General features: G+C 50.6%; 1 protein-coding gene across 1 annotated transcript; it reads left to right on the top strand.

Annotated features, from left to right (window-relative positions):
- Nucleotides 1-23169: 23169 nt before the first annotated feature.
- STARD8 (StAR related lipid transfer domain containing 8) lies at nucleotides 23170-56455 on the top strand. The gene is made up of 14 exons (XM_044235245.1): nucleotides 23170-23235; nucleotides 43056-43127; nucleotides 45277-45358; nucleotides 46308-46371; nucleotides 47520-48931; nucleotides 49545-49718; nucleotides 50750-50909; nucleotides 51354-51552; nucleotides 52217-52427; nucleotides 52721-52835; nucleotides 53095-53319; nucleotides 54296-54513; nucleotides 54614-54790; nucleotides 54942-56455. Exons 4-14 carry the CDS (start codon nucleotides 46315-46317, stop codon nucleotides 55057-55059), a joined length of 3066 nt encoding a protein of 1021 aa, XP_044091180.1. The 5' UTR covers nucleotides 23170-23235; nucleotides 43056-43127; nucleotides 45277-45358; nucleotides 46308-46314; the 3' UTR covers nucleotides 55060-56455.
- Nucleotides 56456-70489: the final 14034 nt, after the last annotated feature.

Raw genomic sequence — 70489 nt, 5'->3', positions numbered from 1 at the left:
CCATTGACTCCCAACAGCTTGCAGAGGTGAGAAGCTGCTGAGCTGAGCTTCTACTACCTCTGTGCCAAATCCTCCCTCAGGCCCCTTGCTCCCAGTGCGCAAAGCCCCTTTTGTTGCCTGAAGCCATTCAGGGCTTCTCTCCAGGCTCCTGCAGAAGTGACTGAGGTGACCTGGTGGGTAATAGTTGGCCTGTAACAAGAGCCTGATTCCCCAACCCAACTGGCTCTGGCCTGGCTGCAGGCTTGGCCTTAGCCCTAGATTCTGTGTATCAGTTGCCCCAGACCCCTCCCTCGGGCTCTGAAGGAGCAGGGAAGCCAGTTTAAAGGGGAAAAAAATATAAACAGATACATTAATTTAAGTGCATTTATTTAAGCTGCTAGTGGGTATCACTTCCAAGTCTCGGGGTGGGGGGCAGGAGACTGAAATACTGAGCCAAAGAAAATCAATAATAATGTTTCAATTAACTTTCTTTCTTTTGAAAATGACCAAATCATTCTTGTAACAAACTCTTGACAGACTTGGCCATTTGACATTTGCTATTTCATGAAGAAAATTTGCAGGGTATAACTTATTTAGCATTTGACAAACAGCTTATCCAGCAACTTTGAATAGTATAAAGATCTACTTAGTTAGGGGATATCTGGAATTGATTATCATTTGAAACAGGAAACCTTACAACCATGACCTATAATGAATTCAGCCAATGCAAAAATACTGGACTGTGAGTTGAGAATTCCAAGATCTAGTCCCAGGTCTGACATTAGCTCTCTCTGTGACTTTGACTTAGTTGCTTCTTTTCTCTGGGCCTCAAATTTCTTGTCTGAAAAATAAAAAGGTTGAAATAGAAGGTCCCAAAGTCCTTTGTACTCTGTTTCTGTGTCATCCTTGACCGCTGCCAGAGTCAGAGTGAAAGGAGAGAGAGGTTGATATAGGGTCAGTAGAAAGGGCAATTTCAAGATGTTCTTTGGGATTGGGGGAAGGATTTACAGACCTGTGGAGGAGTGTAACAGCTTCCTTCTGGGTCAAAATGGGCTGAGAAGCCCAGGTTCCCAACACTTGTTTTCAGAAGTGCAAAACAGAAAGTCAGGCCAAGGCTTACAGACATAGGTCAGGCAAATGTCCTGAAGCACAGCCTAGTGGGACATTTTTATAGCCTGGACCAATCCAGAATATAAGAGCAAGGGCTGGATGGCATGGGATAAATACCCAGGGGCTAGGAAGGGAATGAGAATTGCAGGAGGAGTGACAGGTCTGGAAAAGACCTGGGAAGTGTTATTGGGCACTTCTACCAGAACATTCCATAAATCCTTCAGACTCAACAATCAGCATCATTATTCATCATCATTCTCCTGGAAACCTTCTCCTTCTACAGGACTCCCTTTCTTGATTAATGCACCATCATCATCCACCCAGTCAAGCAAGAATCATGGGAGTCATCTGGACTCCTCCATCTCTCTCATTTGTTGTCATCCACTTCTTTGTGATGTTTCCTACTTCTGCCTCTTTTTTTCCAAGCACACTAGGATAGCCCTCCATCTCAGTCCTTAGTAGCTCTGGCATGGAAGGTTGCTATGGCTTCTTAACTGGTCTCCCAGCCACCATGCTTTCCCTTCCAGTCCATTTCCCATACTGCTGCCAGAGTTCACCCTTTAAGAGAACAATTTGGTTACGCTCAAAGACTTTTCATTGTTCCTTACCTTTGGTCAAAGTCCAAATTCTTTGCAGTGGCATTCAAGATCTTTCACAACTTAAACAACCTATCTTTCTTTCATCTCCTGCCACATCCTCACATTTCTGATCTCCATGGAGCAACTCCTTATTTCCTATACATACCATGAGTTCTCATATTGGACTCTTCACTGGAAGTGTCTTTGATAGCGCCCCCACACACAAACACAGAAAAAACACTTGGCCTGTTAAGCCATCCACTAGACTCCCTTTCCGTCAGTTCTACATCTCTATTAGAACACCTTATGTTGTTCCTCATTTGACTCCTTTATTTCCTATACCTCCTACAGACCATGAGTGTATGAGAGGTATATCTGACTGACCCCTGTAGTCCCAGAACTGAGCATGGGGCTTAACACAAGCAATGAATCTGGCAAGGACTGTCTTTTATTTTTGATGGCATAGCAAAAGAACTGCTGGTAATCAGGCTAATGACTTCTTCTCAGCAGACTTTCTTCTCTGTCATTTCAGCTCTGCATTAGATATTATAAATTGACACACAGCCCCCGCTGTCTCCAGATGACGCATTGTCTGGAGACGAGGCCCTGAGGTTCCTGTAGTTCCAGCTAATGGTGCAGATTCATGTAAAACACATTTCTACCAAAACCTGGAAACTTTGAGGTTGCCTTACATATCAATGCAGGAAGGGCACTTAAGGACCTTATTAACCAGTTGTTTCAAACCAAATACAGAGGGACTCTAGAGTTCCCAGAGAGTCAATGGGGTATGTGAAAGGAGGAGAGAGTTGAGGGTACTTCATTTAACCAAATATATTTTATCTTTTGGGGATTTCATGAGGATTTCATTTGGAGACTGGAGTTGACCACATAAAAGTAGATGTTGGAGACCACTGCTCTAGCCCAGTGCTTAACTGCTAATAGCCTCCCTTTTATACCATTCCTGCTATGCATCCACTTGGGCTTGGACAAAACTCTCCAGCTATGGTCAAGTATCCCTTTTTGTTCTGTACTTAGTGGAAAGTTCTTTTATGTAGAAGCAGAATCTGCCTTACAACTTTCACCCAGCTGTCCCATTTTCACCCCTTGGAGTCTCACAGAAGTTTTCTTCTTCCCTATGACCAATCTACTGGCATAGAATTTCTCAAAGTCTTAGATGGAAGTGACTCTGTAGTTCATACAGTCCAGTTTCTTCACTGTGGTTGGGGAGCTAAAAGCCCAGAGAAGGCGGGGATTTGCATGACAAAAAACAACTCATCAGTGGTAAAACTGAGACTAGAAGCCAAGTTCCCATTCCCACTCATCTATAACATCTTCCCCTGAATCTGTCTTTCCCCATAGTAAATAGCTCCAACTCCTAAAATGATTTCTCACAATCCTGATGACTATGTCCTAAACTTGTTTCTGATTGACAGTAACCAGTGCTTGAAGATCAGCAGCTCAGCTGGTGAAAACTCTATGGTTCCCAGGCTTTTGTTGGCCTGGGGTAAGGGCAAAGGCAAAGGAAAGCAAACTGCCATCAAAAAGCGAGCTGTTCCCACTGGGCAGTCTGGATGCTATTCTCCTCCTCTTTCCATAGGACCAAATTCCATTCAAACAGTGCTCCTCCCATGTCAGGGCAGCCTAGGGACAATTTTCAGAGGCCCCTTCTGACCTGTTCGCTAGAGGGACCCTGCTGTGTGACCTTCCACATCCCAAACCCAGAAACAGGAAGAGCTGGTTTGGTTTACAATTTGAGAAGAAAAATGAAAACATAGGAAGTGGGGCTCCTGAGAACAGAAGCTTCCAACTCTGTGTCCATGTGCCCCTGAACAGGATATTTCAGAGAATACATTCCACAAGAGAAGGGAACGGCCTCCTTATTAAAAACAAAGCACAAAGCCCTTCAAGGTTTGGAAAGAGAAAAAGGCCAAAAGGAGACTCTTAAAGAGAGGAGGGGCAGCCGGTTCAGAATCTCTAACCCTTCTCCCCTATCCAGCACTTGAAGCTGTTGTACTTTGATCTTACTGCTGTTATCACCACATCTGGTCCACAGAGATCCCCCTGCTCTCTTTAACCTATGGCCCAGAAGAAGGTCCAAGCCTCTTTTCTTGTTTATCTAAGTATCATCAAAGTAGGCTCTCACTCAGAATCTTCCTTTATAAACCAAGAAACAGCAGACATAAATTAATTACACAACCCACAAGCAGCAGAATAATATTCAGGCTTTACAAAGTAAGTGCCTCTTGTCTTAAAGCCAGCAAAAGGAGGGAAGCAATTTACCAGTCCCCATATATCTCCCAGGATCACTGCTTCATCGCTCCACATGAACCGATGTTAAGTTTGCCTGGCTTTCTCCCCTCTCAGCTCTCTGTCTCTGGGAGGCGTGTTCTATCTTGTTTCCCAAGCGCAATTACCAAAAGAGCCAATGCAAAAAGTCTTTTAGAAAAAAACCTCCCACCCTTCCTCCATGCTCCTCTGTTTTGATTCTTAAATTCCACATATGAGTGAGATCATCTGAAAATTGTCTTTCTCAGACTGACTTATTTTGCTTAGCCTAATACCCACTAGTTCCATCCATGTTGTTGCAAATGGCAAGAGTTCATTTTTGACAGCTGAGTAATAGTCCATTGTATATATTAAAACAAGATGAAATCAGAAAGGGAGACAAACCAGAAGAGACTCTTAACCATAGGAAACAAACTGAAGGTTGCTGGAGTGAGGGGATGGGGTCATTGGGTGATGGACATTAAGGAGGGCATGTGATGTAATGAGCACTGGGTGTTATATGCAACTGATGAATCACTGACCTCTACCTCTTAAACTAATTATGCATTATATGTTAATTAATTGAATGTAAAAAAAATTAAAAAAAGAAAAAAGAAAAAGAAAAAGCCTTCCAGAATCCCTTAGGTCCTTTCCAGTTCTGGTGTTTGCATCTAGGAACATGATTAGTTCACAGGTAGTCAGCAGGGTAAAAGTGTGGCATCTGGATGCCAAAGGAACATGGTCCTACAAAGAAACAGTGCTGGTCACCTCTGGAGCTTCCACAAGCACACACAACCACGTGTTACACGCATCTATGTGCACACACACACAGCATCTTTACCAAAAATCTTAGTTTTGCAGAGTAACAGCTGCTTTAAAACACAAAACTGTACTCCTGTCTCTTGCTTCCCCCAAGAAGTACTATATGTCCCCTTGGGCCAGGGGTAAGCAGATCCTCTTCATGGAAGATGTGTCCAAGACCATCTGCTTGGAATGGCTCATTCTCCTTAAAAGATCCAGGTTGGAGGGAGCATTATTTTTATATTAAAACAAACATAGATATATGTTATGGAATAGCATGCAAAATTCACATGAATTTGTGAGCTGAAAGTGGAGCCTTCAAAGGAACTTTACAGCTGTGGCTGACTACATGGGCTTCTCCATCTCCTTGGGGCCAGGTGCAGAATGGGTCTTTTTCAGTTCAACCATTTGGTATTTGGGTGCAAAAGTTTGAGAAGCACTCACTGGAATGGTGGGCTTCCTGAAAGTGGAAACTTCATTTTGCCTCTCTCTGTATCTTCATGCCCAATACAAACCAAGCTACAGACAGGGTGTGTTCAAGAACTATTTGCTTCATCTTTCCATCTACCCATCGGCCCATTCGTCCTTGTCAAAGAACAAGCAAAAAAAGATAGCCTTAAAGTGGTGGAAAGAACTCAGTTTCTGGAGAATCCAGACAGCTCTGGGTTGGATTCTGACTCTGTCACTTATTAGCTGTGTAATGACTTCTCTGAACCTTGGTTTTAAAATGAGGATCGAAATACCCATCTCCTGGGTTGTTATAGGAACTAAGTGTGGTAGTGGGTGTAATAGTGCTCTATGAGGCTCCCAGGCAATATGCAAATCATAGTTATTAGGATTATAAAATGACCACCATGCTTATCCCAGGCAGGAGGGTAAGGGAAGGGAGAGATATTTTCTGCCGCCCAGAAGTCTGATTTGAGATTAAGAAGACAGGATTTGAAGCCTCGGGAATGAGCCCCTGGGCCTCTGGGATGGGGAGGGTGGATGTTGAAACATGGCTCTAGAGCCCCCCCGCCCCGACTTCAGGGAAGTAGTGTGCAGGCCAGAGGGCAACTTCTTCCACTGGAGTGACGGAAGTGTCAGATGTACCGGGTAGACCTCAGCTCTTCAAAGGCTAGATGCGCTTGTTTCTCATGTCTGCCGAAGAGCTCCTAGGTGGCCCAGCTCACAGCAATGGTCATTTGTCAGTAGAGGCTAAAGTATAACCAGGCATGATGATTTGACTACTAACAAATTCTGTGACCTTGGGTAAGTCTTCTTCGACATTAAAATGAGGAGATTGGAGAGGGTGGGGTTCGAAGGCCCTCGATGGCCTACACACTGTGGTTATGTGACCTCTAACTGAAAAGGTGTTTGACTTTCATTCTCAAAAAAAAAGTTATCAATCTGATCACCTGATAGTTTGATACTGGACCCCAGTTTAAAAAAAAAAAAAAGAAAGTGAAAAGTGGTGTGGGGAGGCCTTACTGGAACCCCCTTCTGTTTCTAAGGCTGCTGGTCCTTCTCCCTGTGTCAGGCTGAACTGGCACTCTAGGATAGCAGCCCAGGTGAGGGGTGAGTGGATAAAGCAGGTGTTTCCCAAGCCCTGGGCTCTGACCCAGGTACCCCACAATGTAAAATGAGGAAAGGGAAGAAAACAGGAAATCCTGTCCACTATACGCACCTAATTGTTCAGGAAGAATGCCTTCTAAGCCGGCATGTTGTCTCAGAAGTCAGCAACAGCTGCTGAGCTGTAAAGCTGACTGCTGTGGTCTCTGGGATTCTGGGACTCCCCACCCCCATCTTAGCCTGTTTAGAGCTTTGCCATTCTTCCAAGTTCATTTCAAATACTGTTCCCCGCCCCCCTTCAAATCCCTAGCATACTGTGTGTGTGTCTTCTAGCATGGATTGTATTCTACCTCACATTGGAGCTATTTCCTTTCACATGTGGATAAGAAATAAAATACATTCCCCAAGGAAAGATTTCAACCTGTAATCTAGATACAAAATGGAGAACCCATGTCCTATAAACCCTCACTCCCACTTTCCAGAACTAACCACTGTTTGGAGGTTTCCTCGCAGCTTCACAGAAATCTCCTATTGTTGAAGCGACTGAAAAGGCCAGAGCCTGATGCTTTGGACAGAGTGCTGGCTCTGAAGACTAAACACTTGGGTTTGTGCCTCAGCTCTCCATTTGCTGATCAGATAAGCTTGGGTAAATTCGGTCTCCTCTTGAGTCTCAGTCTTCCACTCTGTGAAATGGGATAACAATTCCTCTCCTGCTATATCCCAGGACTGTTGTAAAGACCAAATGAGACAAAAGAAATAAAAGCATTTTGGGTAACTATAAGGGGTGCTCTATTTCTCTCCATGCTTGTGTCTGCATCTTGAATGTAAGCACCTTGAGCACAGAAGTCTTTGTCGCTCTGGGGCTGGCTTTCCATTGCCCTTAGTCCAGATGACTTGTCTATAACATGCAGGTAGTGAATAATAGGAGATAGGGAACTGAATTCTGGATGGTGTGCTATACCTAGATGGGTTGGTGCTTTGTTCCTATCCTGCTTCTGGGCTCATAGTTCTTGACCTTCCTTTAGAGATCAACCCAGCCGAGAGGACCATTATTTTGTAAAGTTTACTTGGCTTTACTTTGAAAATCCTGCAACTGTTATTTCCAGCCTCTACCTTCCTCAGCTCCCAGTTCCTCAGATTCTGGCCCAGTTAAAGCTTTTGGAGTTCTGTGTGTGTGTGTGTGTGTGTGTGTGTGTGTGTGTGTAGATATAGATACAAATATAGGTGAGTGATAGAGAGAGAGCTGACTAAGAAGATTCAATTCTTTATTTTTTATGACTTTAAAAAATTTTTAAAGATTTTATTTATTTATTTGACAGAGAGAGAGACAGTGAGAGAGAGAGAGAGTAAAAGCAGAGGGAGTGGGGGAGGGAGAAGCAGACTTCCTTCTGAGCAGAGGAGCCCAACGCAGGCTCCATCCCAGGACCCAGGGATCATGACCTGAGCTCAAAGGCAAAAGCTTAACAGACTGAGCCACCTGGGCTCCCCAAGAAGATTCCATTTTTTAAATGGACCGCCTGTAAATGGTTAGAAACAAGAGCTGGAAAGCTCCTCAGGTGTCATTTAGTCCAATCACTAACCTGTAACCTCTATGAAAACGGAGACCCAGAAAAGGGAAGGGATTTTCCTAGGAGGCTAGTGGCTCTGACAGCCAAGTTATGGAGGAAAAAGGCAAGGCTCTGGGCTGAGGGCACTCAAGTTAAGGGAACTGGCCTGGAGAGAGTGTGTGGGGCCCAAAAAGAGATGAATGTGGGCAGGGGGCAGGGCATCAATCAGGGGAAGCAGATGGGACCATCTGCAAAATTCCCCTGGAAAGTGGAAATATAAGAAACACGAGGGGCGTGGTTTAGCAAGTTATTAGGAGTCTGGCTGAGCAAGGAGGAGGAGAAAGGGAGAGAAAAGTAGAGTCAGAAGGGGGTGGGGAAGGAGAAGAAGGAAGCCTAAACCAGGCAGACGGAAAATATTTAGAGTAGTAGGCTCAGTAAGAGCTGAACATAGCAAGTCAGTAGTGTTTTGTGGTGTATGGAACATCTAGCTATCTTCTAAGTTCCCACCAGCTCGGCTGCCTGACTTCTTTTAGACTCTCAACATGCAAGCTAGTCCTTATTTTCTTAGCAGATGCAGGAGTTTTCCATGGCACTGTTTGCAGAAATGGTCCCACACTGTAGGTGTGGCCTCAGATGTGGCAGGTGAGGGCACTGTATGTACAACCTGGACCAGTCGTCAGAGCGGGACTGCACCGGCTCTGGGGCTGCAATCCCATTTTAGGCACACAGTCACATTGTGAGGTGAACTCAGCCCAGTTTTCCAGATGAGGGGTAACACCATTTGCCAGTGAAAATTATAACCAAAAAAACAATACAGATAGCTACGTATGTATTGAGAACCCATAGTTCATCATAGCTGATGAACAATGAGGGCCCCAGAAGCCCCACCGCCTGTATTCTAATGCCCAATGCGCCTCTCATCCGTGGTGTGAGCTTGGAAAATTTGCTTAACCTCTCTGCCTCAGTGTCCTTATCTGTAAAGTGAGGATAATGATAATGCCTTCTTGAGAAGATTTGTAAGGATTAGGTGAGTTGACCCAGGTATAGCCTTGGCACAATTCCTGGCACCTAGTTTTCTGCAAATGAGGGTTACAGTTGACATCCTCATTATGGCTGGGCATGGTGCTAAGTGTTTTACTTATATCATGGTGTATAATGGTCACTTGGGAGGTAACTGAGGCCCAGGTGCAGGAGGAACATATCAAGTCACTGGCCTTTAAATTTTCCTTAGAGGCAGACTCTTTTCCCTGGCCCAGACTGAATTCTGTGTAGAACTCTGATACATAGAATAGATTTAAAAAGCAGCACGGCTCTGACTGATGCAGTCGGGTAGGGGTGGAAGTTAGAGCCTCCAGCCTCAACCTTCCCATGTTTTCCCCTCCCCCAACATCCCCAAGGCTGGCCTTGAGGGTCTTCTCTGGTCACTGTGAGGTACAATCTGCAAGCCCACTGATGTAGTCCGTCCCACCTTGTTATACTCAGATGAAGATATCATGAACCCTGAAAGGGTGGCACAGCTAGCCAAAGGCAGAGAGGGGCACAGGTGGCACCACTGGGAATGGAGGAAATAATTTAGTTGAGGAGAAAAGCCTCCTTGGTTAATCTAGAACACAGAGACTGCTAGGCCTGGGCAGAGAACAGCTAGGAAAGGAAGGTGAGCAGGTGGGAATGGGAGGCTGAGCCAGAGGCCTTACCCCTGAGTTCTAGATGTGAACAGACTCTGGGAACCCTCATATCCTATGGGAGCCACCCTAGATCTCAAGACAATAAGATAGCACCCTACCATCATGGGACCTCTCACAGGCTTTGGGGATCTGTTTGGCAAGGGACATAGTCCTTGAGGTCTCTAGTCTGTGGGATGCATCTGCCGTGGGGCTAACTTTTACCATTCCGGCTGGACTCTTGGCGTTAGCAAGGCATTTTTATAAGGCTCCTTTGCCTCCAGGAGTCTGGGAAGGCAGCCTGGCTTCCAATGCACTGATGTCAGGGAAGCTCGGAGAATGGCCCAATGCTCCGCCCCTCTTACAGCTGTGCTTGCGGGTTCCCGTCTTTATTCAAGGTGTGATGCTCCTGAATCTAAGAACCTGTGTGTTGCCAACTTTTATTTCCATATTTCAGCACGGGTTACCTGAGGACACCACATGGAGGAGAAATTACAGAAGTTCCTCCCAGAGAACCTTGGGACTTCTCTGGAAATCCCTTCTTCTGACTTAATCTCTTGAGCAACTCAGGCCCCATGAGAGCTCTGGAAGACTGAATCTTTCAGAGGCAAAAACTGGAGGGCAAAGCCTGAGGGAGAGGCCCTGAGTCGCTTGCTCTCCCTGGATAGGCCTCAAGATCTTCATCTGGACCACGAAGGAGTGGAGCAGATGTGCTCTGCAGGCCCACCAGCTCCAGGCTGGTCTTCTGTGGAAAACCCTCCCCAGACTTGGCTGCTCCCTCATGCGCTGGACTAGAATTTCTGGGGAACCCACCAGGCAGTAAATGCATAAATAAATCTTGCTCCCTGCCACGGTTTGCTGGCCTTTTGGACCAGTCATAAGAAGGCATGGATGCAGGAGGCAGATTAACGATCCCTGACTCACAGACTACTCCTCTGACATAAATGCAAGGCCAGCTGCTAAATGGACAGAGCCCTCAACCCCTGAGCCATAGTGCAAGATAAGCATTACCATGGGGCTGGTGGTGCACCCCACCAGAGGATGGGAAGAGGAGGAGAGGACTCTGTGAGTTTTGACCAGGATAAAGGTATAGGTACTAAGGCTGGGGATTGGGGGTGGGGGGGTGGCCAGGGGTGGACCCAGAAGGCAGAAAGAATTGAAGTTTCAAATCTGCAGCCTACATGATTCAAGGGCAGGAAGAAAGACACGAAGCAGGGTGAAGGGCTAAGGGGCAATCCTGTCACTCATAAAGGCATATCACTGACACTTGCACTTTTGATCCCCATAACATTTTAGGGAGGTAGGTGTTATTGTCTCCATATAACAAGTGAGGAAACTGAGGCCCAGAGAGGTGATATAACGTGTCATCAAGTGTTCAGGCTGGCGTTCAGGGGAGCCCAGGGGTCTCAGTTGGTTAAGCTACTGCCGTTGGCTCAGGTCATGATTCCGGGATCCTGGGCTTGAGCCCTGTGTGCATCAGCCTCTTTGCTCACCTAAGAGTCTGCTTCTTCCTCTCCTTCTGCCTCTCCCCCTGCTCATGTGCTTTCTCTCTCTTTCTCTCCCTCCCTCCCCCTCTCTCATGCTCTCAAATGAATAAAATCTTAAAAAAAAAGCTGTTTTCAAACCCAAGGGTGCTTTGAGAGTTGCAAAGCAGAGTTGCTTCCCATCCAGCAACCTGCTAAGACTTGGCCTCAGGGGCCTGGGAATTATCTTTCCCATTTTACAAAGGCCCAGAAGAGGTTGATTGTCATACTGGAGTCATACCGAAGCAGGATGAGAGAGGGGAGAGGCTGAGGCTCAGGTCCCTCACCTATCTGCCTTCAACTGGAAAACTGCAGAAAGCTGCAGTCCTCCTACTGTCATTTTCTCCACGTCTGGTCATGTTTCCCTTATAGAGGCCCTCAGATCCATTATCTTAAGTTTTGTTTGCAGGGCAGAAAAAATTATTTCCATTTTCTAAGTTCGGTAACTTGCCAAAGGTCACAGAGCTACTGAGTGGTGGAACCAGGACTTGAGACCAGAGCTGTGCCCAGACTCCCCTCTGCTTTCCCACAAAGCGCATTTGGCCAGCAAGAGACAGACAGAGATATGTTCACTGAAGCATAATGTCTGAGACCCAAAGCAGCAAACTGGGGTGACAATTCAGCCCTTTGCACTTTTCCATCTGAACCTCTGAAATGCCAAGGCAGTCCTGGGCCTCTGAGGGAGAAAAGCAGAATCTAGTGAGCTCAGCTTCCCAGAGCAGATCCCAGAGTGCCAGCTTCTGTGGTGTACTCAATGCCCCGTCAGCCCAAAGTCAGTCCAACCACACAAATGGAAGGATGGTGGATGGGTGTGAGGGGGAGGGAGGCAGTTCTCTCTTCCCCTCTCCCTACCCGTGGTTGCATTTCATGCTCAGTCACCTTTACACTCCTCTATCCCGGTGACACTGGGGAAAGAAAACCCCAAATGTCTCAGCCAGCATTTGATTTGGTCAATGCCACTTTGGGACCAGTCACTCATTCGTCCTCTCAATTGTCATCAGTCCTTTAGCCAATATCCCCTAAGTGCCAACTCAATGCCAAACTCCTTCCTGAGCAGCCGATATGCCTTAAGTAATAAAACACAGTCCTGGCCCTCAGAGAATTCACATTCTTATTGGAAAGGATAACTGAACTCAATATAGAATGACTGCTGAATAAACTGAGCTGTGGGAACACCCAGGTAGAAAAGGGCCGACGGTATTCACAGGAAGGGCTGCAGGAATATATAGGACTTTGCCAGGTGCAGGAGATAGGGCAAATACCTTAACCTCTTCTGTGCCTCAGTTATCTCATCTGTAGAATGGGAGAGTAACTACGTGCAGGGTTTCTGTAAGAGTCCATAAGGGGAAATATGCAAACAGCTGAGAGCAGGACCAGGCACACAAAAAGCACCAATATAAGTGTTTCTTAAAAAAAAAATAAATAAATAAATTAAAAGAGGGGGTGGCAAAAGAAAGAAGAATGAACATTCTTCTGAGAGAGAAGATCCCATGTAACAAACACATCTGGAGGGGTAATGAAGTAGAGGGTATTCTGGAAATGCTTGCTGATTTGGCTGGGTGAGCTTGGGTGGCAGTTTGAATGTCAATATCAGAGGCACGGACTTGTCCCCTGTAGCTGAGTGGCAGCCATTTCCAAAGCTGGATCTTTGCTGTGGAGAGTGGCAGAGGAGTCCTATGTGAATCGTTAGCACTCCGGCTATCAGCCCAGTAGGTGTGAGGTCCGAGAGACTGCCACAGGCCAGAGCGCAGTCAGTTGCCACACATGAGAGGACAGGCCCTGTGCTTGGCCCCAGACCCTGGTTCAGCATCATCCGGGACAGGGTGGCTTGGTAGGGGAGACACTATGTATCTGCCCTCAAGGAGCTGCTCCTCTAATGGGAATGTGTCATTCTTCTGCCAAGAATCAACTCAATCATCCTGGTGGCAAGTGGTGGAGATGGGTGGGGAAGAGAGGCTCTGTTGTGGCCCAAGAGGCCATCCACAGAGCGGTGACAAGCCAAGGCTGTCAGTCTGTAGGGGTTTAAAGCCTAGGGGTCACTTACTTACAAGCTGTGTGACCTGGGGCTCATTGCTTAACCTCTCTGTGCTGTGGTTTTTCCACTAGAAAATAAGGGCAATAATAATCATCTTCCCTCCTCGTAGAATTGTCATGATGATTAAGTCATAAGTGGAAAGTGCTCAGAATGTTGGTTCATATAATAAGCTCTTCATTAATGTTAGCTCTTCTCAGTGACTAGGGGCCTACCATGTGCCAGGTATGTGGTACCCATGAGATAAAAGGCAGTTGCCTGGAGCACACAAATGCACAGGACCACTGAAGTGTCAACTTTCCTCAAAACAACATGGATGCACACCAGAGTTAACCAGGAAATTCAAGTAGATGTTTAAGATAAGACCAGAGACTTCAAAGACATCCTCTGCATGGAACCAAAGCTTCCGGTTATGTCTTCGGCTCTCCCAGCGTTTCTAGGCATTCTTCCCCCTGAGCCATTAAGATTGTTGTGTATAAAAATTCTAGCCACACAGACACATGTGAGCTCACAGGATTTTAACGAGCGATCATTCTCCGGGATAATTCTGTCATGATACAGGTGAAAACTGAGGATCAGAGTTCAAATTCTGCCATCATCACTTATTAGCTGGGGGAACCTAGCAAGTCACGTTACCTTGGTCATCCCTCAGTTTCTCCATCTGTGCAAAGAGGGTGATGGCGATGATGATGACAATCGTAACAGTAACCTACTTTAGAGGGTTGTGGTAAAAATTAAACAGACGAATACCCAAAAGACACCTGGAACCAGGCTGGGTATGTAGTTAGTGCTAAATGCATGAAAGCTTTTACTAAATCTGTTCTCACATTCCGTCCCACAACACTGGCAGGTAGATGTCTTCCCGTCCATTCCTTCAAGGAGGAAATTGAAGCTGGAAGTGGTTAGGTCACATGCCCCCCCTCCTCTCCGCTCCAGAAGGCACTCCTGCTGCGGGGAGAAGGTGGGAATAAATGAGATCTGAGGTCTTTCCAGTTCCAAGTTTCTATGACTCAAGGAAAACTTTGGAGTCCCTTTCATACCACTGTTCTGGCTGGGGCTAAATCAGCAGAACACAGGAAACGGGAGGGACTAGCCAGGGAGGGAGATGCCTTAGCAGGGTAGGAAATGGCTGCTGCCGCCCTTCCTTCGAGGCCACTGCTCTGAGAGGCTGTGTCCTGCACTCCCACCCCACAAAAGAGCAAAAGGGAAACTCCTGTGCTTGGAGGAAGCTGACTGGGACCTCCTTTTCCTCAGAGGGGAACTTGGCCCCTGGGGCAGAGACAGTCCCAGGACTTTGAGAAACTCAGAAGTCAAAGGCTTGGAAGTACCAAGCTGGGTGCAGACTGGGGCCTCCCTGTGGTTGCTTCTCCTGGTTAAGCTCGACCAGAATGGGGATTGTCAATAGACCAGAGGGTTCTGGGGGAGAGGAATGAGTTCCCCACTGATTTAGGATCAAATGGGAGAAAAAAATTCCATCAAGGAACAGGGCCTAGTAGAAGGAGTAGATGTGAGATCTCTCTTGACTGTGAAACAGACTCACTGTGTGATTTTGGGCAAGTTTTCTTCCCCGGGGGGAAGAATACATTCATTCAATACTTTGTGAACCCCTACTGTGTGCCAACACTGCTCTGGGGCAAAGGGCGACTGGTGTGGAGATCAACATGTTCATTTCTCATTCCTTTCCAGCTCTGACATGGCATCTATGAAAAGTGAGTGCAAATATCATGCAAATAAGCACATACCAAGTCACAAACTCCTCTTCTGTTTCCTAGCCTGTCCCTCACAAATGGCGTTGCTTGGCCCTAGCCTAGCGGCACAAGGTATGGAGATGGGAAAGGGAAGAAGCTGTGACCTTCATCTGCGTATCCCTTTATCATTATTCTGACTGAGTCATGGGATTATTATCCTCATGTTACAGACAAGGGAATGGAGGCTCAGAGAGGGAAAACCACACAGGTTTTGCCCAGTTAGTGCAGAGCCACTATAAGATCTTGCCTCCTTACTGGCTACCACAAGAAGTGGAGCAGAAATAGCCAGGTCTGTGAGCTACTCCATCATAAACAAAGTCGGACAGAACTCCCCACCATCCCCAAATCAGGGCATGCAAATTTGCCTGCCCTGGGTGGGTGGAGGTGAGGGTAAGGAAAAGGGTCATGGAATTTAGGGTCCTGGTCCAGGTTTTCTTCGTGGCAGATCCTCAGCACTGATATCTTTGAGAATAGAAGTTAATCTTTCTTTAGAGCCTCGAAACAGCACTGCAACAGAGATAATTGTCCCACTGAGATGACAACCAAGTCATTTGCATTTTAGGGCGTCAGCTTTGCTTTCTCTAATGCAAGAGAGCCTATAAGAAAGGGATGCTTCTTCTCCTAAGGTCCAGGATATTCTGGGTGCTAGAAGGATTTCAGGTCATCCTTGTTGGAACCTAGGGTCCTGTTGCTCTGGTCAGACAGAAAATGGGACTGGGAGGGTGGTAAGAAGCAGGGTGTGGAGGGGGCTGAGGAGCGAGTGAGTCGGTCAGTCCACCAAGTGGGCTAGAGCCACTGTTTCCCTCTCCATCCGGCTATTGCACACGGTCTTCTGCCATGTAACGTGGCTGGCGAGGTGTGGGGGAGACAGGAGGTGGAGCGGCTGACCTAGTGATGAGATTTGGGGGAGGCAGGAGGTGGAGGGGCTGACTCTCACTATCTTGCACTGGCAGAGGACAGCAAAAAGGAGTGGGATCAGTGGTGAGATACCCCTCAAATTGGGGGCCAGTATGGGAAAGGCCAGACCCCAACCCGGGAGTGGAGACCTGATTGCGAGGCTCGAGGCAGAGTGGCAGAGCTCAATGAGTAACCTGAGGCCCGTGGAGGCTAGAGAAGGGGGGTTTTCTGCTCAAGGTGGGGGCGTGGAACTTTCTAGTCATCGCTGAGGGGGCGGGGCAACCTGGGCCGTCATTCCCTCAGCCCCTCCCCACCTCCACTCGGCGCCGTCCTCGCCCCAGGCTCAGTGCGGGGACGACAACCCGAGGGACCTGCGCTCCACTTGGGAGTCGCCGGTGGACTCATGGCTGAAGCCCCGGGCAGGGGGCCAGGCTTGCGGCTCCCAGAGCCTCGGATGAGGATGCCGTGGAAGCTGCGGGGTGCGAAGGGCGCTCGGTGGGACCCGCCGCACTGGAAGCCAGGTGAACAGAGGTGGGCGGACCTCTGCGGGAGGTCAGGGCTAGGCTTGCAAGTCGCTGGGAGCCTTGGCGCTGCCCTCCGGCTAAGCAGAACTCCAGTCCCCCTCGCCTCCGAATCTTTGGTTCCAGTCCCGCTTTCATCTATGTAGTTCTGCGTCCGTTTATCTGAATCCCATCCCGGGCTCGCACTCTCCTTTTTTCAGACCTTGCGTCCCTGCGCTCCTGCTTCCTTCTAATTCTTAGGCAGTTCTTGCTGTTTTTCAAGGTGCCCCCATCCTTTTATCCCAGCTGTCCATCGGGCTGCGTCCCTACCTGCCTCTCTCCCTCTGCCTTTATCCGCTACTCCAAAAAGAGCAACATTTTAGTTGTTAACACATAGTAGGGATTTAATGAATTGTATGTCCCTTATCACTAGTCCTCCAGCACTTTTTTTGTCCCCACCACTGGCATCACACTTCCACCCTCCTGTCTGTCTTCCTGTCCCACTATATGTCTGACCTGCTTATGTTTTGACTTCATCCCTTCATCCTTCTGTGCTTCTATCCCTCTTTTTGTCTCTCGATCCTTGGGTCTCACTACCTAGCCAGTAGCTCCACACAGCCCCTGTCACTTCAGGGGACCCTTACTGCCTCACTGTCTCCTAGTTGCATGATGTGGGCCAGCCACCCTGGCAGCACCTTGATTGCCTAAAAGCTCCATCCCAAGGCCTGTTTCCACTCCAGCGGGTCTCCCAGTCTACCTGGCACTTTGTCTTTTTAAAAATTGAAAAAAGTACTTATTTTTCTGAGCTGTAAAAAAAAATCTCCAGGCTCTGCTGCTTCCTTTCCCCCAGTAAGTTCTCCCTTGCTCCTGCCCAAATGGCAGGGAGGAAATAGCAAACTGGGTTGGCTTTCTCAACACGGGTTTGTCATGGAACATGAACTCTTTTGAAGGACAGGGCCTGCAGAAATCCTTAGAGCAGACTCTCTGATTGTACATATGTGGAGCCCAAGGCCCAGAGAGGGCAAGACTCTCAGCCAGGTCACACAGCTCCTCAGTAGTAAAAGGAGGGTAGAAGCCAGAGTTGCAGTGCCCTGGGCCCTTATCCAAGAGCCTTGATGGGGCCCAGGAGCCACTTTCCTGGTGTTTCCTGTGGGGTCTGTTGATCCAGAGATACCAAGTGTGAAACATGGGGGCCTTGCTGTCCCCTCTCTCCCTGTCCTCTGGGACCTGATCTGGCTGCCCCCTTGCCTGGGTTGGGTATTCTTTATCTGGGGACCACTGTTGCCCTTCCAGTGGTGTCGGAGCTCCATAAGGCAGAGACCCTGGCTATTGGACCTACCTGCCTTGTTTTCTCCTCCCATCCACCCCACCCCAATGCCTCGGTGCCCATGTTGACTGATACATTGATACATATGAACAGGAAATATATATATTCTCTATATGGGTATACACATATTCCTTCAGCCAGGAATGCCTGGCTGAAGATCAGCTCAGAATTTTTATTTAGTGAGTATGCGTGTTTGTGTGTTGGGGGGTGTGTGTGGAGGGGGTAGCTATGCTTGGAGAAGAGCACACTGAGAGGGGCTTTAAGAGCTCAGAGCCTTAGGTGAGTGGCCCTCGAGCATCACCATGCATCCTATGCCTTCTCTGATGTCCCCACAGGCCTCTGCAGGCTATTCTTCAGGGGAAATAGACAGGGTGGGTGGCCCAGGGATCATTCTGTCTGCTTGAATTGAGAATACCAAGCCCTAGAGCCTGGTAATCATAGGGCTGAACTGGGCCAGACTCTGGGCAGGCCTGTGAAAGTGAATCCCCCCTCCCCCACCAGCCACCCTCCAAGTTCATGGACACCATATCTGGTTGCAGCATGACGTCAGACCACAGTGGGTTGATGGGACAGCCTGTTGGGTAGGAAGGAAGAGCCCACTCACCCTCCTCCATTTCCTCCTCACCCTTTCTGTTTTGTCCCAGGAGCTGCTTCCCTTGAGGGACAAGTGGATAGGTCCCAGGCAAGGAGGCAGGATCCTGAGCTCTGTTCAGAAGCCATGGGTGTCCACTGCTACCAGGTGAGCTGGTGGCAGTGCTGGAGGCAGGGATCAGGTCTCTAGACTTCTGGGCTCATTTGGCCCCAGCATCTGCCCTGCCTCTTTCTCTGCCTTTTACCTCAGCCTTCTCCTCCTTCCTTTTTCTCACTTTCCTCAACTTTTTCTCCTCATACTTAGAGGACTCTTACACCCCCAAGTACTTCTAGTCCTCTGCAAAAGCTCCAGAGATGTTGGGTTTCTGGGATCCTCACCCCCTCCACAGGAACGAACACACAGAGAACCTCACAGAAGCAGAGAATGTTATGGAACGAAGGTCCCTGGGGCATCTGGGTGGCTCAGCCAGTTAAGCATCTGACTGTCAATTTTGCTCAGGTCACCATCACGGGGGGTGTGAGATTGTGCCCCTCATTGGGCTCTAGACCCTCTGCCCCTCCCCCTGCCCTTCCCTCCCCATCTCTCTCAAAAAGAAGAAAAGAAAAGAAGGAAAGCACCCGAGAAACCAGGGCCCAGCTCTGTTTTTCCAGATGAGGAAACTGAGCCTGGCCAGGAAGGAGTGAACTCAAGGGCTGAAACTAAGTCAGGCAGAGGGGAATGTTGTTGAGGGAGCACTGGGAGGGTTTCTCTGGTCTCAGCTGCTTGTAGGTGTGCCTGAGGATGGAGTGGGTCAGGGAGAAAGCTTTCGTGTTAGAAGTTGACTTGTTTTTACTCATCTCACTGCACGGTGACTATCCTCTGAAGGGCAAGAATGAGGTGGGGAGTGGGGTGGGAGTGGACATCCTGCTCTGGGTATCTGTGGCAGGTTCACCAAGGGCTTAGCCCCTCTGTTTGTTTGAGAGGAGGCAGGCAGACCTCCCTGAGGGAATGGAGGGGTGCTCCATTTGCTTGCAGCAGAAAACCTCTGGCCTCTTTGAGACTGGCCAGTAAAGCCAAGTCACGGGCCCATCCTGGGTGTGAAATGGTGCCTACCACACTGTCATGGCTCATTTGGGTTTGTTGCGTGGATGCTGGGGGCTGGCTTTCCAGCTGCTGTCGCTTTGTCTAGTATCTGTTGGAATGATGCGGGCAGGCTCTTGGGTGTCTGGGGAATAGTGGGAGGCAGAGACTGAGGGGGCTTGGGTTCTCCCTTTCCAGCTGCTTAGTCCAAGTGCTTGTAGGTTCATCATGAGCTGCCACATACATTCCTTTCAATAGTTCCAGGAGGCAGGTGAGAGGGAATAAATGCATCTGAGTCCTAGCTTGGAGTTGGGGGGAGGGGATGTCCTGAGAGAGTAAGTGATCCCTGAAACTCCCCTGGCCTGTGCCTGGCTTAGCCAGTACTCCGTTTTTCCTCACAGCTAGCCCAGTGCTCCCAGCCCAGCACGGAGCTCCCCCTTTCAGGGTACTCTCTGGTGTGGGGTGGGCACAGCCATGGTGATCTCCTGGGCTGTGGGCTGAGAGGTGGTCTTTGTGCTCCTCCCAGGACTTAGCTCCATCCCCACTCCCCATGAAGCTCGGCGGGGGCCCCAAAAACTTTGAAGAGCAGGCCTTTACCGTCCCAGGCTTGACTGGAGGCCTTTCAGACCTCAGACTGGAGGTCTGAGAAAATGTGTGCAGGTGTAAGGGCATCCGTGGGCCTGTGCTGCCTGGGGCTGGTCCAAGTGTAATTCATTTCCCCCTCATGGTTCCTACCTGCCTTCTTTCTTCTCAGCTGGGTTCGCTGGGAATTATTTGCTGCTGCTGCTTTAGCTCCATGGAAAAAGGTAGTGAAAGCACCTGTTTAATCACCCTCAGCTGTTCCAGAGTGGAGCTACGGGTCTGCCTGCCACAGTCTGAAGGATGTCCATTCCTAGGCAGTAAGGGCTCTAGGGGGCATTAGAAGTCCAGATAGACACTTACTGGAACCCATGTGTCTTGGAGTGTGGCTCACAGTCACGGCATCTGGAGTTTCTCTCTGCCACCTCCTAGAAGAAATGAGCTGGTTGGCCTTGGAAAAAAGCTGAGCTGCCCAACACCTTGCTTGGCCATCCCCTCACCTGCCACCACCCTTTACAGCCCACCCTCACATCTATTGTCTTAATTTTTCCTGATAGGGGTTATGCTCTATCCTCATTTTACAGGTGAAAATCCTGACGGTTGGAGTGGCACAATGACTTTCCTTCCTTGACACAGCCAGAAAGTGGTAGAACTGGGAGTAGTATCCAGCACTTTCTCTTTATTACTTAGTACCTCTGTCACTGTCACTTAGGAGCACTTACTGTGAGCTAGCCACCATTCTAAGTACAATTTAGCCCAGAGGATCCGCTTAACAGCCATATAAAGTCCGGACTGTGATTATCAGCCACACTTTACAGGTGAGGAAACTGAGACACAGAAAGGTGGAAAATAATTTGCGTGAGGTCACATGGCTAATGAGTAGCAGAGTTGGGCTTTGGGCTTTGTGCTTGGGCTGTCTGGCTCCAGATTCCATCATACGGCTCTTTGTATGACACACCTGGGCTTGGATAGTGATAGAGGGAAGCTCCATGTCTAGGGCCTGGAAATGCATACATGCACCCCAAGGTTTTTCCACCTGCCCTCAGTCTGCCCTCATGCACTCTACATTTCCCTGCTTAATGGCTGAGCTGGCATCCAAGGTAGCAGCAGCAGCAGCAGCAGCAGCAGCATCACCCTAAGATATCCAGGCAGTAGTGGGGGCTTGTGGGAAAAGGGACACCTGGGGCCTAAAGGCTCCAGTTATCACCAGAGCCATTCAAGATGCAACCCAGGAGACTGTGAAGAGGTACCATTTCCTCATCTGTACCAGGCCCCATTACTGTATATCTGCTCCACACAGACTCTAACTTAGGTCAGGGCCTGGGGGTAGATCAGAGAGCAAGGATTGAAGGCAACAAGTTATCTCCTTCTGAAGAGACTGAGTTCTTGCCTTTCTAAAGCTCATGGGTTAAGAGAAAGAAATCAAGAAATACCCAAAGAAATAGCCTAGATATGGGCTACTCTATGCCAGGCACTGTGAAGTTCTTGTTCCACTTATTTATAGCAATTGCTATATTTTTACTTCTGTAGTTTTTCCTTTTTTAATTGTCTGGTTTGATTATTATTTTTTTTAAAGACACTACTGGGTATCTCAGAATCCATCATCTCTGAGTCACTTAAATATATCTACTAAAAGGTGATTGGGGTTTGGTCATTATTTATGTGATTGCAATTTCTTCATGGTTGGTTGTCCCTTGAATATCTTTCAACATTACTGAGAAACTACTGTGGACACTGCTTGGTGCTATGTGGTGGATGAAATTGGCTCTGACATGGCTTCCTCCCCATAGGGAAGCTATAAGGATACTGCAGGACCCACACTTTTTATACCCTTTTTGCATTTTTCAGAAGCAAGATAAATTTGGCCCCAACTCAGGACCTTAGGGATGTCCACAAATATAACAGCCCAGCCTCAGGAAGGAGGTCATCTACCTTCCCACCCTTTACAGACGTTCCTGACTCTGGGTAGGATTTTGTTTCCAGAAGTGGGTTCTGGAGTCTCATCTACAGGTCTCATCTACATCCAAGACCCACAGGGACCTGACTCATCTTGAACAAAGTGCCAGCTCCTGTCTTGCCATTGAGAGGAAAGAAGGGGTGCACCCTGGGTGTAGCCTTGCTTCAGCATTTTCTCCTCTGATTCTCTCAGAACCACTAGGGAAGGAAGGTGGGAGAATTCCAATTTGTCTGAAGACCAAGACAGGAGGGGGCACACTTGCGGCTATGCCTGTCTTTGCCATTGCCTGGGTGATCTTAACAAAGTTGTTGTCCTAATAAACATAAATTTTTGCTCTTGTCTGTGTTGGGTACTCTAGCAAAGAAATTAGATGGATGTGGCCCCTGCTTTCCAGGAACTTCAGCTTCATTTCTCCCGTCTGTTAGGTATGGAGAAAATAACCCATGGCTCTGATGGGTTAGCTTGAGTGAGTCATGTCTTCTCAGTTTCTGTATCTGTAAATGTGGATACAGATGCACTCTACATTTCCTTGTATCTGTAAATGTGGAGGAGGGCAGCTGGATGGCACATTGTCTTGAGTACTCCCAGTCCCCACTAATAGGAGTCCGCAATTCGACAATAAAGTCATGGTTGTGAACTTGTAAACCTCGTGAGGAAAGACAAGAGGGAAATCAAATCTTAACACTATTTCTCATAGAATTTAAATCAGCTTTCTGATGTCACACTCTTGGGAGCCCTCGCTGGTCATGATTAATGCGTATGCCCCAAGTTGTCCATGCATTTCTCCCCGGAGGTAGAGTTTGGACTTGAGGCAGAGAGCTGGGGGTAGGCGGGAAGTTGCAGAATGCTGGGGCCTGAGCAAGGTGGGAATGGCAACTTCCTGCTCAAGTATTCAATGTCCAAGTTTCCCTCTCGGTTGTCCCTACTAATCGGAGATCTCACTGAAGTCTTCGGAATGCTCCATAAATTACCCGCAGCAAGCATCTGAACCTTGACGTGCACAGGCACATGTATTTAAATTCCCCAGACCGTGCCAGGCACATTCAGAACCTAATAAATAGTCTGTGCGCCTGGCCAGCCGCTTGCTCCTTCACCCTCCGTTGCTAGCTCTGGCTGTGGCTTCTCCCCGCCTACCCCCCTTCCCACCAGCGGTGTGACCTGAGGAAGAGGCCCCGGAGCGGTTATTGGAGGAGCTGGAAGGCAGCGCCCCGCCCACGACAATTTGGGCAACTTTCTGGGAAGTCCGGTGGGCCGGACTGCGCCCTCATTGGTGGAGGGGCCCGTAGGTGGGCGGGGCGTCCCTACGGCCCAACTTGCCGTCGTTCCCTCCCAACCTGAGCCGAAAGTGGCTTCTGGTTGACAACAGCTAAGCAGCCGGCGCAGCTGCTCCTCTGGCTGACACCATTACCCCCGCCCGACCCCAGGCTCCGCGCGTGTCCCAGCCGGGAGCAGTCCTTCCTGCACTCACCTCCTGCCCACTGGCCGTTGTGTCAGGGTCTCGAACCCCAAGTGGTGGACGCGGCCTCCAGGTAGGAGTTGGGGTGAAGTCAGGCAAAAATCCGGACCCACGGGGCCTCCCTGGGCCCCCTGGCCCGGCCTAGTCCCGGGAGCGCTCTGGCCCGTCCCCGCTCTTAGCGGTTCGGCGAGGCAGCGCACTCAGGAGCCACTTTCGCCCCCTGGGGTTTGGGGTCGGAGTCGCCGAAATCGGGGGACCCCCTGAGCCCGCTGGCAGCGCTTCTCCCCACAGAAGCCCCGCCAGTCGGGTGGTAGAAGGAGACTTTCCCCCGTTATCCTGGGCCTGGCCGGAGTCTGGAGCCCTAGCTCTGGGGCTTTGGAGGGGGGCTTGAACAGGGCAGGGGTGGCGGCCCTTCGGGCTCTGTGCCACCTCGCCTACCCTTTTCCTTCCTCTGCTATTGAGGGCATTTCCAGGAATCCCGGGTAGGGCCCTGTGGGCTTTCCCCTTGGCCATTGTCCTCCCTTCCGAGAAGCGCTCGTACTTTCCTGGTATTAAGGTGGCTGTGGGGATCAAGTAAAAACCTTTGGATAAGTCGCATCTTTCATGGTTCCGTGGCCCCATGAAGTCCCAAGTGGGTTTGGATTATGGAAGCTCTGAGGAAAGGCTTCCTTTTAGTGGAAGTTTTTGGGATTTCCAAATTGGGCAGTCTGGGGTTCTCTCCATTTCTCTTCTCCCAAGGCTTTTTAAAGTGGAGCACTGAATTAGGACTCAGGAATCTGGGGTTCGGCTACTAATTCATGTGACCTTAGGTGAGTCATGCTACTTCTGCAGGCCAAAGTGTTTTCAACAGCGCTCAACCCGAGGTTATGGGCTGGATTTCAGTATCTAAAGGGCCAGTGTTTTCCATGACATTTTGACTTGTCCCACGGGTCCAAGCTCCTCACTGGTATAGGTAGGTAAAATGTTGTCTTGGAGGTGCTTGGGGCGACAGGAACTATACAGATGGAAAGCTTTGTGGTGATTGTGCAGGCAAACCAGCAGGCAAACCAGCAGGAAGGGTGAGTAGGACAGCAGCCAGATTCAAGGTGGGGAGGAGTGGGGCCAACTCAGAGCCTGGGACCCCAGAGGTTGGGCTGGAAAACCTGGCTTTCTCTGTCCCCCTTGGAGCCCACCTAGGAGGAGAGGGTGATGAGTCACACCCAGGGCTATTTTCAAACCCCGACTCCTACTGTGGGACCTGTTGCCGCCCCCACTCTGAGGGTTGCTCTCTCCACCCACCATCTTTTTTGTTGCTCTCTGAATTTCCCCCTCATTTCCATCTGCCTAGAATAAAGGAGAGGCAATTTCTATCTGGGGGTGGAAAGGCAGACAGCCCAAGGGCATAGAGAAAGAGGCATGGCTGCAAGTGGTTTATGAATGGAAGATGGAGCAAGTGGGTAAGAGTGTGATGGGAATGATGGTGTTGGGGGTTGGGTTTTTTTTACCCTAAAGCTGTAGCTACCATATCACTGGGCATTCTGGGTTTGGAGCTCATTTCCGGGATTTGATGTCCAATTTTGTTCCCGATTTGGGGTTTGGCATTTCTGCTCCCTGGACCTCTGTCATTAGGGCTAGTAAACATCACATGGACAGAATCCCATTTGCCCTCTTCGCTGGCCTTATGTCCACCTCTTAAGCAACTCTTTGAGAAGAATGCTCAACCTCCCTGTGCATCTGCGGCTCCCCTGCCCCACCAGGAGAGGAGACAGGGTTGAGAGATAGCTGGAGGTGCTTAGAGCAAGAAGAGGAGCAGAAGGTGCACAAAGGGGCTGTGTATCTTGTGTGAGTGCTGGAGAGTGGGGCATGAGTTGAGCAGGGTGGATGGAAGAACTTTCTTAATTAAAGCACACTTCGGGAGTTTGAGCACAGGAGCAAAGAGGGTGCCACAAAGAGGCCTGAACTTTGACCTTCTCTGCCTTCTTGAAGTTTTAAAGTTCCACCCTTAGGGATAAGGATTGGAGAGGGAGCATAGGACCCCTGGAGGCAGCTACAGGGATACCAGCAGCAACGCAAAAGCTAGAAGGTTCCACGGGAGCAGAGGATTGTTTCTGTAATCTGGATGCTGTTGCAGCTGCTGGTGCTGTTCTGCTAGGACACTCTTGGAGTTCACTGTTCTGGAATGTTCAGGTTCAGTGGATGGCAGGCTTAACAAATGCAGACTGTGCCCTCACTTTTTTGGAGAAGGTGGGGCAAGGGGTCTTTGGCTGGAAGAAGGAATTGCCTCTAGCTTGAATAAAAGAGAACTTTTTCTTTGGACTCTAAGTTTGGGTAAGATCGAGTGTCTTGGCCCTGGGCCCAGGCCCTGGGGAGGCCATTATCAGATAAAATAGAGATAAATGATCTAAAAAATCCAAGGGCTGTAGGATGGGAAGTGTGAGCTCCCCCACTCTGCAGCCCTAAACAAAGTAGTGGAGAATAGGCCTGAGCACCTAATCGTTGGTGTCAGCTGTGTACTAAGGCTCTCTTCATCTGTGACCCATGGCCTTGGTTCGTGTGTATGGGAGGAGAGGGGGACTCATCCCAGAATCGGTCCATTGCAGGTCTGAAATGCTGTGTTTGTGTGTGAGTCTTCTCTTGCCCAGCCCCCTACTCTGGGAACTCACATTTCACTGACTGCTGTCCCTGTTTACCCCCAACCCTCAGGGTGCTGGTATGGGTAACTGGACGTTAAGTTCCTCAGGAATCCAGGGTGGTGTGGGGCAAAGCACAAGGGAGTGAAAGCTGGACATATGGGAGGTTTAAATCTGGGCCCTGCTGCTCCATTTGTGACTTCCCCAGCTCTTGGTTTCTCCCCACTGTTTCCACTTCATTGGATTAGATGAGAGGATCCATGGCTAAGTGCTTTGTAAACTACCAAAGACCGTACAAATTATTAGTCATTAAGTTCAGGCTTGGCTAGGTCTTAGAGGACACAGAGTGTAACCCCCACCTTCAGGGAATCGACCAACTAGTTTGGGGGTTAGTGGCATAAATCATGCGTGGCAAACAGAGCCTTTACCTCAGTGAGGACTTTTCAAAAAAGAATATTATGAAGGCTTTCAAACATATATAAAAATAGAGGAAATTAGTGTAATAAGAGCCCATTAGTCCATGGGTATAATCCTGCCTATTAATACCTCCATCTGCTTCACCTTCTTTCTTGTTATTTTGAAACAAATCCCAGACATCTTATCAATTTATCTATAGTGCAATATATAGATCTCTAAAAGATAAGGCTTCCAAAAAAAAAAAAAGCTACTGTACCATTAGCCTATCCAGAACAGCCCCTTAATATCATCAGATATTCTGACAGTGTTCATCTTTGCAGCTGTCTAGGAGAGCTGTTTTGCCTGGGGAGGCCTGACTAGAGAGCCTGCTTGTTGCTTTTGACTGAGGGGAAGGTGACTGACAGAGGCGAGGCAGTGACATTTGAGCTGAACCTTTGAAGAGGGGCCTAGGCAAAGTCAGAGCTGGAGCAATTAGGGAATCCTGGGCCCTCGTTTTACAGCACTAGCCCCAGTCCCTGGGACTGCTGCTCCGGAGGCTGATTTGGGGAAGCTTCTTGTGGAAACTTTGTGCCTTGCTCCTCTAGCAGTAAATGGGGTGAACTTTCCCACTTGCCTCCCCAGTTCCAGGGCCACCCAGGACCTTGAGGTCAGCAGGCCTGGGAGAATTTCTGGGAGGCTCCTCTCCTCCTGGCCCCTCCCCTGACCCCTGAGGCCACTTTGGAGCAAAACAGGATGCATTCAGGATGAGCGTCTTTCCCAGTTTGTCAGCTAATCACCAAGGCCCAGCTTGGAGCTTCCTCTCTCATTCATGATAAAACCCCTCACTGTCTCCCTTTTCCCTCCACCTCAGTGAGGGTGTGCTGACTTCCTCCACATCCGGGCCAGCCCTCCTCCACCCTCCTGTGGAGCTGAGGGAGAGGCCCTCATCCAGGCCTCTCTTCCGACTGCTCCAGAGCAGGCTGTGAGAGGGCCAGGAGACCCCATGAGCGCTCTCCCTGGCTGCAACCCCCTGCTCTTGGGCTGTCCTTGGGAAAGGAGTGGCTCCTTTCCAACAAGCCTGGGGTCCTGCCACTGCCTGGTTAATGATTGAGCCACATAATAACCACCTTGAAAAGTCACCTCTGGGGGATGGCCATTAACCAACTCCCTGTCCACCCCTGGCCTTAAGGGGGATCCCCTCTTAACACTCACCTCCCTCAAGGGGACACTAACAAACATTCCTTCACAGGAACTTCCCAGAGCCAATTAAACTTCTGGCCCTCTGTTTTTGCTTGGGCAAACAAGTTCATTTGGGTGGTTATTGAGAAGGTCAGGGAATTGATAGGGATTCGGATGGGCAGTGGGGTAAGGGGAGTCTTTAGGCATGAGTCAGAAGGGTCTGGGGGTCTTTCCAGGAGTCCCTCACCCCCTCAGGTCAATTTGAAAGAGCAAGAAATACCCACGCAAAGGATCTGCCGTTAGTGGGGCTGTGTGCATGTCTGTTTTCAGTCCAGCTGTGGGTCACTCCTCCACACTAGGCAGAGACATGAGCCGTCAGTCATGCTGCTGCTGCTCCTGCTGTAAGGCTGAGGCCTCCACGGTGGAAGAGGAGACCTCCCTCCAAGAGCCTGCATCTTGACGAACAGTGGGAATTGGGAAGGGTCAGGTTGGGTCCCATTTGGAAAGCTCCGGACCCCAAGCAGTTTTCTGCAGTTTCAGTGAGAAGAGAGGAACCAGCATTTAGGAAACCAGTGGGGGCCTCCTACAAGTCAGGAAGCCTGCCCTCTGGTTGTGCTTCTCTGTAGCTACCTCAGCATGAGTGACTGTTACTTTCTCTGGGACTCAGTTTTCACAGGTGGTGTGCACTCAGTGGTCTCTCAGGTTCCATTCCAGCGGTAAGATTATGCATTCCCAGGCAAAACCTTTTGCTTGTCCACAAGGCAAAGGTCAGTTGGCTTTAAATTCTGCCAGGCCTGGTTACTACATTGTGCCAGTTGGCTGGTCAGTTTGAGCTGACCAGGCCTTGAACTGCCACAGCTTGGGTTTTGCTCTAGCATGGGCTTTTGTGCAGTTGCTCTCCAGCCCCCTCCCCGTGTGTGTGTGTGTGTGTGTGTGTGTGTGTGTGTGTGTCCCAAGGGGCTACCCTCTGACCCATTCAGCTACAGGTTAATGAGTGACCTGCTGGCCCTGGTTAGCAGCTGAAGGTGCTCCTGGGATCCCAGGTCTCTGAGGGAAGTGGCTCAGGGCTTAGCCAGCCCCACCCATTTTTATGCACAATACCCCAGAGGTAGGGAGCCAACCTAGCTCTGGGGAGAAGGGTCTTTAGAGGGCACTCAGTCCAATTCTCCTTATGAACCTAGATCTTCCTACCAGGGATTTGTGCAGCTCTTGTGCCCCCATCTTCAGTACCTGAGAGCTCAAGTTTTCAAAGCAATTGCTTTCATTCCTGGAATGTCCAAAAGCATTTGCTTATGTCGAACAGCACACCATATTCCTGTGGCTTCTACAACCCTGGATCACAGCTCTGCCCCCTGGGACCATCTAGCCAGGGGCCGTTCTCTCTGACTTCCAGAGGTCTGAGGACGGAACCCAAGTCCCCTCGCTTCTTCTGTAGGCCAAATAGCTTCAGTTCCTCCAAAGACTTCTCAAGGGACCTGGGACCAGTCCTCTTCCCAGCCTCATTACTGTCTTCTGCACATGCTACGGTTTGTGGCCCTGGGAATGGGAAATGGGGCTCTGGAAGCCCCTCACTCTCTGTTTATTTCTAGCCTGAACTTTTTTTTTTTAAAAGATTTTATATATTTATTTGAGAGAGAGAGGGAGAACACAGGCAGGGGGAGCAGCAGACAAACGGAGAGGGAGAAGCAGACTTCCCACTGAGCAAGGAGCCAGATGTGGGACTGGATCCCAGGACCCTGGGATCATGACCTGAGCCGAAGGCAGATGCTTAACAACTGAGTCACCCAGGAGCCCCTAGTCTGAACTTTCCTACAAGACTTCTCCATTATCTTTTTCTGGTGGCTCCAGCAGTTGCCTTCTGAACCCCCAGGGTCTTGGGTCCAAACAGCTCCTGCAGCTCTCTGATTTGTTTGTCGGTTAGGTCTGGCTGGCCTTCTTCTTGGTGCCCTCATAGCAGAAGGCAAGCCTGGTGAGAGGAAGTGCTCATTTCTGATGAGCTGTCTGCAGTGTATTCTGTGTGGCCTGTCAGTATATCCTGTTTTCCTGCCACTTACTTTCTTCCCTTGAGCTGGTGGAGGTCAGGGGGAAGGGAGTGTTTTGAGGAGCATCAAAGCCAGAAATGAGCATGAGCCATGCCCACACTGGGGCGTAGAAGGGTGAATCAGATGGGGAGAAACACCAACTCAGCCATTCCTCTTCTGCAGTTGATGATGAAGCCCACGATGAGTATTCCTGTTTCTTTCCCTTTCCAAGGTACTTTCACTTCTACAATTCCACCCTTTTCTCAGAGCGGCCCTGATAAGAGAAGCAGTGTGATCATTGTAGGTGCCCACCTAGGGCCCAGATGGGGGACAGGCTTGGTGTCTGAGGAGGGGGGATTCAGAGCTCAGGTCTCCTGATGCTCAGGCCTCACTATTTCCCCCAAACCACACCCAGCAGCTGAGGCAGCTGGGGCTGACTCCGCTGCTTCCTCACACCAGAGGAACCTCTGCCCAGGCTGAAACTCTGTTCCCATGGTGGAGGGAGCAATCTCCAGGGGAGGTGGCCAAGGATTTCCTGTCTTTTATCTGGGCTGGCCAAAGGCTGGCCTGTCTGAGGTGTGAGACACGCACTCACAGCCAGCTTTTCTGCTCCCGGCCAAGGTCACGTCAGGCTGGGGCTATGAGCAGGCAGCTTGGGAAGTGCTTCGCCACAGACCTCTGCCCTGAGCAGCCCTCACCTGAGCAGGGCCTTCTAAATGGCAAAACCAAGAGGGGCATGTGGGAAAGGGGCCAGAATGGAGATTAAGTGAAAGGCATACAGAGCTGTACATCCAGAGTTTGGGGCAGGAAAGTGTGTCATGGTGGGGAGCAGGGGCTCTGGGATAAACAGCACTGGGTGACTTTGGGCCAATCACTTAACCTCTGGGAGCCTCCATTTTGTCAGCTGTAAAATGGAGCTATAGGTACCTACCTCATGGGGTTGTTGAGTCATAAATCCAATAATATGAACAGGATTCTCATTATTGTTGTTGTTTAGTGGCACTTTCTGCCACCTTATTTCTTTGCTGTTTTTCACTGACCTGGGGCTGTGCTGCCCCCAAACATGTGGCCCCCGAGGCCTTAGGTCTTCTCTGGGCTTCTCTGTCCCTCAGATTCCACTTCCTCACAAAAAACATTCCTGGGCCACACTCACCTGGAGGGAGGGATCCTTCTGGCCTCCTCGAGTGAGGAGTGACATTTATGATCACGCTAACAACAATAATAATAGTAAACTCTTTTAAATTCTTGACACCTTTGAACTTAATTAGCTCCCATGGTAATTCTGTAAGGTAGGTACTGCTATTCTCCTCCACATTTTACATATGAAGAAGTATACAGGGAGAGGCTAAAAGAAGAACGGACTCAGGGTCACATGGCTAGGGAATGATGGAACTGGAATCAGGACCCAGGTAGGCTGAGTCTACCACCCACACCCTTAGCAATGGTGCCATGCCTCTCCTTCTCCCTTTTTGGGGTGGTCAGCCAGGAGGCCAGAGCTTGGGCTTGGATCTCCCTTCCACCACTGACTGCTTATTTTATCCACCATGATCAGTCTTTCTTGGGCAGACAGTCCCTAGGTCCTTGCCTGCCCCCTCCCCAGCAAGGCAGACAGATGGAGGGGAGAGAAAATCAAAGGGCTGGGTATTGAGGCTCTAAGCAGAGCTGCACAGTGGGGGCGGGTATATAGGAGGAAGCTGGGGAGGTGGTTCTGACAGCGGCAGGCCTGCCTGATTAGCACCTTCCAGGACTAAGGGTGGAGGACAGGGTGCTGGGTGGCATCAGGGAAAAGAGACATTATAATGAGCTCTCCTGACAACCAGAGTTCATTATTTAGAAGGTGTGGGTGGTTAGGGGCAGGTGGGAGGCTGGCTGAATTAACTTGCTTGACCCTTCCAGCTTGGTGTGGTCCATGCTGGTATTGGGCATGTGGAAGGGTAAGCTTTTGTCTAGAAGCTCTACCTTCCCCACAACGTTCCCACCTCAGGGCCCATGGGGGGGCTACAGACTTCCTTCCCATAGGCTGTACTTCCTTTAGAGCTCATTCTCTGTGATCTTGCCTCCAAACAGAGGCCAGAGAGTGCTTCAGAGGAGAGCCGACCTTAGCATCTGCTTCCCTGAGAAGTATGGGCCTGATAGCAGCTCTGGTCTGGTACTCCAGGAGAGTTTGGCTTTTGTTCAGTTTCAGAACCTGGTGCCTTAGCATGGGGCCTGGCACAGGGTAGGAGTGGATTTGGAGGGGAGAGCCTAGGGAGACAACATGGGAACAGATCAACAGGTTGGTTGTGGGCATTTAGGCAGGCTCCTGGTCCTTGTCCATAGTCCAGTGGAAGCCACTTGACCTCCTATAGCTTCAGTTTTCCCATTTGTGCAGTAGGTCTGTTTCGGACAGGGCTGTCATGGGGACTACAAGAGATGTGTGATGGTCAGGTGTTTTCTCCACTGATGGGAAGTTACTTCAGGCTAAGGGTTCATACTGCACAACTCCTGGCCTATGTTTCTTGTGTCCACAGCCAAGGCAACTTCTATTTAATGAGTATTCTAACTTGGTGGACTTGCAGGACTCTGGATCTAGACTGCCTGGATTTGCACCTTGACCTACTACTTCTTAGTTGCTGATTTAGGGCAAGTTACTCAATATCCCTGGGCCTTAGTTTTCTCATCTGTCAAATAGAAATTTCATAGCACTTAGCCCCCGCAGGGTTGTTGTCAAGATTCAGTGAAATAAACCATATAAGAAGTATTTATGCCGGGGACCCAACAATGACTTGGAACCCTTTGCTTGTTGTTATTATCTCATTTTATACTTGCAAAAACCTCCTGACGTCAGGGATATAAACATGTTACTATTTTACAGCTAAGGACACTGAAGCCCAGAGAAGCCAAGTCTTGCCCAAAGAGATCTGTGTAAAGTTCTTAGCTTGGGGCTTGGCACATATTAAGTGCTCAGTAAATATTAGTGTTTAATCTTAATTATTGTTAATAATGACATTCGGTATCCTTAGTATTATTCTTAGTAAGGAACACAACCACAGCTAAGAAGTAGCAGAGCCAAGACTAAAAGCCACAGTCACTAGCCTGTTAGTCTTCCAACTGCACCTGAAAACCTCTATTTCTAGATATTACACAGTTATTAGGTTGCCATTTAGATTCTCCTTCCCTTCACCCCAGGTGGCCTAAGCATGCACATGGCTACCCCTGCCCACAAAGCTAAGCCCCCCCCCTTTCTGCACAGAATCACAGCCCTCCCTTTGGCTGCAGAGCTCAGGGGAGGCTTGTATCCATTGGCTTCTAGAGGGGGAACAGACCCTGTGAAGAGGTTACTTCTCTTGGGCCCATTTTCTTTCTGTAAGAGACAATATTTTTTTCTGGATCTCAGGGTGGGGCCAGGCTCCTTCAAGGCATTTCCTGCCTGGGAGTTTATATTTGGCCTCAGCAAAAGGAAAAGGAAGTAGGCAAGGGGGTTGGGATGTAGAAGTGGAGACACAGGTTCAAGATGGGTGAGCGCCAAGACTTTGCAGGCCAAGAGAGGAAGCAGGAGATGGTGCATGTCCCTTGCTCTGTGGGCTTAGGGGCCCTCACAGGAGCTTGGGATGGAAGAGCTGAGGGTTCCTTGGGGCCAGAATGTCTTTGTCCCTAGGCAGAGATTTTTTTCACTTCTTACACCTCTGGGCCTTGGTTCTTGGCTGTGGTTTCTGCCCTGGGGCAAAGTGTTCTGCTGGTCATCCAGTTGGCTGAGTTGCAAGCGTGTCTCCTCAGTTCTGTGTCTTTGCTGTAGTGATATCAGAGGAATGGGTGGAGGCAGAGGCCCGCACACTGTTTAGTTGGAAAGCAGGACTTCCTGCCTAGGTGTTGCCAGAACATTCTGTAGCCCTTACCACAATGCAGTGGGGATACTGAGACCGATAGGACCCAGTGCCATGGGACTCCAGTTGAATGGGGCAGACAGTCTCATGTGCAGCTGAGAAGGTAATGGAAATGCATAGGGGGTGGGGGTCACTTAATTTAAGTGACCCGTTAGTTGGTAGGGGATTAGTGAGAGGTCAGGGAAGGAAGATCTCATGGGACGTTTGACCTCCATCTTGATGAATACTGGGAGTTTGCAGCTTCGAGTCAGACTGGGTCTGGGGTGCTGAAGGCCTCACGTGCCAGGTGGAAAGCAGTCTGGTTGTTGCCCTGGGCTGTGGGCAGGGGAGCCTGCAAGGCAGAGTGGAGTGTGGCCAGGTCAGAACTGGGCTCTTGTAAGAAGAAGATGGCAGGACAACCTATTGAAAGGAGAGACTAGAGGCTGGGAACTTGGAGGCTTAAGTGATCCAGGCATGCCAACCTAGAGCACAGTCAGGTGTGGGAAACCATGACCACTTGATGGAAAAGTCGATAGAACTTAGTGATTAAGTACACGAGTTGAGAGAGGACAGACCAGGATGACTGGCAGTTTAAGCCTGGGTGTTAGGGTGCCTTGGGAGGCAGGAAAGCCAAAGAGCCAGGTTGGGAGGGGAAGATGGATTTGGTCTTGGTGCCCACTGAACCAGTGGGTCTGCCACTCAGACTTACTGGAGTCTGCCAGAAGAGTGTGCGGGAGGAGCACAGCTCCTCTACTGAACCAGCCAGGGAGAGTCATACACACTTCAGCTCTGGGTCTAGATTTTGGTGAGTGGCCACTAGGAGACAGAAAAACGGAGGCCCAGACAGAGTTGGTGGCTTGCCTGAGGTCACCCAACAGGTTTCTAGCACAGTTAAGGCTCTTAGAATGTAGTTCTCTTGACCTTCAGTCCGATAATCTTTCCAGCCATACCGTAGTGGAGAGCAGTTACCGTTGGTCTACCGTCTGTCCCAGACTAGTTAGGTGGGCATCTCTTGCCTCCAGCTTGGCAACTGGAGGTGTTGGAGTAGTGCACAACTTATGAAAACACCTGTCCTTTCTTGTAACCATGACCTTGTCAGAGCACTTGGGACTGGGTTGGGGGCAGGATTCCCTGAGGGTAAGAAAGCTAATGGAGTGACTGCTCCTGAGCAGGTGGCAGCTTTGACCTTCACTGTCACAGGAAAGCCCTATGCTGGGTCAGAATGTCCACTGCCTGCTTTAACCCTGCTGTACCCAGTGACAGCCTGGGAGACCACAGACTGGACTCTGGTCTCAAACTTTTAAGCAGCCCCGGGAGGCCAGAGGCCTGGTTTTGGTCCCCGTATCCTCCTGTTTCTCCCTCACTTAAAGCTGTACACCAAATCTCAGACTACAGCTCCGTCGGGGAGAGGGGCGCAGTTGGGGATTTCTTGTATAACTTCCATGTTTTTAAAAACTCTCAACTCAAACTGCCACCTGTCCCTGGCTGACCTGAGGGATCAATGTGTCCACAGACAAGGGACCTCCACTGAATCATGCATCCAGTCTTTGCCTCATCCTTCAGGACATCTTCAAGGAGTGGGTGCCTGAGGCCCCCAGGTAAGGTGGAGGCTGACCTTGGGGTCACAGTTCAGGACTGGAGTCAGCCTTTCTTTCACTGTGGGGATTGTCCTCGAGCCAATATATTTCTAGACATTGCCAAAGGTCCCCCAGGGCACAACATTGTCCCTGGGTGAGACTCCCTGAGGTCCTGTGACTTTGGTGCAGACGTGGAGCATTAAGGAGAGAGGGGTATTTGAATGGAGAGCCGTACATGTCAAACTGCCACTAGTCAGCCGGAAGATGCAGTGGATTCACCAATGCTGCCACCCAGCCTCATGGTACTGTCCCTTCCTGGGCTGTGTGTGTCGGTGGTGCTGCAGTTCTGAGGGGGAGACTCTCTTGCATGGGCTTGGGAGCTTGGTATCCAGCTGCAGCTCTGGCTAAGATTGACACAGCATTTCAACAGGTGCAGCAGGGGCCCCATGTCCTGCCTGTGACCTAACAGGCTTGAGGCCAGCCAGTGGCTAGCGCAGCCAAGCTGGCTGCTTAAAATCCAGCAGCCTTTCCTGTGCCCCCGCCTCCTGTGGGGTTTGGGATGTGGGATGAGAGCTATTTTGGTCTTGCTACTTTCCCTCCATTTGCCCCCCTCGCCCATGAGAACTGAGTAAGAACTGTCATTCCTGCTATGAGCAGCAGTAGTGGGGAGACGAGTGTACCCAGTGTGCCGCCAAACAGGGTACTGCAGACCGCTCCCCCCCACCGAATGTCCCATTCAAGGTCAGGAGGTGAAGTCTTGGCAGTCGTAAAAGTCATGACAGCTGTTAGTATGAGCCCTTGTGAGAGCTCCTCTCCCTCTGTCCCTTGGTGGGTGGGGGATAGCCAGACAGTCACTTGTTGCAGCATTTGTGCAAATTTGAATGGAGCCCCACCTCTGAGGGATCCAGGGCTCAAGGCTGGGTGGGCACCCTTCTTGTGGCCTAGGCTCCTTAGCTTATATCCTTACAGGAGGGTGAAATGAGCTGCTAATAAGCGTTTGAGGCCAAGTGAGATCCAAGCCCCCTGCCAGAAAGACAACATCTCTTCCTTAGACAGGATCCCTCTCTGGGAGTGAAGGTGGGCAAAGGAGGAGGGCTTTGCATCTCCCAAGAGAAATGGGCCAAGAAGCCATTTGCCAAGACCTAGCATTTCCCAACTATAGTAATGGGGCCGGGGTGGGGTGGGGTGGGGGGCTTCTGCCTACCTGGAATACCAGCTTGACCTTACAAAGTCTACCTCGGAAACTTGGGTTGTCACACAGACATCAGCATCCCAGGTCTTTTTCTACTCCCTCAGAATGCTGGCTTTTCCTCCTGTGCTCACTAAAGTTGGGAGAGACCATGCTGATCCCAGACCTTGTTTGGAAGACACTCGTCCTACAGTCAGGGCCAGTGAAGGAGATGTTTTTCCAAACATAAAGCAAAGTAAGGTAAAGGAAATTGGCACATTTGCTGAAAGCTTCTTTATGGAGTAGGACAGCTAACTGTTTGACTAAATTACCTTCACAAACACCCACAGACTCGCCCTCCCCTGTCCCACCACATGCATTCGTATTACCACTCATTGCTCTCTTGCTCCTTGTCCGGGGCCTGGAGAGAACGTGGACCAGTGATTAGAATGGGCCTGAGTCTGGCCTCTGGCTAGGATCTTTCCAGAGACCTATGCTGTGGCTTTTTGGCTGACCGTGTTTGTTCAGGGCAGTGGTGCTCTGTCTTGCCTGCACTCAAGAATCATGTAGAAAACTCTCAAAAACAAATGAAAACTTTCCCAGAGATTCTAATTTAATTGGTAATGACTGGGGCGCAGACATGGGAATTTTTAAAAAGAGTTTATATATTTATTTGAGAGAGAGAGAGAGAGAGAGAGCGCACACACATGCACGTGCATGTGCTTGTGAGCATGAGTGGTGGGGGGCAGGGCAGAGGGAGAAGCAGACTCCCCACTGATCAGGGAATCCCAATTATGATGATGATGATGGCGTCACCACTGCTTAGGATCATGCCCTGAGCCTAACCGAGGGAGCCACCCAACTAACCCCCAGGTCCTGGAATTTTTAAAAACTCTCAGATTATAATGTGTGGTCTGAGTTGAGAGGTTACTATTTTGGTGGTGACAAGGATCCCGTTGACTAGGGCCTCTGTGACATCCACCCATTGCTTGTCCTGGGTCCTGAGTCTTACCTGGTACCTATGCCTGGAGATGGGTTTTGGGTTGGGAAAGAGTAGGCAGAAGTGGGGTCGGAACAGCTCTCTCATAGCCCACTGAGTGACCACAAAGTGGAAGGACTCAAGTCCCCTGAGTGTGGCATGAAGAGGGTGGGGTTGGTGATATTGGCTGGGTGAGGCCCAACCTCCCTCAACTTAGTTGGCAATTGCTTTTTCTTCCCCTCCGAGCTCATGCTCACTTTTTAAAAAGTAGGACAAAATCTGAACTGAGTTTCACCAACTGTGAATGTGTGCATACCAAGGTCAAGGAGTCTTTTTTAAAGTTTTTTTTTTAAATTCCACTTAGTTAACATACAATGTAATAATAGTTTCAGGAGTGGGGGGCAAGTTCGAGTAGTCTTAACAAAAATTGTGCTCTCTAATGATAACTTTCATATAGCCACTTTCAAAACCAGGCAAAACCTGACCCATTCCATGCAATAACCATGGAGGTAGGCAGGAAAGCTTTTGGTCATCACTACCTAGTTCAAAATCCAAAGCTTAGGGAAGGAAGCAAGTTGGCTAAAGTGACTTAGGCAGCGAGTAGGGGAGCTGGCTTGATGGGAAAAAGCTCACTCTTCGACTCACTTATCTATCATCTTGGAGCATGATTGCATTTCCTCCGTGGGAGATGTTGCTCGCCCTTTCCTGAGTGTGTAAGCTACCCTTGTTCATGCAGCATTTCTTGGGAACAGAAATGCTTTTCTCCGCATTCTCTCCTTCTCAAAATAGAAGAGAGCTCTGTGCTAAGAGGCTCCTGGTACATGGCCTATTTAAGTGTAGGTGTAGATCCTGTCATTGACCTCTAAAACCTTCTCCTGCTGTTCAGCCATTTGTCTTTGACACTCCCTCCAGGAAACATGTGGGCATGGCCTTGAGACCTAATTTGACTCTGGAGCTTTTGAGTATGCCCCTTGCTCTGATTCTTATGGCTCAGATCACCTGGGACCATCCCCAGGTTGAGAGTCTGAGCCTAAATCTCTGTGGAATCCAGCTTATGCCAGCTGAGTGCCATTCCTGACCTGTCGCAGCACATCATCCTAGCCTTGGCCAGAGCACAGCCTGCAAAATATAGCAGTTGAAAACTGCTCAAATCTGTACATCTGGACACAGAATCAGGACAAGGGGACACAGACATTCCTTCATCGCTTGCATCGGCCTGCCCGGTGTCACTCTCCCTGCCAGGCACAGAAGGCAATTCTGAGTCTGGAACACCTGGGCCCTAACCTCAGGGGAGTGGACTCTGCTGGGGGTGAGTGGTCACTTCTGGTCCCAGCCTGGGCAGGCTGGGGTGGGTGGGAGGAGTGAACGCAAAGTACTTTAGCTCAGTCCTTAATCACCAAGACATATGTCTCTGACTGCTTCATCTGGGAGGGAGCCTTAGGGCCTCCCAGACCTCCACGAGGTGGTGTAATGCTGGGAGGCAGTGTCCCTGACATCCTGTTGGGTAATAACCCATTACATTCTCCAGATTCCTGCCAGGGAGTACTTGCTGGGGATTCAGTCCATAGCCCTGCTTCAAACTCCTCGGCTCCTTTGTCTTTTGGAGCTATTGTGGCCTCTTTGAAATGTCTGCCTCTTAACTAACCTCACTTCCCAGAGCCATTTGGCTATAATTTTGACAGTAATGTGGATGCAGCCACTTTACAGACCCAAAAGGAAATGCCAGCTGGCCCTCTTTCTTCTGTTTGTTCTTTTTCCTTCAGACCCTCCAGTTAGTTGCAAGTATTTATACTATGTGTCAGGGGTTTTTGGTTATTGTTTTTTTTTCTCCCTCTTTAGTATTTTACTTAATGCTCTCAGTAGCTATTCCAAGTAGACTCTATTACCTCCATTTTACAGAGGGGGAAACTGAGTCTTACAGAGGTTAAATAACTTGCCCAAAGTCAGAGGGCTCATGACTGGTAGCACCAGGATTTCAATTCAGTCTTATAACTCTACTCTATCAGAAGGGTGGAAAAAATTTAGGGGACATGGAGTTGGTTCCTTTGAGTGTGGGCCCTTGGTTTACCTGGCATTTGAGGGCAGGTGGCATAACTCCATGGAAAAGAGAACTGGACAGGAAATGAAAAGATCAGGGTTGTACATGAACAGATATTTCCCCAAAGAAAAATCCAGATGGCCAGCAGGTGCATGAAAAGATGCTCATCATCACTTACCATCAGGGAAATGCAAACCGAAACTGTAAGGAGATACCATGTCACACCTGCCAGGATGGCTAAAATCAACAACACAAGAAACGCCGGTTGTTGGTGAGGATGTGGAGAAAGGGGAACCCTCTTGCACTGTTGGTGGGAAAGCAAACTGGTGCAGCCACTCTCAAAAACAGAGTGGAGGTTCCTCAAGAGTTAAAAAGAGAACTACCCTATGACCCAGCAATCACACTACTGGGTATTTACCCAACAGGTACAAAAACACTAGATGAAAAAGGATACACGCAACCCTATGTCTATAGCAGGATTATTTACAATAGGGAAGCTATGGAAGCAACCCAAGTGTGATGAATGGATAAAGAAGATATGGTGTGTGTACACACACACACACACACACACACACACACACACTTAACAGTGGAATACTACCTAGCCATAAATGAGAATGAAATCTTGCCATTTGCAACAACATTGATGGAGCTAGGGGGCTTATGCTAAGCGAAATAAGTCAGAGAAAGACAATTTAGGAAACAAAACAAGTGAGCAGAGGGAAAAAGAGAGAGCAAGCAAGCAAGCAACAGACTCTCAACCATAAGAACAATCTGATGGTTACTGGAGGGGAGGTGGCTGGGGGAATGGCTGTAATCAGTGATGGCGATTAAGGAGGGCACTTGTAATGAGCACTGGGGGATGCATGGAAGTGTTGAATCGTCGTATTGTACACTTGAAACTAAAATAACACTGTATGTTAAGTAATGAATTTAAATATAAAAGAAGGGGCGCCTGGGTGGCTCAGTGGGCTAAGCCTTTGCCTTCAGCTCGGGTCATGATCTCAGGGTCCTGGGATTCAGCACCGCATCGGGCTCTCTGCTCAGCGGGGAGCCTGCTTCCCCCTCCCCCTCTTCCTGCCTCTCTGCCTACTTGTGATCTTTCTCTCTTTCATTCTCTCTGTCAAATAAATACATAAATAATCTTTGAAAAAAAAAGAAAAAAAAGATGAAGGTTATAGTCTCAACTGTGACACATAAGTAACTGTGGGAGTTGGAAAAGCCTCTTGGGCCTCAATATGTCCCATACTATAGATTTTTTAAAGTGCTGATTTGGGGGCATCTGGAGGGCTCATTCAGTTAAGTATCTGCCTTCAGCTCAGGTCCTGATCCCAGGATCCTGGGATCGAGCTCCATATTGGGCTCCCTGCTTAGTGGGGAGTCCACTTCTCCCTCTCCTCTGCCTGCTGCTCTGCTCTCTCTCTAGATCTCTCCAATAAATAAATAAAATCTTTTTAAAAAAGTGTTGATTTGGAGAATCTCACCACAGAGCAATTAAATCAGCCTCTGAGGATGGGGACCCAGGAAATTGGTATGTTTTTTAAGCTTCCTAGCTGATTGTAATGTGCATCCAAGGGTGAGAATCCTTGAGCTAGGTAATATAGGCCAGTGCTTCTCAGACTTTAATGTGCATGCAGATCAACTCAGGATCTAGTTAAATAAATGTCAATTCTGATTTGGTAGGTCTGGAACTCTGCATTTCTAACCAGGTTCCCAGTGATACTGATGGCTGCCGGTCCAGGGATCACACGTAGAATAGCAGGAGGCTTGAGGGCTCTAGGTAGCAGTGAAAGCACTTGGTGCCCACTTGTGTGACCTTGTTTCCTTCCCAACAACCCTGGCTAGAGCCTAACACAAGAGGAGCAGGTGGCTCGCCACTCTCCTGTGGGCTCTGCCTCCGTGGCTTGGGTAGATTGTGCAGGTATTTGAGAAGTACACTTAATTATTGCACTCTCCCACCTCCTTCAGGCTTAGGAAGGAGCCCAGGAGTCACGGACAGGCTAGTGCTTCTCTCCTTCCTTTCGCTCTTTGTTCTGCCGCTAACCACAAAGGACTGAGTGGACTTTGAAGGTGTGTCCTTGCCATGCAGGCCTATCTCTGGAGTTCACAGCCCTGCCTGTGGTGGCCATCCCAAACCCATGGTCCTTTAGGGGTGACTGTTTCCTTCTGTGCCTGCCTTTCTGGAAACTCCTAGCAGATCCCTCCTTCAGGACCTTCTCTTTGTCCTGATGATGGGACAGCAGAGCTGGCTTCTGGCAGGGGCTCTGAGGATGGATAAGGGCCTTCTCCTGGGGCTGTGGTAGGATCAGAAGACAAGGAGATGGTTATAGAAACTGGCTCAACTGTCCTTACAGCAAAACCATGTCCCTGAAATGCTTCCTGGGCTGAGGCAAAGTCCCTTCCAGCAGCTCTTAGCACAGTTCTCCCAGACTGCCTCTTGTCTAGAGACCTGAGTCCTCTCCTAGGCCTGCATTGCCCCCTGCCAGAGGGTCTGGGGGACTGTTGGCTGAGCTCTGTGGGAACAAATACCTTCCAGGACCTCTCAGAAGTCCTGATGACCCTTAGATCTTTGTCATAGGTTAGAAGGTTGCAGTAACAAAAAACATGTGCATGTGCACAGATTCGGGTGCATGCACAGACTGAGGGGCCTGTCCATGTGCATGTACAGGAGTGCCATCCCACATTGATCTTCATGGATCATGGACCTGAGCAGACTTGGCTGCAGCTGTGAGCAGAGGGAGATGCTGGGGGTGGCCCTCATTCTGGGAAATGCACAGATGTTCATCCCCACCGCACTCCTGTTTGCCCCCAAAGCTGTCAGGGGAGCCAGAGCCTTCTCCCCTCCCCCCCTCAAATCCCCATCAGTGTGTGACCCTTGAGAAGCCTGTTGTTTTTTTCTAACCAGCTTCCACCTTTCTGCCCTCTTCCCTCCCTTGGCTCCCCACCCGGCATTCTCTCAAGTACTGTTTTGTCCTTTAACTTTCCAGTCCCAGCTTCTAGGGCCTCATCCTGGATTTCCCTGCAGGAAAGCCCTGGAAAGCAAGAGCTATCCCAGTCTCAGAGAAACCTCACCAGTCTCCTTGGAGTCCTCTGGTCGTGGGTGCTAAGGACCAGGGCTTTGCTGATGGTATTCAGCCCACCCGACCTCCTTTAGTCCAGGTGCATGTCTCTGCTGAGGCTAGTAGGGGTGCTGGGCCTTCCCAGAGCAGAGGTAGGAAGCTAATCCCACCACCGCCCTCTAAGATTCCCACAGGTCCACACTGCATCATCAGGACAATCAGCACTGGATCATATCACATAGGCCTAACCACTGGGGAGAGCTGGAGCAGTCCCAGGAGGCTCCCCGGGGAGGGAGGGCTAGAAATCGATGATGATGTGTGGCCAGGGAGGGTGAGCACCGGGCAGGCTGCCAGATCAGAAGGGTAGGAGCCCTGAGGAGGAGTCAGACTGAGTTTGAACTCTGGCCCCAGCACTGCTACCTTGGTCAACTGTGAAACTATGGAGGAGTCCCTTCCTTCCTGAGCCTGTCTAGAGAGCCATAGAATAGAGAGAATACAACCTTCTTCATGGCATGTTGTGTGTGCTAAGGGAGATTCGGTTCTCAAAGTGCTGGGGAATGTTACATAGAATAATGGTGGGAAAGAGAAGGCTAATCCTTGAATATTTTGTATCCCTGACTGGACTAGGATGGCCTCCCCAGGGCCATGAAAGGGGGACAGCTTCCCGAAGAAAGGAAAGGTGAAGACACAGCTGTGCCTTCTTCCCCCAGCAGTACTCTTTGACTCCTTCCTTTCTTGGGAGTTGCTGCTGGTGGGTTCTGTTCTTGGGTGGGTATGGTAGAGGGAGAGGAGCAGTGGGACAGGCAGAGAGTGAGGCTCAGGAAGGGTGTGCCAGGACATACCGAGGGTTGGGTGTGGGAAACTGAGGTAAATCCTAGCAGCGAATATGCCAGACCTCACCATGCTCTCCTTGCCATTTCTGGATCACGAGAACTCGAGGTGAGTTCTCCACCCAGGGTGGCTCCATGCCAGCACCCAGCTAACCCCATTTCTCGGCCCATTTCTGTCCCTCTGTTCCGTTTTAGAAGCTGAGGCCAAGAGAGCATGCAAATGGCTCCGAGCGACAGGATTCCCTCAGTATGCGCAGCTTTTTGAGGGTAAGGCTACTCTGTTGCTCCCCTTTCCCTACCCCCAAATCTTGCCTTATCCCTCTTGTTTTTTGTTGTAAAATGAGGCAAATCAGATCCTTTCTCCAACCACACAAGAAGCTGTGAACATTGGTCCTGCTCCCGTCACAACCCCATCATCTCCAGTGGGTCACTCTGATTGGCTCTCCTAAGCTCTGGTGTCACCACTATGTTCAAGTACATTGTCTCAACCAGGGGGCCCCTGCACTATACTGCTTCGGAGGGTTGAGCCTCCGCATGGCGAGAATTTCTCAGTTTCCCTTCATTCTTCTGTTTTTCTTTAGAGTTGTTTATATTTGTTGTTTCCACTTTCCCTCTTCTCCCCACACCTCCCACTGTACCCTGCCTTCACTCCCACTTTGCCAACAAAAAAATCCTTGTCCAGGTCGCTGTGGACTTGCACATGATCAAATTCAGTGATCCCTCCCCAGTCTTAATCTCTTAAGAGCTTTCCGTGCAGTTGGCCACTCACTTCAGCTTCTGGAACACTCGCTTCAGCTTCTGGAACACTCGCTTCTCTTGGCTGCCTCTCTCTAGCTGCCACTGTAAATCTTCTTATAATAGACTCTGCTTTCTCTAACTGGTGTCTAAATGTTGGGGTATCCCAGAGCCCAATCTTAACCCCTTTTCCCTCTCCACCTTTTCTTTCCCAGGTGATCCTTCTCCAAGTACCATGTATCTTCTGGTGCTTCCCAAGTAGTTCTGTTAGACCTCATTCCTGAGTTCCAGATTCATCTAGCCACCCGCCAATTCAGTATCTCATCTGCCTGATAGGCATCTCAAATGGAGCAGGTCTCAATTCCATCTCCTGAGGGCACTACCGTGCACTCGAGCCCCACAGCCAGGAATCACCCCTGAGTCCTCTTTCTCCTTCATCCTCCATTTCTCCTCCAGCTGGTCACTTTCTCCTTCCATACTATATATCGAACCAGTCCACTTCCTACCACCTCTGCTGCCACCTCCTTTGTAACCCACCATCACTGCTTGCCTGCCTTAGAGCACCAGCCTCCTTCCTGCATCCCCCTCCTCTAGCCTCTCATCAGCCCATGGCAGCCAGAGGGACCCAGAGAGCCTCGGGCCTCACTGTCATTTCTCTGCTGCTTTCCTGGCACACTCAGAATGAGGGTAAGCTCACATGCTTTATTCTGGCCAGCAAGACTATGTCACCCAACTTCTGTCTAGTCCCCTTCATTTGCTCACTACATCCCAGGCTCCTTCCTACCACTCCTTCACACCTTCCCTTCCTCAGAGCCTTAATGTTAGTCCTGCCTGAAATCCTCTTCCCAGGCTCTTGGCCCAGCCAGCCCCCTCTTACTCTGCAGGACTCGGCTCAGAAGTCACCTCTCTGTGAGTGCCCCCGACCCTGCCAGCCTTCCTTGGGCCTATCATCCTGGCTAATGTCTTTTTGTGGCATTTAGAACGGTCTTATCTTGTTCCATACATGGTCTCTCCATGAAGGCAGGGATCATTTTTATCTCATTCACTGTTTTATCCCCAGTACCTGGCACCAAGTAGGTGCTCAGGTAATGTCAGTTAAATGAGAAAGTGGGTTTCTTTTGGCAGTCAGGCAGAGAGGTGTGGGATTTCCTGGATGCGTTGTCCTCCAACCCTACTCCTTCCTCTCTCCCCTCCCCTTCCTACATCCTAGGGAGTGGGCTCTCCTGTTTGGACAAGTAGGAGGAAATGAGGTATTGTTTGGCTGCACACTGCCCTCTCTGTCCTCACTCTCTCCCTGCTCCCACTTCACCTTGGGCCTGGAAAGAGGTTCCCTGTCTGAGTGGCCCAGGATTCAAAGGGGACTGGGGGCGGGGGGGGGGTGGCGAGCTTGGCTCTTGACAGTCACCCAAGTCCTTGGGCCCGCCATCTCCCAGGGACCTGCTTATGGCTGGGTCCTCTCATCCAGCTCAACCCTCCTTTCCCTCAACCCTGGACTTGCCTCCGATGGTCAACCCCAAGCTCCCTGGGCTTCTCCTTTACTCCAGGCTTGCTCCTTCTGCTTTGCTTTTTGCCCTCCGGCCTCCTCTCTTCCCTGGCCTCCTCTTTCCTCCTCAAGGGTTGCTGGCACTGAGTTTCTGACCTATTACCCGTGACTCATCTTGGCTTCTTTTCTGCCATACAGAAGGTCTGTTTCCTCTGGATATTGGCTCTGTGAAGAAGGACCACGGTTTTCTGGACGAAGACTCTTTGGGGGCCCTGTGCAGGTAGGGGGCGCTGAGGACCAGGCCTGAGAAGTCAAGGCCCGCCTTGTGGGCTTCCCTGGGAAAGAATCAGTCCCCAGCCCTTTCACCAGAGGAGGAGCCCAGCCTGTAACAAAGCTTCTCTGCAGCAGTCATACTGCTCACTCTGTTTTCTGTGTCCGTGACTCCTCACCACACAGGCACTCGAGCCAGAGAGCCAAGATCTGGCCTTGATTCATTTTCTCCCTTCAGTTCCATTCCCCAGACATTCCTCTGCTTTGTCCCCCCTCTGCTTACACTGGTTTGGGCCGTGTTTCAGGCCATACCACAACCTTTTGGATTCAGTTCTGTAGCCTACTAACTGGCCTTCCTGCCGTTCCCCTCCTCACCCTGATCCAGATTCTCTCTACGGCTCCCAGTTTCAGCTTCCAAGCAGGTGCCCCTCCGCTTGGTGTGTGCAGCTGCCTACAGAGAAAAGTAAAGCTTTTTAAACACCAGGCGGCTTTGCAATCGGGCTCTGACCAACCGTATCAGCCTCAGCCTCTCTGTCACACTAGCACTGGTCTGTTTACTGACTGTTTTCCTCTCTACCTTGTCACAGCCTCTTGTGGAAGCCTGGGATAGAAGTTCCCAGTTTTTTTTCCTTTTTCTTCTTCTGAATGCCATCCCCCGTTGAGGAAGTTCCTTGTCCCACCCTCTGTATGCCTGCTGTACCTCCCTATATACTGTTCTTAAACTTGCCCCATCTCTGTTGTGGTTTATTGTGCATATATGAGCTCCCAGAGGACAGAAGCCATGATCTCCCTAGCACTGTGTCTGGCACTGAAAGCTTCCTGAACACCAGGTCTTTGGAAATGTTCTGATGGCTCAAGCATGTAAAGTAGTGGATGGCATCTTGGGACTGTCTTGGTAGATCATGCCCTGCAGGCTTTGGCTGGGACCCTTGGGTGAGTGCTGCTTTCTTTCCTTACAGGAGGCTGATGACCTTGAACAATTGTGCCTCAATGAAACTGGAAGTTCACTTTCAAAGCAAGCAGGTAAGTCATGGCAAGGGTGGGGCCTGGGGACTTGTGGCACTATGGGGGAACCCAGGATATATGCAGACCACTTGCAAAAGTAGCTCCAGGGTCCTGGGACTCTGGGGTGTACAGAGCAGTGCCTTGGTCTAGCCTGGGAGTGAAGTATAAGGGACTCTATGATCCTGCTGTGTTTTGGCAAGTGTGGCTTAGAGGTTGGAGTCTGAGAACAAGTACCCTGGCCCGTGGCCTCACACACCCGCCTCGGCACCCCTCTCCCCACTGAGTTTACTCATAACCTGATCCAGTGATGGCCCTTCCTCAGGGAAATCTATCTGCCTCGTCTGCTTTGTGATGGCAAGAAATCCTTGCCTAGGGAGCAGAGACAGAATAATGTGGTAGAAAAATCATAGTCTATATGATCTGAGGAGTCAAGATCCCCAGCCATGTCCCCCTGAGCCTCATTTTCCCCATCTCTGCATTGAACTGGAGGGGAGCATTAATAGCCTCAAGGGGCCTTTCTGACTCTATCAATGTGAGACTGAAGAGACGGAGAAGATCCTCAGTCCACATGTAGCCCTGATGACCTCGTCCTTCTGTAGGGTCCGGCTTCATGGGTTTCTTCTAGGGCTTTCTCCACTAGAGATTTGGAGCCTGGTGGTTCAGCTAAGCTGGACTGGGAAGCAGGAAACCCCTGGAACCTGGTCCCAGCTCTGCCACCAACAGCTCAGTGGCCTTGAGCAAGCCTCTTCCCCTCTCTGGGCCTTGATTTCCCCATATTGCAAAGGAGAGAATTAGAAAATCTTAAAATCCCCTTCCAGTTCTGGCATTACATAGTTCTAATCTAAGACCATAGCCTAGAGGCTTGGGGAGCTGCTGAGGACAAGAGGTCAGGACACCTGGATTCTAACCCTGGCTTTCTCACTGACTCACAGCATGCCACTGTATGACCTTGGGCAAGTGGCTTCTCATTTGTGGGTCAGGGTTTCCCCATCTTATTCTGTTGCTTCCAGAGCCAGCTCCCCACCTAGGACATGTCCTCTGTCAGAAAGCGGGGCCCTTTGCCTCAAAGTCCCCCAAGAGTTTGGAAGCAGAGTGTTGGGGGTACCAACAAGGGCATGGGGACTGGACTTTTCTGACTTGACCTGACCCCATGGCTCCGTCCCTAGAATGAAGACTCAGAAGAAGAAGAGCAGTGTACCATCAGCAACCATTGGGCTGTCCAGCAAGAAAGTAAATTCTGGTCCCACGGAGGGTCCTCTGACCTGCTGGCCCCCCCGAGCCCTGGCCTGCCGGGGACCTCCAGCTGTGAGAGTGTCCTCACAGAGCTCAGCGCCACTTCCCTGCCAGCCATCACTGTGGGCCTATCACTGGAGCCAGAGGACCTGCCCTCACCCTGCCATGTCCCCAGCCCAAGTAAAGAGCTCCTCCTTAGCCCCACCCAGGGCCAAAAGGGTCCCCGGGACAAAGCCAAGAAGCACCGTTCTCGTAGCTTCCTTAAGCACCTTGAATCTCTCAGGCGGAAGGAAAAGGGTCGTGGTCAGCAAGCAGAGCCTGAGCGTGGCCGAGCCACCTTAGAGAAGACCAGCAAACCCTCCTCTTTCTGCAGTCGCCGCAGCTTCCTCTCCGCCGGATTCTACAAGGCCAAGAACAGGGCGGCCACCTCAGCTGGTGACGGTGGCGCTGCAACCCCGAGGGCCTGGGAGGCCTGGCCTGTGGCCGCATTTCAGCATCCACAGCGGGCGCACCAGGGTGACTGCCTTGTACACGTGCCCAGGGACCACAAACCAGGCACATTCCCTCGCTCCCTGTCCATTGAGAGCCTGTTTCCTGAGGACGGACACCGCCTGGCAGATTGGCAGCCAGAGAGGCCCCGGGGCTGTGAGGGGCGTCGGGGCTCCTGTGGCTCCACAGGCAGCCATGCCAGCATCTATGACAACATGCCCAAGTTGTACCCAGCAGAGCCTGTCCTGGCTGACGCTGAAGCTGAGGAGGAGGAGGAGGGCAGCAGCAGCTATGCCCACCTAGATGACATTCTCCAGCATGTGTGGGGGCTGCAGCAACGGGTGGAACTCTGGTCTCAGGCCATCTACCCAGACCTGCGGACTAGAGAGAAGGAAGAGGAGGAAGAAGAGGAGGAAGTCACTTCATCTGTAGAGATGGCCATGGTTGAGGTCGAAGGGCAAGCTGAGGCTCTGGCCCAGGTGGAGGCTCCAGCCCGCCAAGGGTCCTCGGCCCTGGGCCAGGCTGATGTCCAGCCAGTAGTCCCAGCTCAGATTCAGGTTAGGGCTGAGGTTGAACCCCTGGCACAGGCACAGGCTGAGGCCGATACTGAGGCCCTGGGTCCAGCCCAAGATAATGGTCAGGAGGCGAATTCAGGTGGGGAACCCACCTCAGCCTCCAGCCTGTCTATGGAAGGACATTCCATTCCTGACACCGTGGCCTCCTCCAGTGAACTGGACAGTAGTGGAGCCTCCGTGAATGAGCCTGAGGCCAGAGGCTCACCAGCTGAACTTCGGGCATCAGCACCACGTGAACGACGAGATTCAGGCGTTGGGGCCTCGCTTACTAGACCCTGCAGGTGGGAGTTTTGAGCAGGGGTGGGGACAGAGGACTCTGTCATGTCTCTCTGTCTCTCCCCATCCCCGTCCCTCCTCCTCCTTCTCTTCCTTTCCCTCTCTCCCTCATACAACTCTCCCTCAAGCCAGTATGTTAGTCCTGAGGCCCAGGGGCAGGGTCTGTGTTCCCTCCAGGTTAAGTTCAGGGCCTGCCTCTGCTGTGATTTTGAGAAAATTCTAGCTCCTCTTTGGGCCTTGCTTTCCCCATGTGCCAATCAAAGGTATTAGAGAAGATGGTCTCTCATCTCCAGCTTTGCCACCTTGGGTTCTCAGAGCAGCCCCTTTGCTGCAGTCTTGGAAGCAGAGTAATGGTGCTGCTTGTTGGCCCTAGATGGCCCTAGGTGGGCCTCAGCTCTGGGCCACCCACCCCGATGGCATCTTGGCCACCAGACAGCCCTGGAAACTGGCGTTCAGTTTTTCACCCTGGGGCCCAGTAGCAGTGCTGACAGTGGTCGTATCTCCCCGCATTTGCTTTCTTTGGGGGAGAATAAAGGGACCAGAAGAGTGCAAACTTTCCCAAGATTTATCCGCACCTGTTCCCTTGGCCTTCTCAGCCCACCTCCTATCTTTTATCAGGAAGCTCCGCTGGCACAGCTTCCAGAACTCGCACCGGCCCAGCCTCAACTCAGAGTCCTTGGAGATCAACCGCCAGTTCGCCGGTCAGATCCACCTCCTACACAAGGGCTCACTGCTGCGGCTCACCGCCTTCATGGAGAAGTACACTGTGCCCCACAAGCCAGGATGGGTCTGGTGAGCACTCCTGGGCCACAGAGGGTTGGTGGGGAGCTTCTTGCCCAGGTCCCAACTCCCTCCCTGTTCCCAATCCAGGACCCTGGGAGGGTCAGCCCCCAGAAGGTGGGTACAAGTAGGAGGGGCCCAGAAGCCAGTAATGGTAGGTTGTGCCAGGCAGCTGGAGAGGCTGAGGCCCGAGAGGCCAGCATGGCTTGCACATGTGTCTGTGTGTGTGTGTATGGGGGGGGTGCTCCTGGGATGTGTGTGCATGTGTGTGCTGTGTGCAAGGAGGAGTGGTGGTAGGGGACCCTAGGTCCTCAAGCCGCACCTCCTCCATCCTAGCCTCCAGGCTACCACCAGTGAGATTGTCCTGAAAGGCAGCTTTAGTTGCTGATCTCCTGATAAACACCCTTCGTGCCCCCGTCTCCCTCTTCCCTCCCCCACAACCACTGCTGGAACAAAAGAAGGTCCAGCTTCCTTCCTATCATGACCCTTTCATGTTCTGGCCCTGCCCCAGCTGTTGGGTTCTTTAGCCTGCTGCCCTCAGGCAATGCCACCAGGTAGGCCACTGGGGTCATTGCTCTTCCCTCAATATGCCATACTCTTTTCTTCCCCTGCTTCTTTGCCTTTGTCCATACTATTCTCTCTGCCTGGAATACTTTTTCCCCATTTCTTCTCTGGGACAACACCTGCCTGTCCCTCAAGAGCCTGCTGAATGCCCACATCCTCCCTGCAGGCTTCTCTGATCCACTAGGTACAGTTCCCCTTCCTCGTAGATCTTCCCCTAAGTTCTTGCTTGTTCCACCCCCTACTACATATAGTGTCCCTGCCTGTCGATGCAGTTATCCCCTCAAGCAGCCCGAGAGCTCCCTGTGTTCCTCTAGGACTCTCTAGGGCCCGGCCCTGAACAGGTGCTCAGGGAGTGTTGGCCCTGGGGACACAGTGTGTTTCTTACCCCACCCCCCCATCCCTTCCTGAGACCCCTGAGACTGCTGCGTCTGGACTGGGCCCATGGCTCTCAGTGGACCTCTTGTTACTGCCCCAAACAGGTCAGTGCCCAAGTTCATGAAAAGGAACAAGAGCCCGGACTACCGGGGCCAGCATGTGTTTGGGGTGCCGCCCCTTGTGCATGTGCAGCGCACAGGCCAGCCGCTGCCGCAGAGCATCCAGCAAGCCATGCGCTACTTGCGCAGCCAGTGCCTGGACCAGGTGAGCCCTACTGGGGAACCTGCAGGGAGACAGCCCTGGGGAAGAAATCCAAGGCCAAGGAACTGGGTGGGGGGACCGCTGGGGACTTTCTAGCCCATGAGAAAACTTTCTGGACTTTCCTGAGCCGAAGCTCCCCTCTGCCCAGCTCTCTGCCCACTTCTTTCTGGCCCAGGCACTGTAGGCGCCATCTGTGGAAGCCTGCCTTAGCCTAGGTCCTTTTCCTGCTCATTCCTGCTACAGCCATCTTTCTCCTTGACCTTGAGGCTGTAACAACCCTTCTCTTTGGTGTTGCCATTTTCCAGGCAGGAAGCCTGGCAAGCTTGGAAGTCTCTGGGGTGGACTACACTCCTGACACCCAGCCTGGGCCTGGCCTCATCATAATCTTCCTCCCCACCCCACCCCTGCCCTGCACGTCTCCCTCCCTTCCTTTCCTGCATGGGCCAGGTGGGCATATTCCGCAAGTCGGGGGTGAAGTCCAGGATCCAGAACCTGCGCCAAATGAATGAGATGTCTCCAGACAATGTTTGCTACGAGGGCCAGTCGGCTTATGATGTGGCTGACTTGCTGAAGCAGTATTTCCGGGACCTACCAGAGCCTATCTTCACCAGCAAGCTCACCACCACTTTCCTGCAGATCTACCAGCGTGAGTCACCTGCAATTGTCACCAGATGCCTGCCCCGTTCTCAAGCTCCCAGAATCCTGGGGCTTGTGAGAGATAAACCCCATGTGGGCAAATCTAGCCATACATAGGAATGAGCTCGTTGGATGATCTGCTATCTGGAGTTGGAAAGGCCCTCCCTCCCTTGAAGGGAGATCACATTCTTAAAAAAAAAAAAAAAGATTTTATTTATTTATTTGACAGAGAGAGAGAGAGAGAGAGAGAGATGGTGAGAGAGGGAACATAAGCAGTGGGAGCTGGAGAGGGAGAAGGAGCCTCTCTGCTGAGCAGGGAGCCCGATGCAGGGCTTGATCCCAGGACCCCCGGATCATGACCTGAGCCAAAGGCAGATGCTTAATGAATGAGCCCCTCCAGGCACCCCGGCGGGACCACATTCTATTCCCCAACCCCATTATACAGAAAGATGGTCTAAAGCCCTGAGGAAAGACAGGGGCTTCCCTAAATGTACATTGTCCATTAGAGTGGGGTTTGGTCTAGGACCCAGAGACCTCCCAGAGCCCATCTTTACCTTTTCCTCTCACTGACTTCCTTTGGGACTGCTGTGCCCTCTGCATTCCTAGAAGTAGGAGATTTGTTGCCAGAAGCTTTAGGGGAGTAAGAAAGCCCTTCTGCCATTCCTTTCTCACAGTCCTCCCCAAAGATCAGTGGTTGGCAGCAGCACAGGCTGCCACCTTGCTGCTCCCTGATGAGAACCGAGAGGTCCTACAGACCCTGCTCTATTTCCTAAGTGACATTGCCTCTGCTGAGGAAAACCAGATGACAGCCGGCAACCTAGCCGTGTGCCTGGCACCCTCCATCTTCCATCTCAACGCCTCCAAGAAGGATAACCCCTCACCCAGGTGAAAAAGGGCAGAATGTACTAGGGCGCGGTGTGAGGTGGGAGCTGGAGGGTTTGGCTCCCTTTGGATGGCAGGCCCTCTAGGGCTGGCCCTGCAGTTCCCAGGCATTACCACAAGGGGTCAGCCTGACTCTTCAGGGGCCTGAGACTGCATGGATGTTTTCAAAGCAGGTCCTTCTAAAGGGTTGAAGTTATTTTATGTTGATTGGTGTTGGGGTGGGGGGAGCTTGAAGCCAGCCGGTCATCCATATTGTCTTGCGCCAATGCACCATCCTCTCCTCCCCTGCCCTCCAGGATCAGGAGCAAACGCAGCCTGGTTGGCCGGCCAGGCCCTAGGGACCTGAGTGAGAACATGGCTGCCACCCAGGGCCTATCACACATGATCAGTGACTGCAAGAAACTTTTCCAAGTGAGTAACCCTAGGCCCAGATCAGGGGAACCACCAGAACAGAGCTTCACACCCCCGGTCAGGGGCAGGGCCCAGCTTGACACATACCCCCTCAACTTCCCACTCCTGTCCTATCAGGTTTTTTATCTACCTCACCCCTACAGCCAGACCTCTCTAGTAGCCCTGAACGTGGACCTGAGAGATCCCATGGGTTCTGGGATGGATGGGCCCTGAACCTTCTGTTGCTGCCCATGGCCCCAGTGTGTGTGTGCTCTCCCAGGTCCCCCAGGACATGGTGCTGCAACTGTGTGGCTCCTACAGTGCAGCCGAGCTCAGTCCTCCTGGGCCAGCCCTGGCCGAGCTGCGGCGGGCCCAAGCTGCAGGTGTGAGCCTGAGCCTCTACATGGAGGAGAGCATCCAGGAGCTGCTCCACGATGCTGCCGAGCGCTTCAAGGGCTGGATGAGTATGCCAGGGCCCCAGCACACGGAGCTGGCTTGCAGGAAGGTGAGGAACGCAATGCCCATGGCTGCCACGGAGCAGGTAGCGTGGGCAGTGCACGCAGGGAAGTCAAGAGGTCCCAGGGAGGGAGCCACCCTGCCAGTCTCAGCATGCCTTGGCTTGACCTTGGAAGATGTCAGCTGGCAGAGTCGAGGACCTTAAGGAACCAGGACCCTGATGAGACCAGGGGCTCTCTGTTGGGCATCATGGGCCAGAATTCCTGTACCAAAGCCCCACTGCAGACATTTCACTCTTTGCAGAGCCTCGCCTCTCGTATCTTTCTGCACTATGGCTGTGCTGAGCCCCTCACACTTGCACCTTTGTGCTTCCGCCCCTGCCGTCTTGCTGCTTGGGCTGACCTGGCCTGAGCATTACCTGTCCCAAGCCACAGGAAGCCTTGATTTGATATGCCCTCTCCTTCATTCAGAGCCTCCTGTCATGTCCCAAACTGGAGATGACTTCTCTGTCCTTCTCTTGGCACTAGCCATCTTCTTTCTTGAATTGCAATGACAAGTAAGACTGCAAGCCCAAGGTTTGCTCTGTTTGCGCCAGTCATGGTGAAACTTTCCTTATGGGATGGGGATGAGAGGCTCTGGTTGCTATGCCCTTGGCCTCCTGCCTGGGCTCGATGGTGAGTTCCTTCAGGACGATCACCATCTTCTCTTCCTGTTCACCTCCAGGAATTCTAAGCCCCGTGTCCCTTTCATGGTAGAGCCTAGTAGGCCCCAGAGGATGTGCGTCTGGACATCTCTCTGTGCTTTTGACTAGGTGGAGAAGCAGACAGCCAGAAAGGACTGAGAGGACAGGGCACAAAGGGACACCCTTCTGGATGTGGCTAGGGCTAGCAGAGCGCCCCTGCAAGACTTCCATTTTCAGGAGATAAAATGAGGACAGCCTGGTTGGAACCAGGGGGATGGGGGTTCAGAGTGGGTGTTCTCCGGCTCTGATGGCTGTCCCCCAACCCCACTCCCATGGCTCACAGGCACCAGACGGGCACCCCCTGCGTGTGTGGAAGGTGTCCACTGAAGTGGCAGCCCCTCCGGCCGTGGTGCTACACCGTGTTCTGCGGGAGAGGGCCCTCTGGGACGAGGACCTGCTGCGAGCCCAGGTGTTGGAGGCCTTGATGCCCGGCGTAGAGCTGTACCACTATGTCACCGACAGCATGGCGCCCCATCCCTGCCGTGACTTTGTGGTGCTCCGGTGAGGGGTTCTGGCTGGCAGCCTGCTATGCATGTGGGACCAGGGAGGTGGACCGGGAACGGATGCCAGGAACCTGACTGTGCGTGTCCCTTTCCTGCAGGATGTGGCGCTCTGACCTGCCCCGTGGCGGCTGCCTGCTAGTCTCCCAGTCCCTGGATCCTGAGCAACCGGTGCCAGAGTCAGGGGTGCGGGCTATGATGCTCACTTCCCAGTACCTCATGGAGCCTTGTGGTCTGGGTCGCTCCCGGCTCACTCACATCTGCCGTGCTGATCTCAGGTACTGGGTCCCCTGCAGCCCTGGCACTCTCCCCACCTCTGTCCCATGCCGTCTGTCCCAGGGGGCTGAGGGCAAGTCCTTTTTTCCTTCCTCTGGGCAAGGGCTCCAGGCCATAACCATGGCTCATGCTGGCCTGCTTCTACCTCCACAGGGGCCGTTCTCCTGACTGGTACAACAAAGTCTTTGGGCACCTGTGTGCCATGGAAGTGGCAAAGATCCGGGACTCCTTCCCCACCCTACAGGCAGCTGGCCCTGAGACAAAGTTATGAGCCTTACCCCCTACCAGGCCCCTTGGCACCAAGGGAGAAAGGAAGCGGGTAAGGGAAGGAGAGCAGCCCTCATGTGTTGCTTCCAGGGGCAGAGCCCGGCCCTTGCCGATCTGGCAGTCTGCTGTCCCTTTGGCTGCCTGAAGCTCTTCCACATGTATAAGGGAGGGGAAGAGAATTTCAAGTGTCCTGACTCTACTCCACCTGCACCCAAGAGCCTGTGTTCTGTCCTCCTAAGAGGGAGGAGTCATTTTCCAAAGAAGGCGACTGCTGCGACACTACTGGCCCACAACAAGGCACCATCCATCTGAAACCTTGCCAGCTCCCCCACCTGCAGGGGGAAGGAGATAGACAGCAGGGTGTGCGTCCAGGTCTCTGCTGCTCAGAGAGGCCAAGCCATCCTTTTGGGTGCTCCGTTCCCTTTGAGGTTGGCAGGAGGCTCTGATCCTGCCTTTGGGTCTAATATTTGGCTCTGAACTGGCTTTTTCAGAGAAAGGGAATTAGAGAAGGTGAGCACAGGGCAGCCCAACCACCGTGAACTGTTTGATTTGTGTCAATACAATACTGATTTTTACGAGGCTGATTTAAAGAGTGGCATTAGCAGTAGGCAGCAAGGATGGTTTGGGGCAGCCTGGGATATGGGAATGGGGGTGAAAGGGGGCTCCCTTTCTCAGGTCTCAGGAGACCAGTGAACCAGTCTCCCTGGCTTGGGCCCCCTAATTTATCTGTCACTCGCCACTGTCCTGTGCAGCCTTTGGTCACATACTCTTATGTTTGGAGAGCAAATGGGCTCAATCCCACTACATAGGCCCAGCAAAAGCAGACAGTAGTGAAGAGACACATATCTGTGTCCATGTCCCTTCTCCTGCTCCTCCTGCCTGTGGTAACAGGCTGACACAAGAGCCCTGTCATCAAGCAGAGACCTGGCCCCTGCTTCAGGCAGCTGGTCCTCCAGATGGAAGGGCCGAGGGTCACCTCAGCCAGCTCTGTCTTGATCTAAACCTGATCCGTCCCCACCCAGCAGCCATCTTGGCTTATGTGGAATTCCAAATGACATTCAAATGCCAACAGGTGCTTCATTTTTCTTTCAGCTCAGTAAACTGGAGTGGGATGGGTTCCAGCCAATGCTGTAATTTTTAAGCCTATTTTATTTGTACCTATAAATACTGTACAGTCAGAATATATATATATGTATTTGTGTGTGTATATATAGATAGATAGATACATACATATGCACATCTGTATATGCACCCATATTCTATTGTGAGTATATTATAATCTGTGGGCGCGAGCAGGGGTCAGGAAAGCCTGAGGGGGACAGGGCATTTAAGATGAGGGAGGGTGAAGGCAGGAACCATGTGACCCCTCAGCAGAACAATAAAGCAATACTAGAGATGGACTTTGGTTGTGTGGCTGTCTTCCCTGAGATGATGGGTTACGGACCAAGGGCAGGTTACAACTGTGGGCTTTGTGTTAGTGTCAGAAATTGTGAACATTACCGGTGTAGAATTTGGGGGTAGGGCATGGTAGGATTGGGTAGGGCCTCAGTTCTTCTCTTTGGGAGGTGATTTGGGGGTGGGGAATGTGGGACTCCCAGAAGCCAGGGTGTGGGCCGAAGCCACAGACTTCTATCCTATCCCTTGATCTGGCCAGGGTCCCCAGTCTGTGTGGTACACAATCATGACCTCAGGCATCCTAACAGTAGCCCTAGGGAGAAATGCCCCTGGCTATGCTTTCCTTCCTTCACCTGCTACCCACAGCCCAGGCTTCAGGATGAAGAGTGAAAAAACCCAGCCCCTGACAGCTTGGAGACCATGTTTTCCCCATAAAGCAGCCTAAGAGAGGTCAGAGTGCCCGAAGGCAGCCTCTGGTCTGGCACCAGTGGCCAGCAAAGCCCAAGGGGCTAGAAAGGCCCCCTCACCTTTATTTCCCTGCAGGAAAGGGGTATTTTGGCCCCACTGCTGTGGCCATAAAGTTCCCAAGCTCCTAGGGGCTGCTAGAGAGGACGTATAGGCAACGCGATCCAATCTATGTTTGTACCCATTGAGTGCTGCTGGGTTGCCTGGGGCGAACAGGTCCTGCTGCTCTCTCTCTAGCTGAAGCTCAGCCTCCTCATGGGCCAAGCAGGCCAGTGACAGCTTGGCACAAGCTTGGCTCAGTAAAAGTGTTGTGTTGGGCCTGCCCTGCTCCACCTGGACAGGTTGGGGCATCTGTCAAGTCCTACTTCTCTGTTACCTTTCGTTCTCTTCTCTTGGGTTCGGCTGTCCCTACATGCCTTTGGCCTGTTTTCACTGCTGCCACCTGGGGATCTCAGCTAGCCTCAGGAGGGAGTGAGGTGGAACAGAGGTCCCATCAGCCCTTTGCCTGTGGGAGAACAGTGGAGTTACCCCTCATTTCAGTATGGGAGATGGGAGATGGATCAAGCCGTGATGGTGTTAAGGGACACTAGGGGGAAGCTCCAGCCAGTAGTTTGAGGCAGACAAGAGCAGCCAGGGGACCTTCTGACCTTTAAGCACCACCTGACCTGGTCACGGAAGGAGGCTGTGGCAATGGTACAGAGCATAGCGTTGAGCATGCTGTCAATGGGTGACGATCACAAGGAGACAAAGAGTTGTGTATGAGGGGGATTCTTGGAAGAGCCAGAGAATTCCTCCCACCTTCCAGCTCTGGACCCATACCCGGCACCAACTTCCCAGGGTGGTTCCCCATATCTGGCATTCTGGGAGAGTTAGTGGCAAGTAAGGGAGCTTCTCTGGGCCTTAGTGTCATTCCCCTCCATAAAGCAGCCTCTCTGCCGGGCCCACTGTGCAGTCAACAAATGGACCACCGTGGCCTGTGGGTGCGGTGATGATGGGGCCTCTCAGTTCCATGCACATGGGAAACACTGCCTGTGGCCATTTCTAGCCCTCAGTCGTGTACCTCAGCCTGCCCTAACTTGATCTCTTCTTTTCCCCAATGCTAGACGATTCTCCCCTTCAAATTCTCAACCCTGTTTCCTGTATTCTCTCCTCCTGTGTTTCCCCTGTTGCAGCTCCTCAAAGAAGCCAGGCAGCTGGCAGGTCTCACGTGGAAACTGGACAATGTATCTCAGAGCTTCAGTTTGTTAGCTTTGAATCCCCGGTGGCTGAGAATAGACGGTAGACCCAGGTTCACACTGAGCTGCATCATTTCCTGGCTGTGATCTTCAGTGACACATTTAACCTTTCTCATATCTTTTTCCTCACAGAAGATAAGGCCGATAATTACTTACATACTGCAATGTTGTCATTAAGGTTGAATGAGTCAATGGCCATGACTGTGGCTGCACAGTGTGTAGCACACAGTGGACGTGAATAAACGGTAGACACCGATAAATGGTAGTCGCCCCTACCCAGCCTCCTACCTGCCTCCCCCTTGCCAGGCAGCCTCTGTGCTAAGGGCCTGGGCTTGGGTGGATGGGCGGGTGTGTGGATTATGTTCTCCTTGGCATCGAGGTCCTATATACCTCCTTGGCTCTTCAACCTCCGTAACCTCAGCTGCCCCCATGCTGGACAAACCCACCTCCTCATCAGGTTCAAAACATCCCAGTGGTCTTTTTGTATCCTAAGTACTGATTGTTTTTTCATTCCACTTCCTCCTTGAGAACTTGGCTCCCTGGACCTATCTTCCCTCCGGAAGCCCTCCTTTCTCCATTCAAGGAGAGCTCTTCCCACTTCTTTGACCACAGCTCATGACCCTCTTCCCTTGCCCCTTTCATTTCTCTTCTCCCTCTGGCCCGCCTGAACCTCGGTCATTCCCCCGAGTTCTTCCTTTTCCTCCTCTCTGCCTCACCTTGCTCATCAGAGACCTCACTGGTGCCCATGGTTTCAGTTTACACTTCGGGGCAGATATCCCCTGTCCCTCCCAGAGCCTCATCATTTCCTTGAGCTCAGGCCAATATTTCCCACTGTGTGAGTGGGCCTGTCTGCCTATAGGCCCCTCCTGCATATCAGACTCACCAGGCCCAAGCCAAACTCCTCATCTTCCCACATGTAATCTGCTCCCCACTGCCTGCCCTACCTCTGTTGGCAATGTCGTCATCCTCGCCCCAATCTCTAAATCAGCCAGAACTCTGCCCTCCCTCTCCCCTTTCCCCATGACCAATGCATACAGGTATCCATCCATCAATCCGAGCTCTCATACATTCTGCCATTCAACAAGTAGTTGCAGAAAGTCTGGCATATATGGCAGCCTGGAAGTATAGAGAATGCAGCAGTGACCACAAGCCCCACAAGGTTCTCACGAGCCTCTAGCACACATCTTAGTGGATGGACAAGTGGAGGGAGGTAGATGATAAACACACGCACAAGCTAACATCAGCTGTGATAAGAGTGATGAAGGCAGTCAAGCTGGGGAAGGCAGTGGTGACTGAGCCCTCACCTCCACAGGATGATAAGGAAAGGCCTCTCTGTGGAGGTGATATGTAAGCTAAGACCTGAGGAAGGAGAAGGAATCAGCTACGCAAAGTTAGAAGAAGGGGAGGAGCTCTGGGCAGAGGAAATAGCAAATGCAATGGACCTGGGGTGGAGGCAAAGTTGGCATTTTCTGAGGGTGAGCATGGCTGGCATGCAGGAGCAAGGGGAGAGTAGAAGGAGAGTGGAGTAGAAGTCTGGATCATGTGGGTCTAAAAGGGGAGGTAGCCACATGCTGCCAGATCTACCTCCACGGTGCCTCCTGCATCTAGCTTCTAACCAGTGTCCAAGGCACACTACTCACATTGCACGCCTTTCCCCCCAGACATTAGCACGAGGCACTCACCTCACTTCTCTCTTCTCCCACCCCTTTCACCTACATTTAGAACCTGGTGAATCATTCAAAAGTCAAAAAGTCAAGTATCATCTATGTTTTTCAGGGTCACATTCAGGACCCATGATGTGGCCTTGACTTTTCCACCAAGTTTCTTCTTTTCACTTTCCTTCTTCCACCACATGCCTGACATGCTCCTTTTCTTACCTCTGTCATGAACAGATATAGAACTATCATGGACTGGGAGGACACAGATTCAAGTTTCAGCTCTGCCACTTCACAGCTGTGGGACTGTGGGCAAGTTATTTAATCTTTTGGGAGCCCAGTTTGCCCACACATTAAATGGGGAGATGTGCAGATTACTTAGCAACCTAGGTCAATTATAACAAAAAGCTAGTACCCCCAAGCTCTATCAGTTTGGCAATGCCCATCGTGGGTATATGCCCACCGTGAAGTTGTCCCTGAAGCTTCCAGCAAGGTTTCTTCACTCCCTCTTCCAAGTCATCATTGCCCTTTGTATCTATTTCCAAGCTTCTGTCTCACTTATGTCTCCTCTTATGATTGTTCTTTGGGTACCAATCACATGCCCCTCATTAACCTGGGAGCCCCTGGGATCAGGATAGCAGTGAGGTTCATCTCTGAGTCCTTCGTGGTATACAGCCCAGAGAGACAGGGAGGCTTGGTGGAGGGCATCTGGAGACACACAGAGATGGGTTCAAATCCTGGCTCTGCCACTTCTTAGCAGTGTGATCTTGAGCAAGCCTGCTTCGCCCCCTGAGCCTCAGCTTTCTCATCTGCAAAATGAATGTTGAGAGGAGCCCAGGCACCTAGCACAGTGCCTAGTACATTGACAGGCATAAAGGGAGTGTTTCATCACCTTTGACTATGTTGGCTTGTTCACTCCAAGCCTTCGCTCTACAAGGTTCCCTCTGTTTGGCTTGCTCTCCTTTATCTCACACCCTTCCAGCCTCTGCCAGGCTTTTCTAACCAACCCACCTCTGAGCTCCCAAAGCACCTTTTGAGTGGATGACTCAAGCAGCACTTTTCATCACACAAAACCTCAAATGGACAAGCCTGTCTCTTTGCTTAGGCTAGGACGTCAAGGACAGGAACCAAGTGAGAGTCATCTCTGTGGCCCCAGGGTCTAACACAAGGTCTTAGGGAGGGTGTTGTGCTGAATGCATTTACGTATTTGTGTGTAGCAGCAGGGAGACATGAGAGAGCATGAGGCACGGAGTGTGCAGTGCACTGAAGCCCAAAGAAGCATGGTAGAGTGGGTGAGAACTGTACCAAACCCTTCCACTGCCTAAGAGGGGATGCATGGATACAGATCTGAGTGTCTACTTTATAGCATTTTCCCCTTACAGGATGTCCTTTCAACCTCAGAAGTCTCCTGTGAGGTATTAGCACCCCCCTTTTCCTGGATAGAGATTTCAGAGTCTGAAAAGCAAGGAGACCTGCCCTGGAGCACATAGCAAGTAAGGGACTGAAAGGGGACTTCTGCCCAGATTCCTGAGCCTGTGTTCTTTCCACTGGAGCCCAGTGCAAAGGGAGAGGACACTCCCACCTCCCACTGCTGGCTTCAGTGTGTGCGTGGTGGGGGCGGAGGGGGGGCAGTGGGGAGAGAACTGGGAGTGGTAGGTATGAGAGCTGTTGAACAAAGGAGGAAATGTGTTTGAGGAATGCTGGCTGAAGGGCAGTCTGGCCAGGAGAGAGGGAAAAGGGCCAGGGATGGTAGAAGGCACAGTGAGGTAGAGACTGCCCTCCTCTGCCCCTAGCCCACCCTCACAGCCTGCTGGGAGTTGGCCTGCTTTGCTCTGCCCTGCCTCCTGATCCCTGCAGTGCTCCTGAGGGCCCTAGGGCCACCTTGGGCAGCTGCTGTAACTCTAAGACAAGAGGGTGGTGCTTCAGCCAATGGGAAGGGCCTGGGACTGAGCAGAGTCCAGGGCTGCATGTGGACTTTCCTGGGCCTTTCCTCCATAAACAATGCTTAAACTTCTATCTTACAACTGCATTGGTATAAAGGTAAACATTATTTGGGCTGCACTGTTCATTATACATATGCCATTATTATACCCCCTTTCTCTTCTGATGTTAAAATCAATGAAGAGGAAGACATTTTCATGGGCCCTCACTGCCAGGCCTAATATACGCCTAATGATAAAGTGGTCCTGGCAGAGGGCAGCATGGAGCCTGTATTAAAGTTAAAATGTCACCACTCCGGGGGAGCAAGGCACTCAGTCCTGGACTGCTGGATGCCTGACCCTACACTTTGGGTGATCTAGTTTGTGCGACTGGTAGGGACATTTCCTGTCTTCCTTGTTGGAGTGTAGACGCCCCTTCTCATTTTCTAACTCCCCCCAGCTACGCTTCCTAGTTCAGGGAAGCAAGCAGGTTTCTATCAGGGCCTCTAACTGGCTTCTATGGCCTTGGACAAGTGTTTTGCTGAGAGCAATATAGCTCAGGGCTCGTGACTGGGAGGCAGAGGTCCCAGGGTTCCCAGCCTTCTTTCTTCTGAATCAGCAGCTGAATCAGTGGGTATAGCTTGTCCATGGACACCATGGATACCTTGTTCAGATCACCAAAAAATGTTGGCATAAACAAATGTAGAGTAAATGGCTGTGTCCTGGTCTGTGACAGCTTTATGTGGGTGGGGGGGTGAGGGGGAGGTAAGGGGAAGGTGAGATTGGGGGCAAGGGGACAGAGTGGTAAGAAGGGAGGCAGGGCCCACCCAGGGCCTATGCAAAGGAGGAGGAACCACAGAAATGAAAAGCATCCTCTCTCCCATGTGATTGACACAGCGCACATTCCTATTTTCTTATTACTCACAAAACCCGGAAGGTGGGTATAATTTTGATCCCCACTTTAGAGGTGCAAAAACTAAGGCGCAGCGAGGTGAAGGAAGGTGCTTGGCCAATGTTACATTCAGCTAGTTGGTACTGGGAGCTACATTTGAACAAATTGGGTCTGTATGACTCAGTGTTGGGTGGGTGGGAAAAGATTAGTCAGTGAGGTGGGTAGGGAGAGTGAGTGAGGCAGGAGTGCCATTTCTCATGGTTTCACTTGTCTGGGGGCAGGGGGCGCAGGTCAGTTTCCTTACTGCCTCCGGTAAAGTGTACTTGACTTGCTTCTGAAAGATCTTCTGGTGGGTATCAGCATTAGGGTAGCTATTAATTATTGATTTATTCATTTATTCCATGCCTACTGTATGCCAAGCACTGTTTACACATCTTTCCTCTCCTGATGCTTAGTGTGCAATTATGATGCCAAATGGTGTTGAGCCCTTTATATGCATGAGCTCATTCCCTTTGCACAACAATCCTGTGATTAATAGCCCCACTTTATGGACAAGAACACCTGCAGCCCTGAGAGGGGAAGGGACCTACCTGAGGTCACAGAGCTAGCAAGTGAAGGAAACTGAATTTGAAACTTGGGCTGTCAGACTCTAAAGACCAAAGAAAAGCTGTGGTTGGGCACAGCAGTGGGCCTTAGACTCAGTGGCATAGTGAGGAGGCTGAAAATGGAGCCTAGCCGGAGAAGAAGCAACACATGATGGAGACATGATTCACCCAAAAGGTGGTAACAAGTGGTTTCCCCGTCCACAGAGGAAAGAGAGGAAGTAGGCCTAGGGAACAACTGGAGACCCTGGGGCTGCATGGTAAGGAGCATGTCCTCATTCTGTGGATCACTAAAACACCACTTACCTGGCAGCATCTTACCTGGAGACAGAGGCTGTCTAAATTGGCTCCCACAAGGCCTGGAATTTGAGCCAGAATTTGGGAAGGAAACGCAAGAATTAGCCAGCAAACAGAAGGGCTGAGTTCCTTTCTGGAGACCAGCTCCCAGGGATAGGCAGGAGGAACAGAAATGGGCCTGAGCCCCAAGCACCACCTGCCCCCTCCCTGGCCAGGTTTGAGTCAGGCTGCATATTTGATTATTTACACCAGAGTGGCAAACTTACTTCCTACTCTGAGGCTTAAAGGCCCAGGCTCTCAGAAGGCTGTGCAGCCCCCAACCTCCCACAAGATGGAGAGCTGGAGGACAGTGCACAGTGTGGTAGCATCATTGAACTAGGTGAACCACCATCGGAGGCCTTAGGTCACTGGGGATGGCATGGTGATGAAGGGCAGCAGGAGAGCATTGTCAAACACCTTCACACTACATAGGCTGCTTTGCTCTGAATTCCACAGGAGGCTCATGTGCTGAAGGTTTAGAGACTCATTTTTCAGGCAAGGGAAACTGAGACTCAGGGAGTGCTGGAATGTGAGAGGAAACATGGGAGATATGACAAGAGGTGCAGGCTAAGATGAGGCAAGATTGCATTCTAATGGAGTCATGCTGGGGGAGCATCATTTTAAAGTAGCATTTAAGAGAAGCTAGAAGAGGAGGGTGATTCGGGGAGGATGGGAGGAGGAAATCCCATGGAGGAGAGAAGAGTGTGACCCAGAGTTGGCAGGTGGGAGAACACAGGTCCCGCCTAGTGAACTTGAGGATCTGAGCTGGCAGGTAAGAGCAGTGGAAGCAGAGAGAGAAGGCAGATAGGTCTGGAGAAGAGGCTCCCGAGAGAACTACTTTGAATTGAACTCCCTAGGGCCTAGGCCACAGGGAGCATTTGAAGGTTTTTGAGCAGTGGAGGAGTGTAATGAAAATTGTGCTTAGGTAAGATAAACCTGGCAGCATAGTGAGGTGAGGTTAGAAGGGGAGCAGGAAACCCAAGGAGGAAACTCCTGGACTAAGAGAAGTTAAGACTCCTGGAAAGAGAAGTTAAAGGTCATGAACTGAGAGCCAAGAGGCATCAGTTCTAGAGACCATATAGCCACTGAGTCATTATCCCTCTTCTGTTGGCCTCAGGGTTCTGATCTGCACAGTGATTTGGACTTTGTTTCTCCAAGGGTCCTGCAGTCAAGACCTCCTATAGCTCTAACTTGCCAAGTTCCCTCCAACAACTTCTGGCGGAACAACTCAAAACCTTGTCTAGTCCTACCACAAGGGCCACAGACTGAAAAGGTGAAGGTGCCTGAGGGCTGGTTAAGCAGGGTAGGTGTTACAGACAAGTGTGTGGAGAATGGAGTCACTTACAGCACAAAGAAGGCCCTACAGCCCTGATACTCAGAGGTGCTCAGACCACTGAGTGTCACACTCTAAGACACTCAGGGTAGAGGAGTTGGAGGGTAGATCCCAGGAATACCGCTGGCATCACTGGCTTTGCCCAGGCAACTTATAGTGATGACAGATTGCCTAGAGAGGAGAAAAACAAAGAGTTATGAAGCTCAGCCATCATGAGCACTTAGCAGGAGAGGTAAGATCTTAAAAAGACCCAGCTGGGCTCTAGAAGGAAAGTGGCACATTGCCCTAGGGGTTGCTGGCCTTGCAAACAAACACCATTTCACTATTAATACACTGGCAAATCCCAGTGTCCTCCCCTAATCTCTGTCCCCTTCCCACCCTATCAGATCTCATCCCAGTCTACTTCCAAGTACTCCCAACTTGTATAGATGGGAATGCTCAGGGCCCAGCTCACAAGTGCTGGCTCCTGGAGCTCTGGCTTTTAGCCCCAAGCAGGTAATGGACTTGGCAGGAAGAGGGCCTCAGAGAGGTATGGAAAGCACTGGAGCTGGTCTAGTTCACCACCCACACCACAGCCTTCCCAGGAAAGGGAGGCAGAACCAGAGTAGCTGCATTCAGCCTAACCCAGTGGTTCTCAACTGAAAACCATTTTTCTTCCCAGGGGACATTTGACAATGTCTGGAAATGTTTTTCGTCAACCCAGCTAGGGGACAGTGAGGAGAAATGTGGTAGTGGCACATACTAAATGCCATGTAGAGGCTCAGGATGCTGCTTTTCAGGACATAGGACAGACTCCACAATAAAGAATCTCCCTACCCAAAATGTCAGCAGTACCAAGGTTGAGAAATGCTGGCCTAAACCAAATCCTTTCAGTTGCAATTGGGGATAACTGGCCAAGGCCATTGGTACTGAAGTCTGTAAATCCAGAAAATCAAGGTTGAGAAGATAAAGGAAGATGAAAGAAAGGGCTGTGGGGAGCTGACTGTAAACCACCCAACCCTATTCCCAGAGCTCTGAAGCAGGGGCCCTCACAGCCAGTTCAGCTTGGGTCTCTAGGTACAGAGATGAAGTGGGCATGGAGCTGAGAGAATTGTGTAGCAGGAAGCTAGAAGGTGACAAGCAAGTAGACAGGACTTAGTGCTTACCAGGGACTCAGGACTCTGCCAGAAACCCAGGGAGACACAATGCCTAAGAGTCACCTCTCACAAGAACACAGGCAACAACCTCTTCAATCTCAGCTGCAGCAACTTCTTCTTAGAAACATCACCAAAGGCAAGGGAAGCAAGAGCAAAGATGAACTCTTGGGACTTCATCAAGATCAGAAGGTTTTGCACAGCAAAGGAAACAGCCAACAAAATCAACAGACAACCGACAGAATGGGAGAAGATATTCACAAATGACATATCAGATAAAGGGCTAGTATCCAAAATCTATAAAGAACTTACCAAACTCAACACCCAAAGAACAAATAATCCAATCAAGAAATGGGCAGAAGACATGAACAGACATTTCTGCAAAGAAGACATCCAAATGGCCAACAGTCATATGAAAAACGACTCACCATCACTCGGCATCAGGGAAATACAAATCAAAACCACAGTGAGATACCACCTCACACCAGTCAGAATGCCTAAAATTAACCAGTCAGGAAATGACAGATGTTGGTCAGGACCTAGAGAAAGGGGAACCCTCCTATATTGTTGGTGGGGATGCAAGCTGCTGCAGCCACTCTGGAAAACAGTATGGAGGTTTCTCAAAAAGTTGAAAATAGAGCTACCCTATGACCCAGCAATCACACTACTAGGTATTTATCCTAAAGATACAATTGTAGTGATTCAAAAGGGCAAGTGCACCCCAATGTTTATAGCAGCAATGTCCACAATAGCCAAACTATGGAAAGAACCTAGATGTCCATCAACAAATGAAGGGATAAAGAAGATGTGGTATATATATACAATAGAATACTATGCAGCCATCAAAAAACAAACTCTTGCCATTTGCAATGATATGGATAGAACTAGATGGTACTATGTTAAGCAAAATAAGTCAATCAGAGAAAGACAATTATCATATGTTCTCTCTGATATGAGGAATTTGAGAGGCAGGGTGGGGGGTTATGGGGGAAGGGAGGGAAAAATGAAACAAGATAGGACTGGAGAGAAAGACAAACCATAAGAGACTCTTAATTTCAGGAAACAAACTAAGGGTTGCTGGGGGGTGGAGAGGAGGGGTAGGGTGGTTGAGTGATGGACATTGTGGAGGGTATGTGCTATGGTGAGTGCTGTGAATTGTGTAAGACTGATAATTCACAGACCTGGGCCCCTGAAGCAAATAACACATTATATGTCAAAAAAAAGTCACCTCTCACAGGTACATGGCCTTTGACACCCAACTAAGCATTGTTCTGTCCATGGGTTCCTACAAGCTTCATAGGCAGTCCATGGGACTGACAGGATGAAGATTCTTCTCTCTGCTCTGGGGGAGTAGAAAAAACACAGCTCTGAGAAGAGCTGGAAGCATGGATTCTGTCACAGCTCTGTGACTTCTGAACTATGTGACCTTGAGCAAGACCCTCTCACACTCAGCCTTTCCTCCAAGCCCACACAGTTTAAGTGGAGACATGGTCTAAGGACCTAAACCAGGGTCTGTCTTCCATACCCCCACCTCTTCTAGGGGATGAGGTGGGGACTCCTGGGCTTCTGTTCTCTGGGAAGAAGCTCCTGCCCCTCTCCTGGTTGCAAGGTAGGTCTACGCATACACACACATGCTCCCAGACATGTGTACTAGACACGCATGCTCATGTGTGCACACGTACAGTTACCAGACTCTTTGCTTCCTGGCTGGAGCAAATGTGGGGGAAAAAGGAGAACAGGATTAAGAATTTACAGAAAGTTGAGTTCCTTACAAGGAACTCCACTCCAAAATGTACCCAGGAGCAGCTGGGTGAGGTTAATGCTATTGAACATCCTGCAAGAGGCAAGCCTCAGCAAGTGGGTACAGCAGGGGGGCACTGCCCAGGCAGGAGGCCTATGTCAAAGATGGGGTACAGACAGAGGTGTGATCTCTGATGAGCCTTTCCCTGAATTCCAGGAAAGTGTCCTGGAATTGCCCTGATGGTGGAGCCAAAAATTTGTTGAACATCTGAGGTTAAGTCCCCTTCCAAGGGTGGGCCTTGCCAGGCCCTCAGCCTTGCTTTGTTCTAGTTCATCCAAACACCAGGGATGACTGCCCATAACCAAGGCATGAACTGGTCTCACTGACTTACTGTTCATGGGATGCTGAGGCAAAGAAGTCAAGGTGAAATGTGCCACCCAGTGAAGAAACCAGTACGTGATTTGAGGTCCATGAGAATAGACAAGATGTACACCAGGCTCAAGTGGCATAACTCTTACCACAAGAGAGGAGAAAGTGAGGGGTGCCTGGGTGGCTCAGTTGGTTGAGCATCTACCTTCGGCTCAGGTCATGATCCTGGAGTCCTGGGATCGAGTCCAACACTGGGCTTCCTGCTCAGTGGGGAGACTGCTTCTCCCTCTTCTCTTCACCCTGCTTGTGCTCTCTCTCTCTCTCTCTCAAATAAAAAATAAAAATAAAAATCTTTAAAAAAAAAAAAGGCAAGGAGAAAGTGCGTAACATCCAGCCCCTTGTGGAGTCTTGGATCCCCCATGCCAGAGAATGTGTTTTGCAGCTGGCAGCATGACTGCAGGTGCCCCACTTCATGCTTTGGTGGAAGGACTCGGTCCTACCCACTGTGGGGTTTGAAATACAGAAAGCTGAGTACATGCCTGAGAGCCACTAATGGGGGGAGCTTAAGCAGAACACATGAGTATGCAACGAGCCCAGAATAGGCAGAGATAGTCCCTCACAAGGCTAGAAGCCCAGTACAATGTTCTAGGCCCAAGACCCAGTGGAGGCAGGGTTGGGGCGGAAGACTACAGGAGACTGCATTTCCCAACACTCACTGAGCCTTTCTTGATTCCTTCCTTCTCCTTCTCACTCTCATACGAAGCCACTCACAGACACTTCAGGGAAAGGTCCTAAAGAGCAAGGGAGGGGTTGCCACAAGGGTGAGCTGAGTCAAGGACAAAGGCAGGACTGGGCATGGGGCTTACTTGGGCAGTGGGTGTACTCATGGGTCAAGGAAGCCTGGCTTGAGTAAAACAACAAGCATCAAAGAGTAAATCTAATGCAAGTGAGAAATACATGGTAAATTCCTAGTTGGCCATGAAAGACACAGACCTTTTTCTCTGGTGAGTCTTCCCATGGAAGATTAACTTTTCTAAAAGTTACTTTTGCCCTACAAGGTATATTACTGCTTCCTTACAACAACAACTTCTCCAAAGGGGTCAGTCAGCTCACAAAATGCCCAGAGTTGTCAAGGGAACAAGTGAGAGTGGTGATGGTTCTCTCGGTCTTTAGACCAAGAATGAAGACTAAAGTTTTGGTCACTTTTGTTAAGGAAGGACTTGGTAAGGTCTGGGACAGAAAGCAGTAACAGATGTCCCTTCAGACCTGATCAGTGATCCTTATGATCAGAGAGAAGTGTAATCTTTGGGTACAAGGTCACTTATAACTGGGGACTGAACACACTTCCCTTTCTTTTCACCTCTGCCAAAGGCTAATAACCAGTGGCCAGTTGACATAGGCTCCAAACATACCGAGGCCACCTCAAATTCAAGTTTCTCTCTGGACTGGGCTCCTAATCTCCCCTATTACCCAGCCAAACCATTGAACATTTCCATCTTTCTCTAGCTCCCAAAATCTCAGTCCCATCCGTACTCCCTAACCACTAAGCTCCAACCAGGAAACCTGGCACTCACAGCTTTTTCAGTTCTGACAAACCTTTGAAAGCCTTGGGAGTGAAAGGGTGGATTCAGTTGTCTAAAGGAAAATGTTAGACAAAGAAAGGTGCTACGGTACCTTATGATATCCAATGCTCTTGTGCCCCAGAGAAGCCCAGGGCTCAAGAGAGGAACCAGATCCCCAATGTGTTGTCCCTGGGCCCACTGACTCTCCCAGATTCCCGCATTTCTATCCGGGCCTGCCAGATATCTCATTCCCTTTCTTCCAGCAAAATACGAGGGGCTTCCCTAAGTCAAGCGGGACCTGCAGTGGGGGCCTGCACTGAGGAGGGTAAATGGGCTATGCAGGAACTTGGTCTACCTTCACCACGCCCTGAAAATTGGTATGATTATCTGCAGCAACTAGCAATAAATGGCAGCTCCATCTTTCCAGTTGCTCCAGCCAAAAGCCTCTCTTTCTTGCATGCCCCACATTCAATCTAGGTTCTGTTGGTTCTCTTTTCAAAATCCACCCAGAAACTTCCCGCTGCCTACCACACCCACTGACCCCATCCTAGTCCTTGTTAATATCATCTCTCCCCTGGGTGATTTCAGGAGCCTCTCAACTGGCCTTCCTATTTCCACCCTAGCCTCCTACAATTCACTCTCAATATAGAAACCAGAAAGACCCTTTGCTCAAAATTCCAATGGCTTCTGATTTGCTCAAGTCTTTGCGATAGTCTACAAGGCCCTGCCCAAGTTTGCCCCTTGTTACCTCTCTAACCACATATTCTATTACTTCCCCCTCATTTTATTTGCACTGG

The sequence above is a fragment of the Neovison vison genome, chromosome X (assembly GCF_020171115.1).
Source record: "Neovison vison isolate M4711 chromosome X, ASM_NN_V1, whole genome shotgun sequence".
Classification (NCBI taxonomy): domain Eukaryota; kingdom Metazoa; phylum Chordata; class Mammalia; order Carnivora; family Mustelidae; genus Neogale; species Neogale vison.
This window is presented reverse-complemented; position numbering and strand designations above follow the sequence as displayed.

Excerpts from the sequence above, each read along its gene's own strand:
- STARD8 (XM_044235245.1), top strand. The coding sequence starts at position 46,315 with ATGACCTTGAACAATTGTGCCTCAATGAAACTGGAAGTTCACTTTCAA. Across the intron at positions 52,836-53,094 it reads ACTGCAAGAAACTTTTCCAA|GTCCCCCAGGACATGGTGCT; the intron begins GTGAGTAACCCT and ends GTGCTCTCCCAG. Across the intron at positions 53,320-54,295 it reads CGGAGCTGGCTTGCAGGAAG|GCACCAGACGGGCACCCCCT; the intron begins GTGAGGAACGCA and ends CATGGCTCACAG.